The sequence below is a fragment of the Cavia porcellus genome, unplaced genomic scaffold, assembly GCF_034190915.1.
Source record: "Cavia porcellus strain 051 isolate PalLab524CR breed Dunkin Hartley unplaced genomic scaffold, mCavPor4.1 scaffold_10, whole genome shotgun sequence".
NCBI lineage: Eukaryota > Metazoa > Chordata > Mammalia > Rodentia > Caviidae > Cavia > Cavia porcellus.
The window spans coordinates 82274336-82346424 of record NW_026947493.1 but is presented as its reverse complement, the minus strand read 5'-3'; the positions used below and the strand labels follow the sequence as shown (position 1 = coordinate 82346424).

General features: G+C 43.8%; 1 protein-coding gene across 1 annotated transcript; it reads right to left on the bottom strand.

Annotated features, from left to right (window-relative positions):
- Nucleotides 1-14025: 14025 nt before the first annotated feature.
- Nucleotides 14026-54182, bottom strand: Colec10 (collectin subfamily member 10). The gene is made up of 6 exons (XM_003479825.4): nt 53887-54182; nt 34688-34759; nt 33316-33387; nt 22379-22432; nt 20935-21030; nt 14026-18636 (listed from the first exon to the last, which is right to left on the bottom strand). The coding sequence occupies exons 1-6, from the start codon at nt 54032-54034 to the stop codon at nt 18245-18247; spliced, it is 834 nt and encodes a 277-aa protein (XP_003479873.1). The 5' UTR covers nt 54035-54182; the 3' UTR covers nt 14026-18244.
- Between the last annotated feature and the right edge of the window lie 17907 nt (nt 54183-72089).

The window sequence follows — 72089 nt, the reverse complement described above, 5'->3', positions numbered from 1 at the left end:
GAGAATTGTTCCTGTGATTTTATTATAAAATCTTACTAATATGATTTTCAATAAGGTGCTCTGTGGTTGGTTGAGTGTATCATTTTTAATGGTTATTCTGGTCATTTCCTTTATCATCTCTGTGATAGTTAATTGTGATATTGAAGGAATTAAGAAACACCTAACAGATTGGGGTAGCATGCTTCTGGGTATTTCTGTGTGTGATTGACATGTAGGAAGAAAGACCCATCCCACATGTGAGTGGCACCAACCAACAGGCTTGTAGCTTGGATGGAATAAAAAAGGAGAGAAAAAGAGTCTGTCTTTTGCTTCTCAGGGGGGCTCTAGTCTTCACCATGGCTTCTGAACCTTAGTCTCCAGTTCTTTTGGGCCTTTAGCTACAAATCTGCAGTCTTCCAAAGTAGACCCTTCAGCTTTCTGATATGGAATCTCATCAGACTCCCGGGTACGCTCCAAGCCCCTGACTTTCAGTTAGATCTTTCAGGCTTCCAGCTTGCAAATGGTCCTCCATTTCTACTTTGGATTTAAAACACTCACATTTCTGCTTCCTTCTCTTTACTCATTTATTGTTTGGGAGGCTGAACTACAAAAACAGATGTTCCTCACTGGACGGCCTACCTGTTTAATGACTGAGCTTATGACCAAGAGGTTACAGAGCCTCAATGTCTTATTTTTATAGTACTTATAAATAAAGCACTGTAATTTTTGCTGACTGTACTGTACAATATTATAGTGTTTTGTTCTGTAAGACTGACTGTATGAGTTATGCAAATAAAAGCAAAATCATCGAGTTGGAGTCTCCCTGGACCATTTCTATGCTTGGGTACTGTAATGTGCATCGTATAGGAGTCCTCATTTAACCAGCAATTCATGTAACAACCTAGTTGTGGGAGCACAGCCTGCTTGTCAAATGAGAAACATTGCTTATTCCTTGGACCTAATTTTCTCCCGATCTCCAGTTTTTCTTGTTTTAGTTAATGAGAACACTCACAGAAGGCAAGTGTTGAGTATTCCGTGCCTGGGCTTGTCCCCTGTGCAGTCTCGCTGGCTCCCTCCACATGGGCTGGACCAAGTCCCCTTTCTGATGGGTAGTTTGTCTGTGTCTCCACCTCTGTCTGCACCCCATTTTCTCCAGCTCTCGTTTCCTGTGACCACTCCCTCTTTTTCTTTATAGAACAGAGGTGGCAAAGATGATCAATTTTTACCAGCCTTGGTGTACTACATCGTCTGTTTCTCCATCCTTTGTCTACATTTTTGTTAGCCATTCCTTTTTTTAAACTTCCTTGAGTTACCCATTTGGAGCACCTGACAACGGGAAAGAGGAGGAAGAAGGGTGAGCTTTGCCAGGAGACAGTCCTGGATGCAAATTGCCTGTATCATTTCCTTTGCTAAAGTGAACATCTAAGGTCCCTTTCCAAACTTGAATTACATATTCATAAAAATACAGATAGTAAGTTTTTCTCCCCATGCACATGATATACTCCTACCACTGTAAGGAGAATCAATTGCTTATGACTTTTTTTTGTTTAGCTTGTTCTGGCATATATTAAGTGCTCATTAAATTTTGGAAAAATTAATTTTTGGATAAAAGACAATATTTTCTCATAAGGGGAGTTCCAATAAATCTGACAATCATTAATCCTATAATTCCTGTATGGTCTTTATGAAGGATATTCCATAGGTGAGAACCAGACTAGGCCCACACAGAGGAATTTTACTAATAACTTTTTCCATTTGCTTAGCATAAAATCTAAAATGAATCATGCCAAATCTAAATGAACCAACATAAAGTGCCCTCAATGAGTCATGACAACCACCATCGTGGAGGCCTCAGAGATGGGTGGGCTAGAGCTAAAAATGTGTATGTCTGCCATTATGGTCAATGGGATTCACAAACGGGGCACATGCACTAATGATCTGAGGTCTCTGTACTGACCTGTGAACACCTTCCTATGCATCATTTCTGTAAACATCTACTGTATTTATTTACTTACATGCAAGAGCTTTTCTAGTTAGTGCATATGCATGTAATATATATCAACATCATCTTATGCATATAATATATCCAATTAATATGTATTTATAGTCCTCTGATGTAGCAATTCTTTTTTTACTCATTTTGTAGACAAGGAAACTGAGCACAGGGGTTCACTAATATGTTTCAGATCTCCCGGCCAAAAGGCGATGAAAGCAGAGTCTGTCTACCTAAGTGCGAGCTTGTGGCTGCTGGGAGCAGAACAAACGCTATGTGTCCTGTGCCTTTCTCTCTTCCAGAGTCCACAGAAAGGCCGCCGCCTTTCCTAGACAGGCCTGCAACTAGATGTGCGCTGTTTTATTTTAGCTCTGCTAAATTTTACAGGATTTGCAATAGACTATGCTAAATCAGTGGAAAAGACAGACACTAATATGGGTTCTTTGTGTGGACCAAGTCTGGTCCTCATCTCAAAAATGGGCCTCTCCTGGGCGCAGTGCCTGGGTCCCAGGAAGGGAGCGCAGGCAGTGGTGATGCAACCACACTCCCTAGCCAGGCCGTGGGAGACTTTGTGTGCACCCTCCGATCCTGTGAGTTCTGAGTGGGGTCCCACCAGGATGGGAAAGCAGTGGCCGGCCTGTTTTCACTGTGAAGCAAATGAGAAAGAGAACTGCTGTGTCCAAGCTCTGTGATTGGAAGATGTGTTTACTGTTACACAGCAGAGTGTATCCAACTAAGAAAGGAATTGGGATTTTTGTATTGGCTGCTTTAAATGCAAGCTGGGATGTGGCACTGATTTCATGCTTAGGCAGCGAGAAGATCAGTGCCAGAGCCTGGGATGTATGAAAGAGTAGCTCTCTATTTTATTCTGGGAAGAGCTGCTAGAAAAACGTTTCCTCTTGTAGCTTGGGAGGCAGGACAGTTGCCATCAACTTGCAGTTTGCAGGGAAATAGCTGGGTAGAACAGGAACGCCAGTGTGCACTGGCTAGTAAGGCTTCCCTCGGCAAGGCTATTACAAATACATCTCTTGGGAAAGAACTGGCCAGGATCAGCAGGATTTAAAGGAATGGAGAGAGCATGGAAATTGCAGTCTCCCTGTGTCCGAAGGTGCCAAACAGAGATGAGGTATTGCAATATGTTGAAGGAAAGTTCTAACAGAAATTTTCAGTTGACTAAAGTGATGTGGAACAAAGATCAGATGAAAGGTGTAAAGTTTCAGGAGACTCCCAAAGAAATAAGCCCTGACTTGAGGGGGGAGACAGAGACAGACAGGGGAGAGAGAGAGAGAGAGAGAGAGAGAGAGAGACAGACAGACAGACAGACAGAGACAGAGGAGGCCATGGTGGCGGTGCAGAGGAGTCCTGGGCTGGGAAGCAGAGAAATACTTGAGCCTGGAGAACTCTTCCTGTCAAAGGACTTAGCGTGTGGCACATGGAACCAAATTTCATTGCCCAGGAAATCACAACTGTGATCTAGAAATCCTTTGATTACACGAGACCTAAAAACATCCCTGAGGTCCCAATCTTTGAAGAAAATGAACCACATTTCAAAGACTATTTTAACTCCAGAAAAAGGTGTGGCCTTCAATACCCATATCAGATGTGGCCAAAGAATCAGGGACAAGGAGGAGGGTCCCTGCCACAGGTCTAGGTTGGTGGGACAGTGGCTGAGGGCATCCCTCCCTGGAGCAGGAAGAGGTGATGGGTCAGCAGAATTGAAGAAGGAACAACCTCGCCTTCTCAGAAGCTGATGCTACTGTCTAAGTGCTGGATACGAAGGATCATTTTAACAGCAACACATGGGTTTAAATAAAAGACATGAACACGTACATCTCAAAAGTATCAAGTTGATGAAAACAAAAATCAGGCAGTGAGGTCCCTGTGGACGTTATTACGGTTTGAAACACCACATGGCTGTGGCTGCTTGGGAAGCTGTAATTGCTCGTTTTCTATTTGGGAAACTTCCAGTAGTTGTCAAAACACTCAGGAAAACCGAAATCTCACTGAATACTGAAGTGATCATGGCATAATACGACTAATTGCTGGCCTGTAGTTGTAGCCTTATGGTCCTCCGCAGGTTTGGTTTCTGTGCACAACAGTAAGCACAGCTTTGCTTCCAGACCGAGGTTCAGACAAGTGTGATGGGGGAGGCGCCAGGGCCGGGGGTGGGGGGAGGCAGCCAGCCTTTCTCCACTGCAGCTTCACTAGGGTCTTGATCCATGTATTATTGGTGGGCAGCTAAACAGATTGCACTGTGGAATAGATTGAAAGAATTCTCTAGGCAAGGCGTGGAGCTTCCAAATAAATTTATCTTTGCAGCACTGAGAGACGTCAGCATCCCTGGGCTGAATCATTTGGCAGGAAAAAGTTTGCATGCTAAGTTAACTGAGAAACTGGGAGGTGAGGGAAAACAGAAGGGAGGAAGGGGTGTGGGAGGAATTTTGCAATTTAACGAGATGGGTATTGAGGACTCACAACATTGATATATATATATATATATATATATATATATATATATATATATGCCCAATGGCTTTAGGGTCCTGTGGTAAAGAGGAGGATGCAGCTTACAGCTTCTGAGTTAAAATTCTCCAATCGGTTGCAGTGGTGGAGTAAGGGCAAACCTATGTCCTGAATTCCTTTTCAATTATTTCCCATCATTTTATTCCTTTCCAGTTCAATTCAAGTCAACATAATGCAAAATACTAGCACTTCATCAAGGTACCTACCTATCCCCAGATAGACATGTGATGAGACAGAGACACACATAGAAGGAAACGCAATAATTTCCATCAGTTAATAGAATCCTTATCTCTTCCCCCCACCTCCTTGCTATAACGATGAATGCACAATCAAGAGACAACTACAGAACATGCTGTCACAGACTGAGGGGCGCACTGCTGTCTCTGGAGCCCACAAAGAGGAACCAGGAGAGTCCAGCCTTGCAGGCAGCCATCTTTCCCACGATAAGATGGGAATCTAAAGACAAGAACCAATGAAAGGCGAGAGTATCCAGAGGGCAGAACCCTGGATCAAGGTGGCTGCTCCCTCTGCGGCTCTGCAATGCTCAGTTTCCATCCCCGCTCCAGTGAGTCTGAGATGGTTTTCTTGCTATCAAAGGATTCTGGGCTGAAGCATTAAATAGGAGAGCAATCAACCTCTCACTGTGGGGTGAAGGGGACGGGAAACCCCGCTTCTAGAGTAACCATCACTTGTGGAAATGCCTTTTTCTTGATTAATAGTGACTGAAAATAAACATTGGAGTCATGCCTTATGTGTAGAGATTTGATTAAAACTGAAACTCACAGTAATCAACTGACTGGTATTTTTTGAATAACAAAAATGTAATGGCATTTAGAATTCACTTTATAAGCTAATGCCTCGCAGTGCCAAAGGATTTTAGGATCTTTTTTCTTTAAATATTTCAGGAATTGTTCTCAAAGATGAAATTTGGGGGTCACGAAAGAGTTTTCAGAGACCCTGAGATCCTAGACTACTATGTATCAAGGAGTGGAGAGCACTTTCGAATTCTCTGGTCCTTTTTGCTTTAGCAATTTAGACTAATGCTAAAATTAAGAATTAAATTTTAGTTGTTTTGTTTCTGCCAAAACCGGTTAAGTGGCCTGAGCAGTACTTCACCTATGAACAAATCTATAAATGTCTCATACTTTATAAGTCCTTTCTACCAACTCTGTTGACTTAGAGATTGCCTTGGCTACCCCTTCTGTTGTTCAGTAAGAAGTCTCCTGCTCAGTCTGGGCTTTTGTCATGCTGCATTTAGTTTTAACCATTCTGCTGAGTCCTCACTATCCATAGCTTGCTACCCTCCTAATTTTAAATCTCCTTCAATTTTCTTATCTTAACCTGGCTCTAAGAATTCTTAATAGGCACCATGAACCCTTACTATCTAAAGAAGGGGGCTCAGACTTCACCCTGGGCTGGATTTCTTTGACCCTCCAGTTCTATCTCTGTTTGGCTTCACCTGTTCAGACCCTTGAGAGTGTGCAGAACCCTGGAGAAGCCTCCTCTGGCTGCTGGTTGGGCTCGGTCACTTGTAGGGGGACAGCAGAATAGTGGGAGGTGAGGGCAGCTGACAGCCTTTTGGCTTCTCTCCTTGACTGGCAGCAGGTTGTTCTCCTACCTCACCTGGGGCTCCAGTCCTGAAGCTCTGCCCAGCTCTGGCAGAGCTCATTTACCTCATTTCCTTGGGCCACTGTCCTATTAGGGTGCTGATTGAGGCACCCTAGAATAACGCTCCAAACACGAGAAGCAATGGGGACCAGGAAAGCTTGATAGTTAATGAATAGATGTGTATTGATTACTTGTGATATCCTAGACTCTGCTCTGTGCTACAGAAATGAATGTGGCATAGTCTCTGCCCTCAGCACAAAGTGCTATTGCAGGAATGTGTTGAGCTAGAGAGAGAGAGAGAGAGAGAGAGAGAGAGAGAGAGAGAGAGAGAGAGAGAATCTCAGAGATCCTTTGGGATATGTAAGCTGTTGTTTCATCAGAAGAGTAAAAAGTTGCTAAATGGATGTGTGTTCTGATCTCCTAAAATTTATATGTTGAAATCCTAACTCCTAGCTTAAGGTTAATAGGAAGTTATTAGGGGATAATCCTCAAAGCAGAATTAATGTCCTTACAGCAGATGACCCAAAGGACTTCTTTTTTTGTCCATCCGCCATGTGAACACTCGGTGAGAGGTCAGCCAGAAGCTAGCCCTGGGCAGACAGTGAATCTAACAGTCCCTTGATCTTGGACTTCCTTGCCTGCCTCCTGAATGGTGGGAAATAAGTTTCTATTGTTTATAAATCACTTCCTTTATGGTAAATCCTTATGCCAACCTGAATGAGCTAAGAGTGGTCAGTCAGAAATGATACATGAAAGTTCCAATCCCCAAATCAGAGAGATGAACCTATGGTGAGGCTACTACCCACACATAGTGTTAGGTATGGTTGATACATTGTGTCAACTTGAGCAGTTTAGACCTTAAATTGCCTGGCTCATCAGGGAGCTAGGATCCTTACTTTGTAAATATCCTCTGCTTGTGTAAGGAGATTTTTTGGGTGCTACACTCACCCTGGAGGGATGGTGGTCTGTGTATGGTATAAGGGCAGAAAAGAGGCTTGCTCTTGCCCCACTTGCTCTGGCTCTGTGTGCTCAGATTGCTACCTTGAAGTGTTGCCCAGTGCCATGCCACCCTGCCTTGCAGCCAGCTGATTATGGACTGAAACTTCCACACACTGTAAGCTAAATAAACCTTTCCTTCCTTCATTTTGGGTGTTGGATGTTTTGTCCCAGCAATGAGAGAAAAGTAACCAAGACACATAGTCTTGGAAATGTGTACACCAGAGGTGTAGAAAATAACAAGGCTTAATAGAGGAACCCAGATTCTATTAGAATCCCAAACAGAGGACTCACATCCTCCCCCTGTACCCTCCAGCAGCAGCACTGGTGATGCCCATAGGCGGAGTCCATGCTCCTCATCTCCCCAGGTCCACATCCCTGCAGCCCCGGGGACCTGAGTTTCTGTGTGCCCCTCTCTCTGTGAGAGCAGTTGCCTCCTGAGGCTCTTTTCTGGAATTTTATCTCATCTGACTTAAGTGTTTTCAGCCCCACTGCCTTGGAACACTCTATCTCTATTACAATCACTTCCTCTATGAGGGGCTTTATTTTTCCTCGCCTTCTGGAGAACAGAAGGAAAGAAGTGTCGTCAAGGAGTCTTGAAATATATAGATTTCCTCGGTGTGAGGAATGAATGAGGTTTTGAGGTTTCTGGCTTCTTTGTGGCAGATGGAGACCTGTGAGATGGTGATGTGTTTGCGCCATTCTTCTTGCCTGTAGAGCCAGGGGTAGACGTCTTGTGCATGCAGATCAGAAGCTTAGAGAGGCTGAGAAGTTCCCTAGCACGCAAGCAGCAAAGCCACTGTGTGACTCCTACACCTTCCAAATGCACCAGGAGCTGGTGGTGACGCACGGGTGCAGGGGCTGTCCGCGCAAGTGCTGGCCAGCACGGCTGAGTTGAAATCTCGGCAGCATGGCCTCAGAAATGCACCCGAGAGTGTCTACCTCTGTTTCCTCATGGATGAAATGCAGACAGCAATGGCACAGGTCACGCACTGTTGGTCTAAGGATCGAGCTAAAGTCACATGTAAAATACTTGGCATTACTCAAGCTGTAGAGCTACAACTGTCCTTTCTCCTTATCTATAGTTTCACTTCCTGTCATTTCGTTACCCCACGGTCAGAGGTGGCCCAAGGATTTGAAATGTGAAATTCCAGGAGTAAATAACACATCGGTTTAAATTTCATGCTCTTCCGAGCAATGTAACGCAAGGTCGCTCGCCTCAGTCCCTCTCACCCAGGATGTGACTCATGCCTGGGTCCAGCATATCTGCGGTGTGCATAACCAACCTGTTAGTCACTGGGCAGCCCTTGGGCTTGATAGCCAAGGTGCACCGTGGCAGGATCAAGCTGCTTCTGTTCAGGTAACTGCATTTTCAGGAGCCAAACCACAAGGACAGGGGAGCTGGCAAATTGGCTTGGAGAAGGAGCAGCTGCCCAGGGATTAAGTGGAAAAGGGAATGCTCTTCACTTAGGAAGAAAAGAAGCTTATGCTGAGGTTGCTGGGGTGGGTGGCTAAGAACGACTGTGCCACCTGTGAAATGGTGAAGCCAGAAACAGAAAGTGGTGTGAGTCTTGCTGCTGGGGCTCAAAATGCAAAAGCCACAGTTGTGACAGATAAGTGCTTTGGAAATGGCATTGAATTTGTGAATAATTGAGAAAAAATGTAGCATGTGTAGGGTTTAGGACTATCGCAGAGTCAGGCGTCACTGGAGGTCTTGAAATAGAACCTTCATGAAGGGCTGCAGGATACTGCACTGTTTCTCAAATGACACACTGCCCTCCTTCATTCTCTCTCTCTCTCTCTCTCTCTCTCTCTCTCTCTCTCTCTCTCTCTCTCTCTCTCTCTCAAGTCCAGCTTTGGAAAATATCTTTTCCTCTTCCAACATGAACAACCTCAGCCATTCTACACTAACAAATCTCATTTTTGTGCTCATACATGCTATGGTACTCTACAGCCAGGACTGACTTGGAAATTGTCTTTAAAAGGTAAATGGAAAACATCTGTATCTTATGACATAGGCTTAGATAATGAAAGATTGCAAAGTTGTAACGCAGAAGAATTTAAGTTCTGGAAAACTCTCTTCATGTGCTGATGATATTGCTTGCTGAACTGCAGGATTAGTGTCTTGTACAGTTGCATAAATTGTTTCTGACAAGGCCTTTGGAAGACGAGGAAACCACAATGTATTTATCATTTCATGGAGGGTTGCAGTGTATCTCTAGTTTGAGTGGTTTTTTTAGTAAAAAGTAGAACAGAAACCCACTCAAATGTATAATTTTTTAGACATCATTCTTAGCTAATTAATCAAATGTTCATGAGTTTTACTTCTTCTGTCGCTGAGATCATCCCAGAATCATTTGATCTCAATCTTAGACTTTTCAGCACTGGGCTTGGTGGTGAAAATCATGCAGTAGTTTATAGGAGAAGAAAGGAACTGAGGATATTGTGGCACTGCCCATGTCAGAGTGAGCTGTTGTTGCAGACCCGGTACTGACCAAAAGGAAGACCCCATGCCCAGGAGTGGGAAGACTCCTCTGAAAACGAGGGTGTGCTCCTCAGGGCTGCAGAGAGTCAGTAGGGTTTGCTGGCGATCATCCTAGGTAGGCTGAGGTGTCTGGAAGCCCAGGTCAGAAGATCAATGATAGCTTGGGGCTTTTAATAGGAGGGAGAAGGATGCTTCCAGTTGAGGTCAGTGGAGCTGAAAGGCTTGTCGTAAGCAGATGGCCGGTTCTGTTCCCCTCATCACCAGGATAATCACAGAGAGGCGTCTGGAGGAGCACTGAATGGAGCCGGTGACAAATCGGGCTTAGTTCAGTGTTCCTGAGGGCTGAGTGGCATCAAGTGTGGCCCAGTTGGCAGAGATGGAGCAGTGGAGTGGGGGATAATGGCTGGTGGCTGGCTGGAGCTGCCTCCTGAGGTGAGGTAGTGGTGGTCCCAACATGTCCGGGTGACCATCCACAGATGGAGGAGGGAAGTCATCATCAGGGTCACCAGGCAGGGTGGGACAAATCTTTTTAATCTCAGGGACAGAAACTGACAGACTGACTGAGGGATATCCCAGGGTGGTCTTACCTTGTCCAAGGGCCCAGCAGATTCTGTTCCATTTCCTCCCCGGGTTCAGTGAGGTGTCCAACGTCAGGCAGGCTCCAGTTAGGGCCACTGAGGAGACTCTGAACAAAAGAGCCAGAGGGTACACCTTCCCATCTGCAGGCTGGAGAGGTGGTGACCCAAATGGTCAGCGTAGTGTCTTCCTGGTCAGGGAACCAAGAATGTTGCAGAACTGGTTACCAAGCTGAAAGGAAGGTGCTCTGTACCAAGGAGTAGGAAGATACATGTTTATTAGGCTAGTGGGCCCATGGGAACCAGTTCTGAACCACCAGTCCTGAGTCAGCTTTTTGGCTTAGTTTATATAGGTTTACAAGCAGGAAGTACAGAAGCTTCAGAGTGTGGTTCACTTTCATTGGTTGGATTAGTGATCATCTGTTGCTGGGTAGAGTCCTTGAAATATGTTAGAAAAACAGGATATATTTTTAGGTGGGAAATTACAAACAGTACAGCTGGACATAATCAGGCTGAGCTGGGCCAGGCTGTCTCTGCAGAGCTGCTGGATGAAGTCAGTCAAGGATGCCTGGGTTTAGCAGACCAGCTACATGGAAGGCAGGATGAGCACATCCTGCCTCAGTGTGATATCAGGCTGCTGGTTAGTTTTAAAATTTCTGTCATACTATCACTAAGTCTGAATCTGGTGGCAAAAAAAAAAAAAAAAAAAAAAAAAACCCTATATATTTTACTGGCCATAGTCCATTAACTTGGTAGGAGGAGGATTTATCCTGATGAATCTGAAGGAAAGTGAATCACTATTCTTCTCTTCCCTGGAATCCTTGGAGGGCAAGATCAGCAGAGAGGCAGGACATGAAGAAAGTGAACACAGAACCAGGAAGGAAAAGCCCATAATTTTCCTCCAGTAGTGGTCATTAACTTGGTACCTAGACCTCCCAGCAGGCGTATGATGAGACAGAGCTGAGAAGGAAGCCAGAAAAATCTGCTTTCCTTCTGGGGTCCAGGGAGTGTATTGGTCTGCCCAGTTCAGTGCAATGAGGTGAGTTTCACTGAGCTTGATGGGAAGATGCCTTTCAAGTCCGAAGGCTTAACCGAAGATCCCTTAGAAAAAGAAGCTGTTGACCATAAACCTAGAAACTCAGTTAATTCCCTGTGATTGTGGCAGATACAGTTTATTCCTCATCACTGGGTATCAAAGGGAGAAGTCATGTCAAGAGCAAAAAGGAACTAAGGGTTTAGCATTCCAACAGATATGCAAAGACATTCTCCAACAATATGACTAGTAATTTCCACAAACTAATGGGCCAGGAATACTGTGCTAAGTGCAAGGATGCATCAGAAATACAAGCATGCATATTGTCTAGGTGTGCGAGCCATTTAACAGTTCCCACAAAATTCCCAGAAGTTTTGCACACCAGGATCCTGATGCCAAATAATTTTTAACCATTTAGATTTGAGCACAACGATCAAAGAGGCACATGCTTTGCTTCATATATAATTCCACCCTGCATCTATCATCTTGCTAATTCATGAGAGTATGAACCATGGCAGCCAGAATATTGCGCTATTTTTAGTGCATACTGAGCTGTTTTTCAGAGAGCAGTAGTGGTGTCGTGCCCTCCTCAACCACAATGAGATGGAAAGCAGTGTTCATCTATTTTCTCTTTTTATTTTTAAAGTTGGAGAGGCAAACAGGTGTTTATCCTTGCCTTACTATTTTTAGGGGTTAGAGTTAGCCAACTCAGAGGAAGTACTTGTCAAGCTCATTCAGAATCCATCAGTTTTTTATACTTCATTATAGTGTCCTGCCTGTATTTTTTTTTAAAACAACAACAACAAAAGAATAAAAAATGATGCTACAGATTTCAAAACAAAATAATGAAAAATGAACACTAGTTAATATAGTGCATATTGTCATCTTCAAAGTAATGGTTCAGATTATTAGATTTAGGCATGAAAAAAATCAATTGATTTCCCATTCGTCAAATATAGAGACCAAAATTGTAAAACGCTTACTGACTGCATCAGCACTGTTCTTTAAGTCTTAGGATCCTTTAGGAAAAGGACAATTTTCTCGTCCTGTGCCAGGGAGGACTATGGGACCAATAAATGCCAGTAGAAAAGAATCCCTTCTCAGTCCTGGAGTTCAATTCCTGAAAAGCACCGCGGTCAGCAAAGATGAGCTCATACAGAAAGGACCTTACAAAAAATACCATAGCAATCACAAACCTTTCTAGAAAGTATCTTCCTCTTAAACACATCCCTTCTCCTGCAAGCTGTCTTTAGACCTGCCTTCTGGGCGTTGCCCCAGAAAATACACTTGTGATGTTGTGATCTGGGAAAGACAGAAGTCTCTCACGGTTTGGTAGGATGCAATCTGTACTCTTAGTGAAGAGCCAACCAGACCTTATTCAGTGGAAACTGAATGTGTTTTTAAATAACATCTCTCCTTACTTCACTCTCTCAAGCCTTGTGAAATGCATCTGTGACTTCCTGGCTTTGCACACATTGTGACTGAGTCCACAATACCATTTCCTGGATTAGCATTCTATCTATTTACTGAAGAGCGGACCACGGTCAGTCCCTGTCTCCAGCCCCTCTCTCAGAGGTCCACTCACTAACCAGGTTTACACAAAGACCGAGGGCTGTGGATGCAATCGCCTGTTTGAGGCACCCTCGTCTACTCAAGAGCTCCATATCTTTAAAATCACCCGGCTGCCTACCAACTGCATTATCTCCCATCTTCATCTGCTTATACAGAGAATAACTCAAGGTTGCCGTGCTCATTGCTTAACAAAAGCATTGCAAAATACGTGGCCGACTACTGTCTCCCTCCCTCCGCCGGCTTGTGTCATTATGAAAGTGTCAATCTATGGAAAATCCGAGTTTCACTGACTGAGTCAGCAGGGGGAGTTAAGGCAAACCTTTGCCACTTGCCACTGTTCATTCGGGCACTGCCAAGGGACGTGTTCTGTCTTGTGAGGAACTAGTGTGGGTGAGCACACACATTGCCATGCTATGTGGACTTTGTTTCACATCCAAATGAGTCCAAAGAGGGTGGTAACGTGACAGAGAGGATGTGTCAGTGTTGCTCTTCAAGAAGGCGACACAAGTACTCCTACAAAACTCTCCTTTGCCCGATTTATTTTAGTACATCTTTGACGAACTGCTATGTCATAACACAGCACAGATATAAAATAAGATGCAGTTATATAACTTTGACCAGGCTCTGAATCTTGAAGCTCAGTGTCCTAGGCTTACTGTGCGATGAGTCTAAAGTAAGCCCTGTCCGTGAGGCTAGAAATCCACTCTCTTCTGCACTGTGTTTCCAATTCTTCGCAGAGTGCCGCCTAAAGTGTGTTGACATTCTGCCACTATTTTGATAAATGAACGAGTTTACAAGTTCTACTATGTACCAAACCCACACACTTTCTAGTTGTTTTCCATGTGGGCTTCACGGCCCCAGACTTTGGCTTTATTCTCTGCTGGCTCTGGACACCTGCCTGGAACCCTCTGAAGGGGCTTACTAGTCAGCTACCTCTCAACAGCCTCCAGCCCTTGGGGATGAACTCTGCCTCCGTGGACCTCTTTCTGTTAAACACACTTTAGGATTGAGGTGCTCTACTTGAGTTTCAATTCTATTTACAGTCTGCATCTATGTCACTGATGTCTCCTGATGCCACTGAACTTGCGGGGTGCAGAGCGTGCCACCTGGGTTCTAGGGAATGTCAGGTGTTCACCTTACAGACCCGCCCCAAGTGAGGTCAGCTCCTTCCACTCCAGTCTGTCACTTCCTTAACTGCATGCTCTGGCTGCCCCAGGTCTCGGAGATACAAGCAGCAAATGATGAACCAGGACAATAGGTGGAAATTAGAGATAAATATATTTTTACTCTCTATAAGCAAAAAATTTTAATAGACATCAGATTACCAGAAAAGTTCAAATATAGATCACATGAGTGCCAGAAGAGCAATAAAATAAAGTTCTCTATTCATAAAAAGATTCATGTATACAATATCCAGGGTGAAGAATTCCTCTCCTTCAATCCACATTTGAAAGGACATGACAAATTTTTTCCCTTCAGCTTTTAAAGAGTTTAACTATATTATGAAAGCCTTACAACTGCAAGGTTATAAGTCAATGGTTTTATTTTTTACTATAAAAAATAGTCAATTATCATGCAACAAATAGAAGTTTAGATAAACAGCATACTACAAAAAGTGTACATGGTGGTAAAATTATACCCAGTCACGAACCTTAGCTCTCAGTCTAACAAGCAGTATAACTTGTCAATTTTCTTTACCTCCCTAAAGATAAAAATTTCATCTATAAATAAGGATAAGAAGGTACCTGGCTTATAGATACATGCTAGGCATATCCACATATATTCAGTATGCATAGTGGATGTAGCATTATATAGTAATCTTGTGAGATACAAGCTCACTTGGGTAGTTTTTGTGTATCTTAAAATTATTTCTTTACCACAGGCGTCCTGCAGCACAGGTAGCTGGTCACACCCATGTGTCCCACTGCACCGACACAACACATAGCCTATTGAAGGACGCATTCTATGGCCTTCTTTGTGACAGCAGTCTACAGGGAGGACCACGTAGGTCAGGGAGCAGGGTGTGGAACACTGAAAACACCTCCTTTTCACGGATGCTAAGTGGTACAGACAACAGCGACGTCAGTCACTCATGATACCAGATCCACTTTTGGAACTTCTAAGCGATGCTGCCAAGCTGTGTTGCCCCTTGATGGAATCCACCATCACTTTCTTATCAGTGGTGGCACCTGCAAAACTCTGGCCTCCATCTGCTGATGACACTATGAACCTTGCTGTTTCGTTTACCTTTCCTCCTCCCCAGCAGATATGTACTCCAGGGAGCTGAAAATTAGTTGGCTAGAGACAATCAGAGCAACCCCATTTGGTAACTCAGATCTAATCAGTGTAAAACACATTCAAACAAATTCCGGCAGTGTTGAGGAGAGAGTGGTTCAGAGCGCAATGGGTTTGCTGCATCTTTCTCAGCCCAGGGCGTGGACCTTTCTCCTGGGTTCGGAAAGTGACTCCAGATGGAGCTGCGTCTCCTGGCCTGATTGATGAGTGTGATGCTTTGAAAAGACAGGGTTGGGAGGTCATGAATAATTTTTTAAACTGTCTTCCCTTACTGCTTTATGTAGCACTTGTGAGAGATCCATAAATATCCCTGAAAATTTTAGCATAAATTCAAGTCTTGGAGAACAAAACTGATTTGAAATGCTAATGACTTGAGTCATTTCTCTAGTGAAATTTTTAATGGGGAAATAATTACATGATCAATTTTATTTTGGCCAAATCTTGACTTTCATACATCTGATGTGACTCCTCTCTAGAGACCTACTGGCAAAATTATCCTGGGGCTGCTGCCTTAGGTCAGTAAACAGGGGCTGTGTGAGTTTCTGTGTCCCTGTGTCTCTGTGAGGTTCATCTGTCACTCGAGGACGTAATGGGGACAGATGACTTGGGCCCATGCCCCCATGGGACTCTGCAGAGAAACTTCTCTCCATCCTGGAGCGCGGGTGGAGGCTGGATGCAAAGACCCTGGATTGGCAGTTTCCAAACTGTCAAGGGAGTGGACTTTGTTACATTTCTTTGCTTCTTTGGGCCTGAGTGTCCTCACTGGGAAAATAGCTGTAAAATATTTGCTCTCCATCCTTCCAGACTTCATGACATCAAATGAGCAACGACACGCAAAGACGTTTCACCAAAGCACACAGTGCTTCACGCTGTGAGTCTTCATAGTAATTCTAATTCGGAGCATGAGGCCGCCGAAATGTCTTCCAGGTATGTCTGCAGGATGAATCCTGTTTTTTGAAGCTCTGCCATCATCTCCTGGATGCATCTGCAGCAGTGATGAGTCACGAGATAGCTGCTGTGCTGACATTCATCAGAGAAATAGCCGCACTTGCAATGTCTACTGAAAATACTCACCCATGGGGCGGAGGCCCAGGGCAGATCCCACATGGCTTCAAGTGGGAGAGACTCCCAGGCCACACTGTGTCCTTTTCTTCTGACCTATCTCATCCCTTTCCTTTCCTCTGGGTTTTTCCAGCTTTTCTTACTCTTTGTGGTCTTGGCTGGCTTTCTACCCAAAGACCCTGGCTTGAATGCAGTGCCTTACTTAGTAATTTTTTTAAGTTTCCCTGCCCTTAAAACACTGTTCGCCACATTCTCAAAACAGACTAAGTGACAAGTTTAGTAACCTGGTAAATATTAAGCATTCAACAAAAATGTCTGTTACTGCTCTAAACTGAATAGGAAGGGACGGGAGATCTCTCGATACTGGTGTCATCATATCCTGTGACATTCTACTTGCTTAGAAACTCCAGAGCTTTTCTCCAGTGGAGAGAAATGGAAAGATCATAATTTTGTTAGCAGAGTTTTGTATGAATTAAAATCTGGGTTAAAAGTTGATTAGTTGTCATCCTTTAAAAATACAAAGATTTGCAACTCCAGCTTTCTGACTTCTCTTGAAATGTCAGGCCACGAAGCAACATTTGTTGCTCCATGGGAAGGCCAGCAGCAGCTGAGGGGCAGGGGACAACAGAAAGCACAAGCTGTGTTCAGTGCACCCTGATTCTCGCCAGTTCCACTGCTTTCTTTACATCACATGTCTGGCCCTGGTCGGATCGGAAACTGTGACCCTGTCCAACACACAGAGATCATTAAATCCTGTCTCATAACCATTTCAGCATGGGCAAAACCATGGACAGATGGCTCAGGGAGAACATATGTTGTTGATCTGTTTCTTTTATTTCGGTAACCACTTCGCCAGCATCCTGGGCAGCCTAATGACACGCCACACACCCTCACCGGAGATCAGTTCAGAAGGGATTATCCAGAGCTGCGTCCAAGTGTTTATCCTTAAAGGTCAAGTGAAAGCTGCTTTGAGGTTTGATCTCCTCTCAAGGAAAGACTTTTACCAATGTAGGAAACTTGAATTCTCCGCGTGTCCCAGGCCCCATGCCTGACATAGACCTGTGTTGTCAAAGCGGTAAAAGTGGTATCTGTGGTGTGTTTGATTTTTCTCGCCACCTAAGTTCACAGATGGGTCCCACAGCAGCGAAGTGGGCGTTAGAGGCGATGAGGAGGGACGTGGAGCCTTGACGTTGGCGGCAAGCTGAGGTTTCTAGAATTTTCTGGAGGCTTCTCAACATCCTTCCTTTTTTTCCAAGTCTGAGCAGGGAGTCGCAAAACTTAGATAAACTTTTGATAAGGAAAATGGAACCATGTAAACAGCAGGAGTCCATTTAGCCCGAGGAGCATAAATTGCATTTGGAAACAAACACTCTCTGTTTTTTTTTTTTCAATTCCCAGAATCCCCCCTTTCTCAAACTGGAGAGTGAATACCTGAGATCCTGGAATAAAGACGTGAGCTTCCAGAACTGGGTCCAGGGACCCTGCCTGGTTTACTTCAGTGAAGTTTGTAGATCAGGGTTGCAAAGGAGTTGCCAGGAGTAGGTCCACGTGGTCTGGAGTAGGTCACTAAGCTCGAAGTTCCTGATAGAGCCTGGGGTTCAAGCATTTCTGCCTCTACAAACAAGGGGAACTTTCAGCTGTGGCTACAGCCATGTGAGTGCGTGGTCCAGTCACCGAGTTGAAAGGTAGGAAATACCGTCATGTTCCTCGGGCCTCTTAGACGTCTGACTTTGAACAAGAGCAGGGACGCCTAACCAATACCAACCAACCTAATCACCATGAAGCACCTATTCAGGTATCTGCAATGGACGGGACCAAAGGGAGAGATGGTTTTTTAAAAAAAGCCCCTAAGAATATTTCATGGGGCTCACAGACAAACACCTCCTGCCCTCCTAGCCATTCAAATGCTCTTTTTCAGGGTGCCTGGTACTCTCTGAGCTCTTGGTCAGTGACAGATGATTAATAATGTCAGAACTGGTACCAAGAGCATGCTAGACGCCAACCCCCCACATGGCCTTTCTCATTTGAGTCAGGGTGAATTTAGTGTGATTAGGAAGACAGAGGTGGACACATAACTGCAGGGCTGGTCGCAGGGAGCTAATGCGCGTGCGGCAGGAGAGAAGTTACTTCTTCTCCTTGACAAACTCGCAGATGAAGTACATGGTACGGTGGCACTCTGTGTCATTCCAGCGGCCAGAGCTCAGCATCTCCACGCAGTCCTCATGCCCGTAGGGGTCACTGGGCTCCCCCTCCTGCCAATTGCTGTAGTTCTGCAGCGGGGTGCTGTCTGTGAACACATACTGGCCCTCCTTCTCCAGGTCATTCACCCCAATGAACACCCGGAAGAGGCCACTCTTGGCCACGTAGTCAGCGATGAGGGTGTTGATGGCTTCATCTTTGGGCATGGCGAGCATTCCACCCCGAATCCTGCAGTGGGTCAGGGACTCCCGGTAGCTCTTCTCCTCCTGCACGATGTAATAGAACTTTTCTTCAGTTTCCCGAATCCCCGCTATGACTACAGGGAGGAAAAGAAGAGCACTGTGATTATCCTGAAAAGAGGAGATAGAAGCACCATTGCCTGGTCAAAATCCATGCATTCAGCATTCAAGAATGATCTCCCAAGGCCCTGCAAAGAGGTAGCCATTGGTTTAACCTTCCTTCTGCCTTTCCAGTTGTCCCATGGAGAACCAAAGTCTTCTGCTGATCCTCCCTTCTCTTCCTGCTCAGCTCCCCACCCAGCCGTCCAGCTAGGTTGACAAAGTCCGGCCACTGGAATGGCCACCAGATTATCCCACGCCATTCTTCTCAACCTCATTTAAGACTCAGTCATATTTGCTGCCTTCTCCTTTCCACAGCCACCCCTGGAAAACCATCTTACTGCTTCTCCTCCTGCTCAACTCCTCCCTACCTTTTGGGTCTTGGTGGAAATGATTTCTCCTGTAAGAAGTCTTTCACGTCCCCCCAGACAGCCAGGGCTCCCTGTGGGTTCTTCCCTCCAGCTATGCTGCCCTCTCCACCTCTTCTGCTCTCAGCACGCTCTGCTCCAGTGGCTTATTGTGAGTCTTTTCTACCTAGCTTGAGGACAGTGGCTATATCTTTGATGCCCTTTAGGATGTGTGCCATCAAAGTGAGCCCACTTTGATGCTCCTTAATCCCAGTGGTTGGAACATTCTGGAAGTCAGCAGGTGTTGGTTGGATTCATATTGCAATGATGCAGAAGGGGGTCCAGTTGAAATCATGTATCTGGGACATGAACCCATACTCTGAAATTGTCCACACTTCATCTCAGCTATAAGAGGGAGACTGAGTTACTACCTGAGCTTCCGGACAGACCGTGGGACTTAGAATTATTCTGAGTCCATAAAATGGAAATTATGTCTTGGCATTTAGAGGCATTTACATATATACCTTCCAGTCCTAACTTTCATTCATAGATAAATCTGTGACCAGTATGTTAAGAACTATACTATACCTTACTGTGTACTTCCTCGATACTATACCTTAGGGGCTTAGTCCATTCATGATGGCTGATGCTATCTCAGACATAGAATCTTCATTATACGTACATCCAGGGCTGTTATTTATTTATTTAGGTATCAGGAATCGAACTCTCAACCTTGCACTTGCCAGGCAGGCACTTATGCGGCTGAACTATATCCCTGGCCCTCAGGATGACTAGCTAACGTCAAACATTTCCTGTGTGTCTAGCATTACAAGATGACTATAGGTGCAAGATGGCATCTGTGTGCCTCCAATAGTGTGCAAAATAAATACCTGGCATGTGATTAGAGTAAAAAAGCTTGAGACCTTGAGATCGTCATGCTCAGGGAAGTAAATCAGACACACGTGCTTAAATATCACACGGCTTCTCTTAGGTGAGAACCCAAACAGACATAAAGAGCGAAATACAAGATAGAGAGTGGGAAATAAATCTTTTTTGAAAGAGAGGGGACCAAGAGAAGGAGGGAGGGGAAAGGAAGGGATCATAAAAGGATGAAGCTGTGTTAGGGTGTGTAGCAGCCTGCAAAGAAGAAAGTAACTGTGTGCGCTGCAGATACGGGCTGATAAAAAGTAAACATCGAGGAAAAAGTATTTTAAAAACTGTGAAACCAGTTGTAATCATTAACTGCAGCAATTCCCTCAGTAGCACTGTTCTTAGGAACGAGTACCAAGCTCTTTCCACTTGAAGGGATTTACTGTTAACTATTCAAGGAGACGGAAAAGGGATAAAAATGATCAAAGCAGGGAGTCGCAAAACTTAGAGAAATACATGAGGCCGGTGCTCCTTTGCACGTGGATAGAGGTGTCAGCAAAGCTTGTACTCTAAGTCTCTGCTCTGTTGCGTATTAGATCTGTAACTCTGGGCAAGGTATCTCTAAGCTCCAGCTTAATCGCTGCACTTAAATTCCAATTACATGAAGATTCCGTGCCTTGTTGTTGGTAATGAGCATCATCTCCGCTACTCCAGAAAGGAGCAGTGTTACTATTACTGCTGTTTCTATTTGACACTTGTATCCCTTCATATTCTTAAGACACAGCTTGCCAAATTCTACCTTTTTCCTGCTCTCTGAGGAAGAACCCTTTTCCAACCGAGAGCAGTGCACACAAGCATGAATTTATGGAGTGGACTTGAATTGTCCTGGTGTTTGGGTGAATGATCAGCACGAGTAGCCCTCAAACTGATGACACCATCCAGGAGGTCTTTTCCCGTCACAGGATTTTGGCTAGGGATTGTCTAGGAACTACAGTGTTGAAAGAGACCGAATCAATAGACCCAAGACATCGGGCAAGAAGCAAAAGAGAAAATGTTCACCATTCTTGACGAATTTCATAGATGTCTTGAGCCGGGCAACGCTAATATCCAGTTGTCCAACAACTTTCCGGTATCTTCCGCAATCACAGACGGTACCTTGTAAACGACAGACACTGTGAGTTCAAGGCTGAGGTGCACGCACACCAACCAGCTGGGGAGCACCCGTGTGTTCCCAGCATCGCAATCCTAGCTCTTCCTAGCCTTGCGAAGGCTCTCTGGCAGTGACTACGCCTTTGGCCTTTCATTTAAGACAAGCTTTCCAGCGTAGAACATGTTTAGGAATTCGGGGAAATATCTTTTTGAGTGTTAGAAATGAGTTAGAAACAATGTTAAGCTAGAGTTTTTAAAAAGAGGAATGAATGTGACAGCCCGCTGCACACACATCGTGGCTTCAGCATTTGGCTGAACGCAGAACTTGTCTGCTCCCTCTTGGAATAACACTTTTACAGCCCTTTTCAAATGCACTTGCCGCAGCCTGTCTTCTGTTTCTGCATTATTCAGCAGCTCTTCTAAGAGAGGAGAAACTCCGGGATTCAACAGAATGCTAATTCTGATTATCCTCGGGAAGCAGACCTGCATGCTTCAAGGGCTACATTCATTTCCTGTAAAGAGATCCAACTTAAAGTTTTAAAAGCCAGCTGTCCCGATTGTGGATTAACTCTGAGCTTAATTTGCTATTCATTCTTCTTCTCACCTACAGTTTTCACCGATCTACTGATATCACTAAGAGCGGAGCAATGACAAGAAAGTGACACAAAACCCAGACGATTCTTTTTTTACATTTAATGGTTGTTTCCTGGAAACATTAGTTTTGGCCTCTAGTTTTCTGGGTAGCCGGAAAATAAATAATTTTATTAGCCAAAAGAAAAAACAATCTGTGGCTGAATTTTATCCATATTGGTGGGCAAATAGCCATGGGGCTTTGAATTCATCTTCCACACACCCCGAGGAGTACAGACAACTGAACCTTCTCAAGAAGAATCCAGCTTCTTCCCTTGCATAAAGCACTGCATGTATAACTCGCTTGGTACCCAGGACACCCACCTGGCCACTGAGGGGTCCTCTGTCACTAGCGTCTCAGTGTGTCAGGCCAGCTTGCTGCTAGAGCCTGCGGCGTGGGCTTTGGTTGGGACACTGATGGGACGCCAGGCGATCTGACACAAGCTTTGCTTTGGATTTTCCTTTTGGGCCCCGGGAATGATGGGCTACTTCCTGCTGCGCTGGGCTCTCTTCCCATAGCAAGCAGGACAGGGCTGGAATGTGTCTCCTTTCCTTCCCCAGGGACTGGAAAGCCACCAGCAAATGGAGAGGAAAGTCCCTTCTTCCCTTCCCTCTAGCTCAGGAAACTAAGGCTAAAAGCTTTGTTCTCTAAAAGCTATATTTATTTTGAGGTGACACAGGTGGAACAATGCCAGAAACCCAGGAGAAAAGCGAGCCACCTCACCTGCCTTGCCTTTCACTCCTGGAATCCCAAGCAGACCCTTCTCTCCTTTGTCACCTGAAGAAAAACAGTATCAGCAACCACAAAAATGCACAATGAAATGAATTATTTTAAGCAGGCAATATCCTATACGTTCAAAATCAGAGGGAACTTTTTCCCAAATTTCATTTCCAATATACTCAATGAATATCCCTTGGTTTTATACAAGTAATTTTCTTTGGAGTTGGCCATACAGGTATAAATAATCAAGTGGGTCATAATTTATTTAGGTTTAATATAGAATTCTAGCAGGACGTGGACAGAACATTTGAATCTGTGGTACCTGTCCCACCATGTGTTCTTTATAATGCGATCTTTTGAGCAAGGCTAATATAATTCTCAGCATGTTTTTAATTTTAAAAATACTGTTGCTTAGTAAATCTGGATCAATTCGTTGGCACATTGCAGGGCCTGTATATTTATTATGCCCCAAATTATTCTATGTGGCTTTGCCCTTGGATTTTCAAAATATATATATATATATATATATATATATATATATATATTGTGCTTTTTCAGTTCAATTCAACAAATATTTACCACTTATGCAAGACAAGAGACAGTCCTGGGAGAGAATGTGCAGAGACATGTGATGAAGCTTTGGCTTGCAGGAGTTTGCAATTTTGGGGAAAGATGTGGTGTATGCAAATCTCTATATTATAAACTCATCCCTAATATACTGTACCGAAATGTCACCTTTGGTAATTTTCTTTCTGCCCTTCTTTGTATTTGACCATTTTTTACTCAGTTAGAAGCATTGAAAAATAATTTTCACAGAATCAGGAATTTTAAAACAGACAGAAAGCGAGCAAACAAACCAACAAGAAAATCCTTGATTTTTGGTTTTGTTTTTAACTTCAAAATGAGCTCTTGAAGCCTACATCAGACACAATAATTGAAAGGAAAAACTTTTGATTTACAAGAGAAAATGTGTGGCTGTGGTTCTCCAGGATAAAAGAGCAGGCTCTGAGAGAAGTGAAATCGCCTCTACTGCTTCAGTAGTGACCTGGATCAAGGAATAGGAATTTAGGACAGAGAAACAAACACGGGCTGATGGTCACCCGCCGGATGGAGTACGGGACACCCTCATAGGATCTGAGGGGCAGCCAGAGATTTGGGTGCATTACCCAAGAGAACAAGCGAGAGGTGGGTGGTGTCAGATTTGAGACCGTGCAAGTCCATCTTGTACCAGCAGCAGAGAAAAGGGAAACTGCTCTGCCAGCTGCAGGGTGTCCGTCTGCCTGCACTGGGGCGCACGTGTGCTCTCGCCCTCCTCACTGAAGAGTCCCTTTGTTACACCCTGGAGCTTCCCTTACACCTGGAGGAAGGCCACTGCTGGGGACTCGGTGACTTCCGAAGCCTTGCTAAGCTGATCCCTTTGGGCACCTTTCTCTGGAGTGGTACTCTACACGCCACCTGCTCCCCCAGGAAGGAAGAGGTTGTTGGGGTGCTGTATGCAGTTTCAGCGATGAAGGGGAGTTCTCAGAACTTGTGCTGAGATGAAATGAGAGTGAGAAACGCTGTGAGGGGTGATGGAAGTCAGCACACTCCTAGAGAGAAGAGAGGAGACGGGCTTCCTCAAGGAAGAACGAAGGAAGGCTGAGCACTGTCAGCAGGAAGACAGGAGCGAGGCCTTGGACAGCACACTGCAGGGTTAGGGCTGGGAAGAAAGCAAATAAAATAAAAATAAAATAAAATAAGGCTGTGCACTTTGCGGAGGGAGATCGAGCTGCTCACATTTTAGTTGTTTCCTAAAAAAAATCATTATTTCCTTATATGTAAATTGGAAAGGGTAAGAACAGATTTTTAGAATGCATTAATGGGAGAACAGGAACAGGCATTTGCTAAATGTCAATCAGTTGCTAAGCACCGTTCTGGACACTTTATACATTTTATCATATTAAATCCCATGAGTGAGGCCTCTGATGAATTTTGCCAGTAAAGAAGCTGAGATCCAAAGAGGTGAGAACAACCAGCACTGTAATGGCAGCGTGTGTCTCGTGGCTGAGCTCTAGAACACCCCTCTAGAGTCTCATGAGTTCCCAGACGGGGGCTGGGTCCTGGGGGTACTGCTCCTCCCCAGGAGAGCTCGCAGTTAAACACGCCTGGGAGAGAGGGTCTGCCGGAAGGGGCATCTCCCTCCTTGACGCCTGCTTCTCCGCCCGGCTTCCTGGCTACCTTCAGGTCAGCGGATTTCCTGCTCTATGCCCTTCACCATCACGTTTCTGCTGACCATAGCTGAATCTCCTGAACTGGGAGCCACGTGGAAATTCTCTTTTAGGGGGCTGGAGGTTTAGCTCAGTGGCATAAGCACCTGCCTTGCAAGCAGGCAGTCGTGAGTTCAATCCCCGGTACTGATACAAAGGAAAAAGACAAAAAAAAAAAAAAAAAGTTCTCTTTTAAATTGTGGGTGTCAGGTATTGTGAGCCAGCAGTGGGACTGCGGGCCAGTACAGCTGCCACTCAAACCCAGCCATTTGTCCTTTTCACTTCATGGTGTTTCCCAAATGGCTTAATGAAAGAAAGCCAAGTGGGTGAAAATGTTACCAAAATAAAATAAGTCAGGTACGAAAGTTAACATTGCAGGGTTTCGCTCATCCGTGGAATCTAAGGCAGTCAGCCTCATGGAGGAAGCTACTAGCAGCTGAAAAGGAGGAGGCACGGGGAATGGGGGGGGATGTTGGTGGGTACAGAGGTACAGTTTTACAGGGGGACTGACTTCTGGTGTTCTATTCCATAGTAGGGTAACTATTGTCTGCCTAAAAATAGCCGAAAGAAGACTGAACATCTCAACACAGAGAAACAATAAAGTTCAAGGTTACACATATATTGATTACGCTCATTCAGTCCTTCCCCAGTGTACACATGTGTGGACATGTCGTATTGTTCCCCATCAGTCTGTGCAATTGTTATGTGCCTATTAAAAATAAAATTAGAATAACTGTGAAAGGAACAGTAGTTTTTTGTTGTGATTCAGACCTCCAATGTCATTCAAAATGCTAACGTGCTCAGAGGCTGGGCTTTGGGAAGGTGACCAGATATGGGGGTGCTGTGCTCACAGAGCAATTAGGCCACAGAAGAGTTCAGGGCTAAAAAACATGGGGTCAGGAGGTGGGAGCTGGGACGTGACCGGGGGCTCAGGTTCCTGACTGTGCGGATGTGAGCTGCTCTCCTGCACCAGCCCTGCCGCCCGCTGCCCGGGGACCACACCTGTGAGTCCAAGCAAACCTCTCCTCTGTTGTGAGTTTGAGTGTTTTGTCCCAGCAACGAGGAAAGTAACTGTGACCCTTATCATCACCAGAAACAATATGGGTTTAAAAGATCGAGACTATGGGTTCAATTTTAATTTTTAAACGTATACTTTCTTCGTATGTGAATCCCTTTCGATTCAGCATGGATGGAATGCTGATTTCAGTCCTGTGATGATCCTAGTTCCGGCTAAGGCTTGCACACAGGAATAAAAGAAAGACGACTAAAGAAGAGGAGCCCCCTCTTGCCGCGGTTTTGGTTTCCACAGATGCAGTTACCCGTGGTCCAAAAATATTGAGCAGTGAATTCCAAAATAAATAATTCACAGTTTTTGATCCACATCCCAGGCGGAATAGCTCGAGGGGGTCTTATCCTGTCCCCTCCATCCTCTCTGAATGTCAATCACTGCCCAGCCTCTTCACGCCATCCGAGGGGTCCACCCTCAGCAGCAGCCATTGTCACAGAGCCACAAAACCTGCCTTCAGGTGACCTTTGCAGCGAGCCTGGCCTGACCCTACAATGCCCAAATCACACACCACTTCACATCGTGATCCAAGCATTGCTTCATCTCAAGCCATCAAATGAGATGAATAAACAGTCAGGCAAGATACTCAGAGGGAGAAGTTATTAGCAGTTAGTTCATTTATTTAAGTATGTTAACTTTTGTTTTTATTAGCCCATGCGTACAGTACACCAACATTTTCTGTGCAGGGTTGGTGCATGTGTATACCACATCTTAACTCTTTTTCCATCTGCTTCTGCCCTTTCTTCCCTCTCTCTTTATCTTTTAACCCCTTTCATTCCTACAAAAAACCTATCTTCTTATTTCCCACTATGTATATTTTATTTACTTATACGGTGGGATTTTCATATAAATGTCATATGTGACATTTGAGCTTGTGTCTCTGATTGGTTTCACTCACATTAGGCCCCAAAGTGCATCCGTTGTCCTACCAAGTGACTCAGATTTACCCTACGGCAGGGTGGTAATCAGACTTTATCCCTGGTCTACATACAACAGAGAAAACACGGTGGCTGTAGGCTTCAGTACCATCAGAGCTTCAGGAAGCCACCAAAGTCTTAGAATGTTTTCACCAACAGTAAAGGACTGCTGTACTTAATTTGGGAAAATGATGTTTTTGCTTTGTTTTTGACACAAGGTATCATTACGCAGTTCAGGCTGGCTTTGAACTCACTATGCAACCTATCCTGGCTTCCAACTGGTTAATGATTCCCCTGCCTCAGCCTCCTGACTGCTGGGACTTCATGTGTGGGCCACCAGGCTTGGAAAAATGATGAGCTTTTAAGGACATAAAAGCACAGTTAAGAGAACAAGGATATCAACATGGCCGTGTTCTAACAGAGTGAAATAAACCAGAAGCCGAGTTAGTAGGGGATCAGAGGAGGAAAAGATGCCTGCGGATCAGAGTAGAAAGGGCACAGTGACTTCAACAGGACCTTGAAATATGGAGTCAGCTTCTTGGCTTTGTGTGTGGCTTTGTCTTTTGAGAAGAGGAAAACACTGACAATTTCCAGTGCTTTGAAGCGAACTGCTTACAAACAGAAGCACCAGGGCAGTGTGATGGGGTCAAATGTCCTGGAAGCTCTGAAATACCGAGTTTGAATCCTGATTTTGCTGCTTAAAAGCTAAATATGGACAGATTACTTCACTGATTTCTATTTGGATTTTTAAGTGGAACCAGTGGTGTCTATAGCGATAAAATTTATTAGGAGAATAAACCGGGTAATGTCATGCAATGGGGTTGGTTTGGGCCCACGGAAAGGCCCCCGCTGACATTGGCTTCTGCCCCTAACTGTACTGTGGTAAAGGCACACGTGCCATGAACTTCACTGGTTCACAGAAGGTTTCAGCTGAGCACATCTGTTTCTCTAAACTTAATTATGATCAAGGCCATCCACAAAAATTTAGTTTGGCTCATGACTGGGAACATATCTGTAATAACTGTCTTAACGTTTGATAAATTAGAGGTCACATTCAAACCAACAAAAAGCATAAGACTTTCTGCATAAAGGGATGATTGACCTTAAGTAAAAACATTTATTTTGCAATGAGGTTGAATTTACCTCTACTAAATCATTCTTATTCTTAAAATGAAATATTGACACAAAGAAAGCCAACTTCACCCAACCAAGTGACAACCTCGAGGTCAGCCTAGAAAATTGAGATTCATCCCATTCAGTGAAAAACTTACAAAGGCCATTGCCACAAGGGTCTTATGAATTCCAAAGTACAGATTAAAAAGGAAATTAATCTGGTTTAGCCAGAACGCTGCATCTCCATTTTTGACAAATTCTCAGGCATGCCCATAAATTTTGATGGCATACCTCTGGAAGAGAAGGAAATCTCAGCCAGTGGTGCAAACTGATGTTACAGGAAAGCAGTATGGAAGAAGAAATGGAAGAGAAACCCCGTTGTCAGAAATGTGTTTTATCTTTTTTTTTTGTCTTTTTCCTTTTTTATAGGTACTGGGGATCGAACTCATGACTGCCTGCTTTCAAGGCAGGCGCTTATGCCGCTGAGCTAAATCCCCAGCCCCTTTTTTTTTTCATTCTTAATACAATGAACATTTATAGTTTCTAGTCGGTGGCAGACATCAGGATAAAATTTGAGATCCCACATAGACCTTATATTTTCCTAAGCAAACATGCAGGGCATCTTTTATTCTCTGCTCATATTTTATTCCCAGAAAAATCTCAGTTTAGAGGAGGGGAACAAACACACTAATGAGCTATAACAATGATTTCAGCGACAGACATATACAAGAAGCACTAGGAAATATGTTCCGGGACCTTGAAGGAAGAATTGGCCCAAAGGATGTGGGTTTAGTTAACTCTTCATTTCTAGTCTGCAGCTTTTTCAACATTCCTGAAAGGTCATCCACTGCGAAGCTCTGCCGGCCTTACTAAACACCTCGCCTTTCCTAGTCTCTGTCTGCTCCTGCTTCCCCAAGTCCCCAGTTCTACAAGAGGATGAAAACTTGGCCCAGCTATTAACGCCCAACCCTTTTGGCTGGAGACTGCTCAGCTTGACAGGTTTAACTCCAGGAAAGCGCCACACCTATGATGACTCATTGGGAAGTGAAGTTCAGTATCTTGGCCTCATTTCACTCTGGGTCTCCAGAAACTTTGGAGTGCAGCATCCCACTCTCTGGCTACGCCTTCTCATCCTCTCAACCAGTGGTGTAGGTGGCATAGCCAGGGCAGGGCCATGCCGCACTTTGTTGAAGCACAGACAGTTTGAAAGGCCCTCTTGAAGAACAGTAATATGAGCTTAACAGATGGAGAGACAGTGTAAAAGCAATGCATAGTGAGAAAGACGCTAAAATTGTTAAGTAGATAAATATCACATTACCAAATCCACTGACAATGGGAATATTTTAATGAACGAACAAATTGTGCCTCTACGCTGCTTTTTAAAAATAATTATTGGCCTCTTGTTTTTGGTGGTATTCAGTGTTTATTTATTTATCCACAACTTTATGACAACATTTTAAAGAAAGAATGGGGGAATAAAAGTAGACAGAAAACAGCCTTTTCTCTATTAAATTTAACTTGCAGAAAAAAAAACACAATGAAAAGTGACATTCTGGGTGACTGTCTATTTTTTGATGCGTTGTTGGTTTGTCAGATCTCTGGTATGTTTTGGACATAGTTTCTGTATTGGGCACGCATGTAACATGTAGCCAGTTCTGGGTTCTCTTTGTTCTCTAACAGAAGTCCTTTGATGGGTGGAAGGTCTTTTGATAGGTCTTCTTTACGGTTACTCTTTTTATATCTGGTCTAAAAGATTGTGCCTACTTTTTGATCAATAATAACAAACATAGAACTTCATATTCATATCTATAAGCATTCTTTGCCTTTCAAATTTAGTACTATCAAATTTGATTTTACCCCAAAATTTAGACTTACAAACCACTGATTTTAGAAAGAGTGCTAAGTATGAGGCCAAGATTATTGCTATTATCATTAATACCCAGCTAACCCACGCAATGTATTGATACACTCATAATCCTATTACAAAATACAGGAGTATCAACCCCGCAAACATTGAACTTAGTACAGTGGTCTGTTTCTACACTTCGTTCATTTCCGTCAAATTATTTGTCTATCTCAACATCGCTGGTTTTATAATAAAGATTTAAATTCCGTAATTTGCATCCTTCAACTTTGTTTTCATTATTAACAAGAATATCATGCATGCTTAGGCCTTTTAATTTTTTGAGTTGGCTTATCAGTTTCCAAAAGAATACTACAAAATTTTGATATAAATGGTATTGAATCTAAAGATCAGTTTTGGAATTATTTTTACCTCAGTTATCTGAAATATATTCCATTTTGTTATCACCATATTTTGTTCGTTGTGGAGGGCTGGTAATAAATAAATCTAATTTTCATTAGATTCATTCCTAGGTATTTGATAACTTTGATATTATGATAAATGGCATTGCTTTAATTTCATAGTTTGAATTATTTTTATGTAGCAGCAAGACTGATTTTTGTATGGTGAAGTATGCAACAATTTATTAATGCAGTTTATTTATAGATTATTTTGTATTTTCTAGGTTTGCAAAAAATCATCTGTAATTAGTGGCCCACTCATTCTTTTATTTCCACTATTTGTTTCTTGAATTTTGGCTTTGGCAAGAACCTCAAGTAAAATATTAATTAGAATTAGTGGCAGAGACTGCACACCATAGCACACTGTTGACACCCCAGCCCTCGGGAGGCTGAGGCAGGAGGATCACTGAGCTCAAGGCCATACTGGGCTACATAGCGAGACCTTGTCTTGGAAAACAAACAAAATTTTTTACTCTTTTGAAATGTTTGCCGTTCTAACTGCAAATATGGGCCTTTTTCCTGGAGTGTTTTTGTGTGTCAGCCCTCAAATACCAGCTCAGCTGGAGCACACTCTACTCATCCGCCTTAGCCTCTTTTGCTGCTGACTTGACTTAGGCTCTAGTGCACATTTGGGAGGAGAAGCAATGCAGGATGCGTAGCACCCCTCACTGCGGGGCGAGTCCCTTCTGCTCCATCTCAGCTCCTAAACTCTGCTCAGATTTGGTAGCTTTCTTACGATTCAAATATGAATCTAATTTTTTTGGCTTAGGTAAATATACATAGCGGAAGGATTAACCTAATGCCAGCCAGTCCCAAGTCTGAGTCTTGTTTTCATCATTAAATATCAGAATAGCTGCCTTTACTATTTTTCACTAATGTAATAAATAAGAATTGTGTCAAATTTGAGAATATGTTCTATAAAGGCTTTTTATTCATATGCAAATTGTTAAATTGGAAAAAAGCTTTCCAGAGACCTGCTCTGACCCTGTATTTTTCATACATGGTTTCTTTTCCACAATCCACACATTTCTGGGCTGGGTGACTCAGGACACATTCAGAAGACGATCTGAGCTCCAGTCCAGCACTTTCACATCGTGACTTTGGGCGGATTTACACAGCAAGTGATATGAGTATTGTTGGAAGTGATTTCTGCACTGGGCTTGTGAGCAACACCTTCACTGTATGTGGAAGTAACTTCAGACCAATAAATGCATTGCGCTAAGTCCAAGATAAGTATTGTCCTAGCTGGAGCTCAAGCTCGTTAGCTTCCCAAATGTTTGTACCCCTTCCAAAACCACCCAATACAAGAAGGGTGATGGAAGGCAGTTGAGCAGAAGGCAATGTAGTCTTAAACCTGTCCATGGGTTACCACCCAGCTCGAGGACGCAGACACTGATTCTTGGGGAGTGACAAAAAAAATCACACTGTCAAAAATACATAAATCATAAATAAAGACATAATATAAAAATCAGTCATCCAGGGGTGGCATTCAATTTTCACTACACAGCAGTTAGGAAAGCTATGTCTAAAAGGCTGGCTGGAGGGACCATCTTTTTTATAAATGTGGAGCTGTAGTATTTTAACAGGGGGGGATAAATGTCTTGCTTTGCCATGACATTAGGCCACGAGAGCCCATTGCTAACCTTCTCTCTGGACCTTGGGAAGGACACATGCAAACAAGAAGCTCTCAAGCCCAAGCTCCAAGAGCCCGCGGGGAGGGCGCCACAGTGCAGCTCCAGCAGGACTCAGGAACCCTGAGGAGCTCGCACCGCTCTTCTGCAGCTGTGAAGATGTCGATTTCAAGCGCAGGTGCAGTAGCAGCCGCTGGCCCAACACTATCACCGCCATAGCTCTGCCCTCCACCCCTGCCTTCCTGCGTGGTGGAGGGAAAGGAACTGGAAAAGAGTGGGGAGAGAGGGAGTTGCGGGCCACAGGATGAGGAGGGAGGCCACAGCCTCCAGCCTGTCCACCTGCCCACAAGATCACACTGCTGGCCCTGCCAGTGCTGGTTTCATTCTGTAAGGCCAGTGTTTACAGAAAGGCTGCAGACATTGTAACACACATGGCGCTGAGGTTCCCCAGCCATCGCTGGTACTGGTCAGCTGTTCCCTGGCTGAGACATGGCACCTCACACTTATAGGAGAGGTTTAATGCAGCTCAGAGGGTTCTGCCCATGGTCAGGGGGCTCCAAGTCAGAAAGGTCACGTGGGAAAGGCGTGGTGGGGCAAATCTGCTTAGGTGGCGGTGACTGGGGAGCAGGGAAACAGCGCGGGACAGGAGGGAGAAGGATCACACGCAGCGCCTGAGGTCTCTTCTCGGTAACTCCCCAGACACACCCAGAGCTGTGCTGTGCTGACCCTGAAGCGAGCTCCCTGGCTACTGAGATGACACGATTAAGCTCTACCGACAAGGAACCTTTGCCTGAGTTGCTCCTGCCTCTCCCTGTCCCTCTCCCTGTCCCTCTCCCTGTCCCTCTCCCGGTCCCTCTCCCTGTTTTCCCATGCCCACAAACACATTACTACTCTTCTAGACCTAGTCCAGTTTGACCATGTCCATCGCGTCTGACTCTCACGCCTTCTCCCTCATAAGAGTTGTGTTATTCAGCATTATTTCATTTTGAGAAAATTTTATTTGCAATAAATGTTTCATTGCCATCCAGCTTTGCATCCCCAGACCACATGAAGCAATGCCTGTGTGTGTGAATTACTGAGTATCAGAAACAATGAGAACCTGCCATGATCGTGGAGCTTTTTGAGAAGAGAATAGAGATGGGGAGCTTGGTTAATAAGGAGGAGACTGTCTTTGTTTTCTCATATCGAGGTTGTAATTAGGAGTGAAATCAGAACATGCCTGAAAACAAATGGATGTGCACACATGTATTTCAAGTTCTCCTCTGGATAATGGATCACAGGTGTGAAACTATTACTCCATTCAAATTAGGAAAGGAAATTTTATTTTTCTGCCTACTTTGTGTTTTATGAATAATTATGACATTTTTATTATACCAAGGATTAGTATCTACCAATAGATCCCAGGACAGAATTCATATAGCGATTACCAGCACCTTATTCTTGATTCTGTTCCTGAAATCTTGTTTAATTTTGCTCAAGGCCTTTCTCTTTTGGAACTGTGGGTTATATTGCTTGTGTAAGAGTCAAACTGTGAAGACACAGAGAACCCGTCTTTTAAAAGACAGAAATGGAGCATTTTCACCATAGAAAACTTTAAAAATGTGTTAAGGACACACTCATTTTGCTTTCATTTGCAACTGGAAAATAGTAAAATACAGCTTACCTTTCTTGCCAATGGGCCCAGACTTGCCAATACTGCCCTGGGGTCCCGTGTCCCCCAGCTCTCCTTTAATTCCTGAAAAGCAAAGCATGGTGTTTTAGATCACAAACTTTTTTCTCCTTCAAGATGCAGCAAACATATAATATTCACTTGAAGGAAATAGCAAAAAATATATTCTACCTGTGATATCTAACATGCCTCCTTTGTTACATTATCTATTCTAACTGTTACAATTTGTATATTATAGTTAATTTCTACGACAATCCTGGGTATGAAGGCAATGATACAGTATTTCTAGAATGACCACAGCAGAGTGTGTTTAATTTAAAATTTAAACAACAGACACTTTTGAGGAGTGTTTTGGCTTTGCTTTGGGATTCTGTTTCCCTGTTTCCTCTGTGTTTTAAAACAAGATTTGATAATTTTAGCCGCTTCAAAAGAGGGAAGGGATGTGTAATTGTAAGACCTAGTTATCAAAGAGACATCAGACACTGTCTTGATTTTTTCATCCCAAAACTTATGATCAGGGCCAAATGAATTCTTCTAAAATTTGTATGTATGTATGTAAAATATGACAATAGAAAAATAGAGTTTGTAAAACTTTATCTTTGTGAGAATAATTTTGAAATTAATACGTGTCTTTCTTGACTATGAGGGTAAACTAGCGTTTCTCAAACTGAGTCTTCAAGAACCAATGAGTCTTTTGTTCCCTTTGAGTTAATCAATATTTTAAAATGAGCAGCCAGGGGCAGCTATCTTGAAGCAACTGGTTGGGAAGAGTTCAGGCTTCAAAAGACTCAGACTTATACCAGAAGCTATGTCTTAACAAGGCCCACCCTTGGCTTTAGGAGTGAAAACTTCCTCATTAGCTAAGGTACTATTCCCGTTTTCTCTGCTCCTGTGTCTCTCCATTTGTCCCACTGTGTTCCCCGTGTCTATGAGAGGAGGGAAAGAAACAGAGATAGACTGTGGGAAGGTGACTTACTTCATCAACGGCTCGGGGAGCTATTTCTGTTCCTTTTTATCTTTCACTTTAAGCCCTGGGTCAGAGAAAGCTATTGGACTACAACTTCTAAGAGGAGAACAGCTGTCCTGAAAACCCATCACTTCTTAGGTTTTCCTGGATCTGAACTCTCTGAGGTTGCAGAGCACCCCCTCTGGCCAGTCCTGAGGATGTGATTTGATAAATACTCTAAGCTGTGTTACTTAGGCAAGTTCACAGGAGCTCTCAGATGGGAGGGAACTCACCTCAGAGTACCTTTCCTGTGTCTCAGACACAGAGGGCATGAAGAACTGCTAATTTCTAGGGCAAGGGAGAGGACAGAGATAAAAAGATTTTTGAGGGATTGTATCAGTTTCCTATCGATTCACCTACCTTTCGGCCCCCTGCGCCCCACTTTGCCATCTCTCCCCTCTTCTCCTGGATCTCCTCTCTCACCATCATCTCCTTTCAAAACAGAAAATGAGAGAAAGAAAGCAGCTTAAATAAAAACCCAAGTTCATTCTACCCAGGGGAGGGAGAACATGGCAGAAATCCACCACACAGCTCCAGATTTTGCCTTGGATTGAACACCATGGAACACCAAGGAACACCAAGAAAAAGTAAAAACTTACAGCATATTTTACCTTTTAGTTTTCTTCACATGCAACTCTAAAATGTTGAGGAACCTTCTAGAACCTTCCAGACCAGGAAGCTAAGGACACAATACTAGGAATGCAAAGCAATTCTGTGTGAGTAGTGGCTCTCTTGGTCATCGGTGAGTGTAGCTTCAGCACCTTGAACAATCAAGAAGGGCTGAGGGCATGGTTGAATGAAAGATGCCCTGTGTTATGAATAAACACTCTCTATTGTTCACTAATGGGGTCGGCAAATCTTTGATACATCAGTTACTGAGCTTATTGACTTTGGAGTAGGACAGGACTGGACTTGAGTCTGAGCCCACCATCCACTAGCTGGAGAAACTAGAGTACGTGGTCCTGCTGCTCTGAGTCTCATTTTGCTCACCTGCAAATCGAGCCGGATCACCTGGTAGAGAGTGTGCCTAAGAAGTTCCTGGTAACATGCAAGACCTGGGACACAATCCTAGCTGGCAACAAGGGTCATTGCCATTGCTTCCTTTGTGCTGAGGTTTCCTCACCCTTAGGGTGGGGACAGTATCTGCTCTTGACACCTCACCCAGTTGTTTTGGGATCAACAAGGTTAGCATGTGAATATGCTTTGAAAACAGAGAGCACAGCACACATGGTGCTGTGACCAGACACTTACTTTTATCACCTTAGTAATGGGAGGATGTAGGGGACTCCTGTCTGTTACTGAAGAAAGATAGAAAAAGAAAGGCGGCTTAAGGACAAGGTGAAAGTCCAGGAGTTAGACAGCTTTGAGGGAGAGAGATCTGAGATGTTTATGAACTTCACCGGAAAAAGAATATAGAACCATTTCATAGTTTTCTTTGTTTGCTTTTTGAGCAGACTGTTACTATTTTTAAGGAAAGCGAGCACAATAATAGAAGAGTCAGATTCCTAGATTCTGACATTGGTCAAGCCTTGAGTCTATCACAAGGGAATATATACACCGTGCTTCCGGGCAGATGACTTGTATGGTCAGACCAAAGGAACCGAGCGTGGATTAGGAGGTGGTTTTCTAGTCAAAGTTAACAGTGACTGTCCCTGAGTGATTCTAACCTATGCTGCACTAAGGCTATGACATGAAATTGTCGTAGCACCCCTAGGAGGTAAAAGCTATTGCTCAACTTTATAAGCAGAAAAAAAGAGAGAATTAAGTTTCTTGCTTAATTGTCAAAGACCAAGTTTGAATGAGAATTCTGCAACATTATGTTCCTGTCTCTCCCTGCACCCAGGCCCTTGCCAGGAGACAGTTGTCCCATCAGCCTCTGTGACTCTCAGCAGATGGCAGATTTTAGAGAATTTGGCACTTTGCTAAAATTTTGCAGACGGAAAAGTGGAGATAAAGAAAAATGTTTTTCATGTTTTTCCCTTTTTGAATAAGAATGAAACTAGAGGGGAAAACCCAGCTTCACTCATCAAATTCTCAGAAAATGTCTTGAAGCAGGTTAGAATGTTTGAGAGCTGGCTTTGACACTCAATAGCTGAGGAACCTTGGGAATCCTTTAACTTCTGAGGTTTGTTTCACTCATTTGTAGAACTGACAAATTAACACCTCTCTCCAGAAGGCCTCTAGCAAGCATAAAGTCAAAGCTGTTTTCCCACAGGAAGCCCTCCCAACCACTCCCAGGCTGGACTCAGTTTTTTTTTTTTCTTAAAATATTACATACTTAATTTATTTCTGCATATCCCTGACATCCTTCTGTGTCCTGAGAAATGGCTGGAATCATAAATGATTTATGCTAGCACACTTGGAATTTAGCACATTGTTTTCTGGTATTTAATAAATGTATGAGGCATCATCAAAAAATATGGTGAATGTTAAAATTAAAAATTTATTAAAATATAAAGACATTGCCATCCATGTCCCTTAAAGACTCCCCTTTGATCAGAGTGCATGGATCACATCCTTCTTGCTTCTGAAGCAGTTCTGGAGTCTCTTTCATGAAGGTCTTAGTTGGTACCATTGTGGCAGCCTCGGTGTGTGGAGTTGATTCAGAACCTTGACCTTTCATGGTCACTTTAACTTTGGGGAAGAACCAGATGTAGCAGGGTGCCAGAGCTGGTGAGTGAGGTAGATGCAGAACGCTGTGATATTTCTATGAGGCTGGGTTTTTGTTGGATGATAGGTTCTAGCAGCACTCAGCGTGCTTCTGACCACATCTTATAAAGACACTCATGAAAGAGGACTTCCAGAACGGCTTCGAGAATGGCAAGAATTATGGGACAAGTGCATTGGAAGCAAGGGGGAGCATTTTGAGGTGGATTTAAATAGTGAATTTTTTTGTTGCACCTGGTATTAGAATTGGATAGACTTGTGCGAACCCTAAAACGTTTTACCAATGAAATAACAGTATTATTGAGTACTACGTCAAAAATAGTTTATATTCCTGACATGCAGTCTCTCATCTGGTCCCTCAAGGATATTACCCTGAGCTCCATGTTAGAGATGGAGAAATGGGCACAGAGAGGTGGGCATCACTTGTGTAGAATCACGTAGCCTATAAACAGTAAACTCAGGATTCCAGCCACTCGCTGCTCTTCCAAACCCTTGCTGTGTAGGAGCTGCACGATTCGGAGCACATTGCTATCTTCCCTTTCCTGGGTCTTGGATAGCTGTTTTGTGGTAGAATCATGCCCTGCTCACTGGCAGGTAAGATTCTAAAGCCACCTGGGTGCAAATATTGTCGTTACTACCGTTTCCTTTTTTCTTCCCTTTCCTGAAAGCTTCCCCATTCATTTCCTAGCAAGTGTCTAACTGGAGGCAGCCAGGCAAGGGGCTGAGGCATCCCCAGCTCCATAGTGCCTCCCGACAGAGACCAAGAAGGGTGAAAATAGGATTATTGTCTTGGGACCTGTGAGCCTGCAGCCAGCCTGGCAGAGAGCCGGAAGCTGGCAGAGATGCAGTAGACAACTCGAGTTCTAGCCTTCAGCGTGGTCCTGGTTCCTGTGGTCCTTGGAACTTGTTTTAATGGGAGCAGAAGGGACGCAAGCTTTGGAAAGGATCCCCCCCGGGGGTGCATCATGGGGTCTCCTTTCATCCTTGGGGCACTATCTCCTTGGATTAGCAGGGCTGTTTAGAGTCACAGTTGCAAATTAGATGAAATAAACCAATTTCAGTTTTATAAAAATGATTTGTTTGGGCCCATTCTGGCTTCTAGCTTGCTGTGATAATCCTTATAGCAGAATTCTAGCAGAGTGCACAATCGATCAAATGTTCTCAAGTAGGAAATTTTTTTTGTAACAGAAAAAATTCTTTTGAAATTGAATTCTACTTTGAAATTCAGTGGCTGGACCTAGGTCAGTACCCTGTATTCAAAAGAAGTAATTACTAAAAATTAGTGTTTTCATTTTAGAAAGGTTAAGAAAAACTCATATAACTTGTTTGTTTGTTGAGGCATAGTCTTACTCTGTAGCTTAGGCTGGCCTTGAGCTAGCTATGTAACCTACACTGGCCTCGAACTCATGATGATCCTCCTACTTCAGCCTCCCAAGAGCTAAGATTACAGTGTGCACACCAGGCCCGGCTAAGGAAAACTCACTGAAAGCTGTATTTTTTTGTTGCTAACATAATCTTAGGTACTATGGAGGAGCTGTAAGTAATCTCTCCCTTCACTGATCTTAGGGACCAATGGGATAGGAGGCATGGTGTCCTTCAGATGGGGTAGAAAGTCCAGACTAAAACACATCCGTCCTGCTCCTACTGACATCTTCTTTCCAAATATGCCTATTACACACTTATTTTTGGAGATGCCTATAGTCATTTTGGTCATTCTACAGACCTTTCCTACTCAGCAGCTATACTGAAGGGGCCATGAGAGGGACCCATACTTCTCCTTCTCCAGCCCCTGGCTGAACTATTTGGGCATCTTTGGAAACCGCTGCTGATTGCCCTTCCCCACCCACAGCTTATCACATTCTCCAGGTCCTGAGTTTTTCTGATCCGGTTAACCCCCACACAGCTCTCCAAACTCACGGGCGCACCCTGCGTCGTTGAGTTGGTGTGTCACCTCGAGCCATTTCACATCTCCAATCTTAGTTCTCTCACTGTCAATAGGGAAAGTGAAGGCCACCTCCTAGACCTGCTGTGGACCAGAGGAGATCATGGATGAAAGCATCTAACACAGTTTATTCGATAAATGCCTTTCTTTTTATTTTAATATGACTAGAGGGGACGTATGACAGTGATTATTCTTTTGTATTTACCACCTGAACCCCCTCGTATAGTCATTTCTTACTTTCTGACTTGGCTATGAGCTTTTCGAACTCTTTCAGTATGGAAATGTTCACACACTTCGTGATAAGAAGACAGGTTCTCATTATGAGGATTTAACCAACATGTGTTGAAATCATGTCATCAACTTATTTTTGCTGAGTTTTAAAAAGACAATCAATTACGGACGTGGCACGTCTTCCTCAAATGCTTCAGCAAGTGTCTCTAGCGGGTGGAAACAGTCTCCTACACAAACATCTTACCCTCCATCCGCCTTGTGTTTAATGGACTGCTGGGCTCACACCGCTGCGCTGTGTCTGATCTGGTGAGAAATGAGAAGCAGAAGCTCACAGGAGTGAGTCTAAGTTCTTTGAAATCAAATCATAGCAGGCAATTCTGTTTTCACTTCTGAAAGCTTTACTAATAAATAAACCAAGAAGCCTCCTTGAACAGAGTTGGAGGAAGACAAACAACCAAATTTCCAGATTTGCAGGAGGCACAGATCTGGGAAGGTGGGTAACGCACTGATGAAGTCCGGGGGCTCCAAACTTCCACGCCCTAATTTTAAGCCTTCACTGTGTTGCTTTCCAGCTACTAAAGATCGGAGATCGAATGGCCTTCCGTGGCCCACGCATTAAGAGCCTGGGCTCCACGAAGGCACCGTTGAGAAGTGGAGGAACCTTAGGAATCCAGCCCTGGTGCAAAGGTCCCTGGGGCTTTGCCTTGAGGGGGTGGCAGAACCCTGCTCTCTTCCTGTTCCCCCTTCCTGCTCCACCTTGAGCTCCCCACCTTTGCTGCCCAGCCACCCTACTCTTAGAGATGTAAAAGCAATAGATCTTCTCAGGCATGGACTGGGAGCTCCAAACCAAGAGCCAAAATGAGGTTTACTTGCAATTACCTTGGGTGTTTTTATTACAGTGACAAAAAGCTAATACCCCGGCTTTTTGATCTTGTGGGATATTTAACCTCCCTGAATCTCTGTTTGCCTCTCAATAATTGGAAATAACGAGAGTATCTGCCTTTATAGAGCCTCCCATGGTGATATTTCACCTGGGCAAATGCTTCTTTAATCATAATCACTTGGCGTGGAAACTGTGGATAGAAACAAAACCAATCAAGTGATTACCTTATCTCCTGTTGAGTGTGCTGCTCAGACATGGCCACTATTCAGTGGATCGCTACTGCTGGTCATCTGAAGGTAGCATTCTCCATAGTCTAAATGGTACTTTACCCTGGGTCTGTCACCAATCTCTCGGCTCGCGGGAGCCTTGGGAGAAGGTGTCACTTAAAACAAGACCTCTCTCAGCACAGCACACACATCTCCAGAGGTGGTGGTGGTCATACTCTAGAAAAATTATGGACCTGTGGTGACATTTCATCACAGTTCTGTCCCCCTCTCAGACCCTGGAGGGAAGTTCTCTTCATATTTCTTTTAACAAAAGCATAAAAAGAATATAAATGAACAAATATCCGTGTACAGCGTGGTCTTGCTGCCTTCCCACTATGCGGCAGCTCGTCTGTGGGGAGGAAAGCCCAGCCCTTGGCCGGCCTGCTTCAGAACAACAGGCAATGGTGCGCTCCTCAGAACCAGGGAAAATATTTATGGACCAGCGGGGCAGGGTTCCTCCAGGAGATTTCTCTGTACCATGATATCACTCGGTCATGATGGATGTGCGTGAAAGAAGATCTTTCATGTAGAAAAGTTAACACCTTCCCTAATACAGTCAAAGGGTTCCAAAAACATTGTTTATTCTGGGCCTCAGTAAGGAGGTGGTTACAAGACAATCAGTGGAAGCGTAGCCCACAGGAAATTGCCTGTAAGTGGGAAAGCTGTCCCGAGGAGAAGCTCATAAGAAAGACAGCAGTTCTTTCAAAAAATGTGAAAATGTGATCTGGCCAAAGGCTTGGATATCAGAAACCATATATCTATTAGGAGACAGGACACTCTTTCACTTTCCTTCTGAAAGCCCCTTGCAATACATGGAGCAGAGGGGAAACTAATAATGATAATAATAATAATAATAATAATAATATATATATATATATATTTATGTACACACATCTGTATGGATTTCAGCTCAAATCCTGATTTGCTAACTAACAGTTCTTTAATCATATACTAAATAATTGATAACTATACTTTGATAAATATTTAAGTTTAATAAATAATTGAATTTTAATAAATATCTTGTCAAATTATTTAATACATTATTTAAATTTAAAATGAAATCTCCTCCTCAATAATTTGCCTCATTCCTTCAGTTTTTCCAGCCCGGAAAACAGGGATAAGGACTCTGTCCTCCCAGGTGAAATGACATACGGACAATTCACACGCAGCCCGGGGCCCTGCATGGGCTTTCGCGGGCCGTAAACATGCGGTGCCCAGTGGGCCGCGCTCACCTTCCATCTCTCTGTATCTGCTCCCCGGGCTTCTGATAACAGGGCACAGTTTTCTGCAGGAAATCACACTCACTTGTCCTCGACCCGTATGGTTTGGATTTTATGCCTGGAAACTGGTTCTCAACATTGGCATGGGGCGCAGCAGGAATCTGTAAGTTTCAATCTGATGGTATTTGAGGAACTAGGTAGGGGCCGCAGCGTAGACTGGTATGGAAGAGGGTCTATCCCAACGCCACGGGAAGCAAGCTGCTTGACCACGGTCATTGCTGAAGAAGGCAGAACCAAGGGGACAGACAGAGCCCGGACACACCTCTGAAGCACCTGCAGCCGGTGCCACCTGACCCTCCCAGGCCACAAGCTGCTGACTGCTCTTTTCTCTTTGTCGTGTTGGTGTCGGCTTGGATCATGCTGGATCCTTTCACTTGCAAGTACGAGTTTTCTTATGGCTTCAGCTACTGAACAGGGAGCAGGAGAATCAGGGCCTTCGTATGGGGAGGCTGAGCCTCAGAACACGGGCACCAAAGTAAATCCCAGTCACAGGAGCACAAGGGAAGAAATAAATGCCTACCTGCCCGGCCCGATCCCCCAGGCTCCCCTTTCATTTGTCAGGAAAAAATGAATAGAATCTCCTGGGCTGAGTTCTACCAGAATAAAATTATATATCGAGGCATCTGCTAACACACCAGTTTGTCACATAGGGTGCTAAAATGTCCTCACCAGTAAAAGTTTGTATGGATCCTTTTCTTCCATTAAACTCTGTGTCTCTTACAGGTCCAGCTCACAGACTTTTTCCTCTACCAAGCAGGCTTCTAGGCACAGGTGTGTCTGCCTCCCTCTGTCTCTCGAGCAGCAGAATTAATCTCACCTCTGAAAGCCTCCCCTCTTACACTTCCCAATATGCTGCACCACACCGTGTCCCAGAGTTCGAGACAGGTCTGGGTGACATAAGGTCTTTGTGTTCCCACACTCATTCAGTGTCTGAGACACAGTAGGTGCTTACTTAATAAATGCTTTCAAAATAAAAAGAGTGAAGTCCCTGGTGACAAGATGGGTAAACAGGAGCTTAGTGACAACACAGTCAAATGAATTTGTAATTGATTGATATTATTGATTGATATTATTCTCAGTAGTGGCTGATTAATGGGGTGACTTCACTCGGTCTGCTGAGAGATCTCTGCGGATACCCTTTGTCCATTACTGTGGTATCATCTAGTATGGCAGGGCACAAAACACTGCATCTACCACTACCCTGTACCCTGTGTTTGGCTTCCTTTTCTGATTTGCCTTTGTCTCTGCCTAAATTACTTTCTTGTTTCTGGAACCCTGACACTAACAAGTTGAAGGAGGAGAAGTTTATTTTGGGTCACAGTTTGTAGAGGTTCCAGGCCGTAGCTGGCTGGCTCCCAGGCAAGGTGGCACGGCAGAGGTGAAGCAATTTGCATTGCAGACAGAACACAGAGAGGGATCAAGGGAGGAGGAGGGAGGTAGATTCTTCTAGGCCATGCCCAGTCACCTCCTCCTCTGCCCAGGCTTTACCCCCCAGTGCCACGTTCCGCTGTGAACTCGTCAGTGGATTAATCCCCCATGATCCAAACTGCTCCCCAAGGCCCCTCCTATGAGTACAGGAAGAGGCTTCAGAGGACATTTAGTTATGAACGATAGCAGTCTCCCAATCCTTATTCCTTTGCTACACTGGCCACACCAGGTCCTAAGCCCGTTTTGAGCACTCTGCCTTCCTCATGGCCATCTTGGTTCTTAGCAGTTTCCGTGTCCATCCTTTCTTTTTCCTCTTACTCTTCCTGCCATCACGTTAGCTCCCCCATCCTCAGTCCTAATCTGCGTTCTTCCCAGCTGATCCTACATGACTTCCATGCTGTTGAATTTGCTGATGAACCCAGAGTACCTAGTATATTTTCTGTTCCATAAACAGTTGTTTTAATGTTGATTTCCTTGGATCTCACTTCATGTTTCCAAACCATCTTGCAAATTAGTCTTTATAAAACCACATTTTAAGCATCCTGCTGCCCCTTTCAAAATGTTTCACAGTTCTTCTGTGTTTATCTAATCCAAACTAATTAGTCTGGTGTGTGTACTTTTAGGTTGGCATCAAGGGAACTTGTCCACGGTGTTTTTGTGTGATGCCTGCATGAGTTTGTCTTCCTGTCCAACCTGTTTATTCATCTTTCATCACCATATCTCCTAGTTCCTGCCTGCACAGAAGGGCACGTCCCTTTCTCTTCATTGGACATCTGTCCATTCAGACAAACAATCAGCCTTAGATGACCAGAGGAGAAGTTCAGAGTCTTCCTATAGTAAAAGATACCATGTAAAATACACAGAGCTTGTAAACAAATAAATGATAGACAAAAAATAAACCTTACAATAAAAAAGGACGATAGTCTTAAAATGCAAAGGACTTTTGCAAATTGCTTTGCAAAAAAGGCAATGAGTAAAACATAAATATGGTTCAAATGTTTAATAAAAAATAGGTGAAGATGCCAAGATTGAACATTAGTCAGAGACACATAAATGAACATGTTTGTACCATATCTCACCATCAGATCTGAAGACACAGACTTCAGTGTTCTCACACATCATCCCTGACTGTGTGAATTGCAACATTCCTGGAAATATCTTACCCCGATAATGATGAAAATAGAATGTAAACAAACCTGAATTTACTTTAAGGAACTTATTTTATAGAAATAACAGTAAAAATCAGTGTATGTGCAAGAATGTAGTGGAAAAAATGAAACCTAATGATCTGAAAAGTTGCCATCACAAAATTAAAATCAAAGGTAATTGTTACATTGCAACGGGTAAAACTGTAATAAAAATACAACACATATTTATGCAGATAGTAAAAATATGAGTTAGAGAAGGCTGTCTAGATAAGAAATGAGCTCCACAGCTGGGCACAGTGGTGCATGCTGTAATCCCAGCTCTTGGGAGGCTGAGGCAGGAGGATTGTTGCAAGTTCAAGACCAGTCTAGGGACAAAGTGTGCTCAAGGGCAGCCTGCATAGTGAGACCCTGTCTCAAAAAACAAAACAAAACAAAAAGAACCCATGACAAAAACAAAAAGAACTCCACAGTTACACTATAAAATTTGTCTTGTGAAATAATATGCCTAGTACAATACCGTTTAGAACAAAAAAAAATAGAATAAACATAGAAAAAGTATTCACACCAAGTTATTTCTGGTGGTTACATGGGAAAAGGGGGTCCATAAATTGAAGAAGGACAGTGAAAGAGAGAGACTAATAGCTGTTCTTTTGCAGAATTTTCTACAAGTCCCATGTTACAGGAAGGATGAAATATTCTTGCAATCTGAAAGATACATCATCAGCAATGTAAAGTGGGTGATGGTCCTTATCTCCCTGAGTCCTGCTTCAAGTTAATTTCTAATTTCTCTGACTCTGTTGATAGAATTATTTCCGTAGTAATTCTCTGTTTGGCTCCTTGTTACTATTTTCTAATTGCTGCTTGAAGTACCGTGTAAACAACGCATTCCTATTGAACTATTTGTATTAATGTCAACTACCTCAAGTGTAAGTGTTTTTGCGGTAAGTATAGAACATGTTCTTGAGTGTGGTTCAAAGCGTCACAATTTACTCACTTGCTAATTCACTGAACTCGTATTTCCACCTTTTTATTGGTTACACAGATGATGTCATTTATGGAAAGTTTGTACATATACGTAATGTATTTTGGTCATTTTCACCCTGATCAAATATTTATTGGATTTCTACTGGTCGTCAAGCTTAACTCTGGGTCCCAGAGGCTCAGCACCATCTTGGGTAAGGTGTGATTTTGCATGAAAAGTTTGTGCCAAGGGAAACTCAGTAAGTCTTTAAGTTCCTACAGGGAAATCGCGGTGTGATTCATGGCCAGCTAACAAGGTGACCCTGTGGAAAGATCAAAGGCACACAAGCCAGGACGCTTTAATTTTACTCTTCTCCTCTGTCCCCTAATGGGATCTTCCATTCCCCATCTATATTTCCATATTCTTAAGAGCGAGAAAAGAAAGGTCGTAGGATGATAAGCAGTGGTTTCCATTGCTAAAGACTTCGCAGCCCATCAGAGACACCTCGGCCCCCGGGAATGCTACCCTTAGTCATGTACATGATCATCTGTTCAGAGTTAAAATATCAGAGACTCAGCAAGAGCAGCAGACAATGTTATGTTAGCACAGCCAGGCCACATTAAAATATACTGACGTGGAGAGACAAGAAAACCCATTCTACACAAGTTAGCCAGATTTTGAGCTCCTATTACTTTGAAAAATAAAATGTCACCTCAGGCATGGTCCAGTCTAGGAGAGCAGGTCACAGTGCTGGCTGTGCACCCCCATGAGAGCTTCATTTCTTTGCATTTGCTCTATGTCTGTGGTCTCGCATTGGCTCTGTCCACAGCCACTGGGGTACTGGCCAGCTGCACTCCTCCAGAGATTAGCTTTGCATAAGGGGACCCCGACACACTGTTCCAGAATCTTCCCCGTGCACCTCAAGGCCTCCCGGGTTCTGTGAGGATTCTCTCTTGCTGGGAGCATACTGCCACACTGCCCGCCTCCCTCCACCTCCCCAGCTGCCCGCTGGACATATGGGCCTTCCCTTTCTGGTTCTCCTGTCATTTGGTCACCCAGCATGTCATCTGATGAGGGAACAATGACTTTGTTGCAGCTTTTGGCTTGGAATGGCATTTTTATTCTGAATACTGGATCATCTCAGGTCAGGCAGAACAACACTATCAAAACCACTTCTGACTGTGCTCAACTGTAGAATACCTCACCACATGATAGGTACTGGCAAATCTCTGATGCTCAGAATTGAGAAATTTTTAAATGCAGAGAAGAATAAGAATCATCTCTGTAAAAAAAAATGGGCATTTTCTGTGCATGTAAACTTTCTTATTAAAATATGACTAATTTTCCCCAGATGATATCTCATTTAACAGCTCTCAGCAACCCCCCTCTTCTACTGAGCTTGTTGGGTTTTTTCCATGGTAGCTAGAGAGTTGGATCAGGCAAAATATTTGCATCTAAAATACTTGCTCAAAGCTCTGCAGACAAATTAGATGCAAGAGCAGCGTGCCTTAGTCTCCTTCTCTTTAAAAGAGGAGCAATGATCTCTGTATATGTCAGGAGAGCTAAAAAATAATTTGTAAATTCTGAAGACTTACATGCCTGCAGTCTGTTTAACAGACGGGAGTACTGTCAAGTGGTCACAAGAGACCTGCAGTGATACCTCCAGAGTTTGCAAATCAAGCCCAATCACAATATGTAATATGAAAAGCATTAAATTATTTAGATGCTACTCCAGTTGATTTCTGCATGTCAGATTTGTACTGAGTATATTTACAATGCTTTCCTAAAAGAGCAGAAGATGCTCTCAATTAGAATTCTGAGAATTTTGTAAAATGGTCACAATATCACAGACCCCATAGATGATGAGACAAAACCCAGGCAGACTGGATATGAATTTGGATGCCCTGAGAGAAAACCCAACTGTAACAGCTACTAAGCTTCTACAAACAGAAGTTCATACATAAGAAGAGTACGTGACAGGTGGGTTGTGTCTGATTTCTATGTGTCACCAGTAGCCCAGGGTCAACACACGTCCTGGGCAGGGCAAAATACTAGCTAAAGGGAAATGTTTCTTTAGGAAATAATATAAAAGAACAAAAACACAGGGAATGGTCTCGCTCTGCTTTGGGCTTTGGTGACCTATGGTGCAGTCACATTTACAGAGCTCTTGACGCTGTGTATTAAAGGCTTTAGCTGGCTTAGCCCATGCCTCACCACAACACACACAGCTGTCCTGTCCATGTCACTGATAAGAAAACTGAGACTTTGGTTTAATGTATCTAAAAGCTCACTTAACCCCTAATCTGGTCCCAGTGCCCGTACTGCTATTTTTCCCAGAACTTAGCCTCTCTTGGAGAACCACAAAAGGAAGCAATAGTGGTGAATAGAAAGCGTGGTCTCCAGTTTATTAATTTGTGAAGACTTTGAAGTGGAACCAGGAAACTGCATGACGGAGCGGAAGGTGGCGCCCCTTTCATGGTGGGTTTCTGTTGGGAAGTGGCCTTAAGGACGTGTCTTTAGGGAAGTGGAGAGGGAAGAGGAGGTAACAGTGGTGGAAGCTAAATAAAGAAATAATAATAACTCAGCTATAAAACTAAACATGCTTTAACTTTCAAAATAAGCATTTGATGTCAGGTGTGGTGGTGCACACCTATAATTCTAGCATTCAGGAGTCTGAACCAGGAGGATCATCATGAGTTCAAGGCCAGCCTTGGCTACATAGTAAGACCCTGTCTCAGAAAACAAATAAGCAAAAAACCAAAACACCGAAATAAGCATTTGCACCTGGCAATATTTTTGCCTCCGTTTGTTATGTTTCAATTTGAAACGTGTCCCCAAAACCTCAAGTCTCGCATGTCAGAGATGGGCCTTTGGAAGGTGACTGGAATCTGAGGAGCTGTGCCCATCAGGGGATAATCCATCCATGACTTTGAAGACAAAGGGCTGGTAGAGCTGGGGTGTGGTCAGAGAGGTGGGTCACTGGGCCACACCCTGCAGGGCATCTTTTCCTCTGGCTCCTACCTCTGTGTTTCTGGCCGCCTGAGGGGAATAGCTTTCCACCAACCCTCCTGCCGAGAGGTTTCTGCCTCAGGGTCAGTCATGCATGGACTGAACCTTTACAACTCAGGGCCAAAATAAACCTCTCCTGCTTTAAGCTGGGTGTCAGGTATTTTGTCCCAGTAACGGCAAAGTGACTAATGTGCCATTTTAAATGTGAGGCCCTCAAGGCTGACGCTGATATAACTAAGTCCATGGAAGTGCTCAGATTCAAAACCACGTGTTTATCTCCAATGCCCGTGATGTTTGCCAACACACCAGTGTCTATTATTAGGGTTCTTATTCGCAATTGCTATCTAGCCAAGTAGCTACGTAAGAGAGTTGAGGACATAGTAGCACAGGTAAAAATATGCCCTTAGTAAAAATATGCCCTTATTTGATACACTGGAGTTTTATTCTTCCCTTCCTGACCTGACTGAAATATTTCGTTGTCATCTGCCCAAATGCATGAGAGGAAAAACAAATAAACAACCACCCCAAATATCTACACGCTAGAGTATCAAAGTTAAAGAAGCTAAGAGAGCTAAAATATTAGTCTGTCCTTATGTATAAAATGAATATTGAAATGCATAATGAAACAATCTAATGAATTAATGCAATTAAGCAAAGGTTTTGGGGAAATGCCTGCCTGCTGAAGCTGTCTGATAAAATCACCAGAAAGGAGCAGGCGGCTCCCCTTAAAACCTGCAGATGGGGTCAAAGCCTTCCCGTGCCAGGTTCACACACTGACGTCACAGAATTCTTGTTCTGTGTTCATTCATAAGACTGAAGGATGACGCATGCCTACTGACAATGACAAAAGGTGAGAACAATTATGTGCCCTGGCGAGATGGAATAATTCCAGGGATCTGGAGTCCAAGTTTTCACTGTAACTCTGCCACCCATTGGTAGCTGTGTGACCTAGAACAAGTTCTTTTACCTCCCCAACCACTTTTCACAAACTTAAACATAACTGAGATTGTACCAAGTTACCTCTGTGAGCTACCTTGCAGACTGAACATGAGACGATCCAGAGTATATCGGGCCTTCTAATCGGGGAAGTCACAAGGCCTTCGTGTTGCGGGCTGGGAAGATTTTGGGGGAAATAACCCATGTTGTGTCAATTGCTGGGATAAACAGTTTTGGCAGGAAAAGACTACATGCCGACCGGAAGTCTCTAGTCTCATGGCTAACTAATTTGGTGAGAAATTATCTACAAAAAACTGGGGAGCTCCCAGGAGTGTTTTGTATGGCACAGCCTCTCTTGGTAAAGAAGAAAGACCTGTGCACACCTTGTGTTCTCTGGAACTCTTGCGTGTGCTCTGGCCACTCCCAGCGTGGATTCCCAAGGTCCTCAGTAGAACCCTTAAGTCATAGCTGTAGGCCAGGCCACCCTGCTTAAGCACCCCTCTGGCTGCTTAGAGGGCTTTCAGCCTGATAGGTGCAGGTAGTTTAAATATAACTGAGCCCAGGTCTACCCCACCCCTGCAGCTCTGGGATGAAAGGGCGAGAGCCTCAGTCACCGTGTTCTGGGGTGCACTGAGAAGCTCCCCCTACGTACGGGATGCACCGCAGCACTTTTTAAGAGCTGCAGAGCTCTGAGGATAGTTTGAGGTTACGTTATCAGCTCAACTGCTGCTAAAGAAGATATTAGAATGTTTGGATTCATGTATTTAATTAAAAATAATTACTGAGCACCCACTAAGCATAAGAAATCAGAGTCAGGAAGCTTTTGAGGCAGGGCACAGCATGCTTAGGAAAAAGAGCAGGGTTGTCCCTGCTTTCACTCAGACCCACAAGAAAATTTCACTTAGGAATGTGTCTGTGGGCAGAGGGAGCTGTCTGGGGACTTAGAGCTGTGCTGTGCAAACGTCCTGGGGCTAAGACTTCCAGGAGGAGAAGGAAGGATTTTCGGGAAGATCCAGGGTAGATAAGAGGAGGCAGGGCAGAGAGCAGGAAAGAGAGGCAAGGTCACTTGCCCAGAGATAACTCCAAGGACAAAAACAGTTTGCAGCAGCGATGCAGGAGAAGTTGGGAGAAGCCAGGTGGAAAAGTCCTTATGGGCAATGCACACACACACACACACACACACACACACACACACACACAAACTTACCAAAAGGAAAAAGCTCCTACACTGAAAGGCTGGGAACAGGGGAACAGTATTACTTTCCAATCGAACTAATGAAGCACTGATTAACAATCAAAGAGGAAATCCGCCGTCCCTTTCAGCTTGGTTAGTGTCCAAGGCAGAGTGGAGGGTTGCGTGAATTCCATGTTCTTAGGCATTTTCCTGCCTAGGTCTTGTCACCAAAACGTGGACCATGTTTCTCACCCCATTGAAGACTCATATAAGCTAGCGGTTGCCGTGGAATGATGCTCGAGCCCAGGTCCAGGCCAGGGGCCCAGTTCAAGCGGCCTGACTCCAAATCCTGAGAGAGCTCAGTCCTCCATGGCCTCTCAGAGCTTGCTTTCGGATGCTTAAGAAATTCCTGCCATGCAAGGCAAGTGAATATTAAACAAGACGATGCATTTTGAATTTTATGAGATTTAAAAAAGTATCTTCTTCATATTTCTTACAATCTTTAACACCCATAAATTTCTGGTTAGTTTCTTGGCATTGTTCTTTTTGAGTTCAACCACTAGAGGTCAGAATTTCACACAAATTGCTAAAAGAAACCACCAAACTGGAAAATAAATAAATAAATGAATAAAAAGAAGAACTTTTTTTTTTTTACCCCAGCTGAGCAGTCTAAATAAATTGAGGCATAGAAAGAAAAATAGTGCTTCTTTAAATAAACTAATTTGATAATTGGGACGATGTCCCCCAACTTGTTGCTCAATAGGGAAAAGAAGGAAAGGCAAACAGAATTTGTTAAATATCTATTGAGGACAACTTTCCAACCTAAATGTATATTGATCGTTTTACATTATTTCAAGCGCAGGTCTCTGCTGGAGGCCCGTTCTGAAGGTAAAGAAGCTGAATGATAGCAATAACAGCCTGCTGACGATCAAACAGCGGAATCGAACGCCTTCCTTCCCCTAAGTCAAGCTCAAAGCACAGCACGATCAAACCCATGCTGCATTTTGGACGAGAGAGTCTATAACGGAATAATATTATTATTTTCACCTGCAACTCTAAATCAGTTATTTAGTTTCCACTCTCCTCAATGAATTTGGAGTGCATTCTTTTTACTATTTCTCAGACCGCCTAGAAGTTTCTGAGCTCAGGGCCGCAGGACTAAGGAACACAGTAACAAGATGATTATGGGGGCCCGGGGCGGGGAACGAAGACTTTGACTGAAGGGAAAAATACATTGAACAAAAGCTATAGCTCAGTACTTTAAAATGTTTTCTTAGTCATCAACATTTTTTTTTTTCATTTTGTAGAGCTAAATATACACACCTACCCCGTTTAGGGCAAGAAAGGGGCTGTCCCAGGACCCAGGAAGGAATGGGGTCCAGCACATAGTAGCTTAGATTGCAGAGAAGGTTGCATGCCTGGGCTTTTGCTGGGTTTGTCACACCTCATGCAGTGCCCAGAGCGGAGGAAAGGCAGCAGCAACACGCCCAGCGGTGCCCTCTGCACACACGAGGGCACCCACAGAGGCAGAAGCGAGCCCAAGGGGTGGTGACCCCGGGAGCTTCCCATCTGATCCCAAGCTGGACACCCATCCTAAGATTGGTTCTTCACCTTGGTTTTAAACGTCCGTCATCTGGCTGATGGGCGGGACTTCCGGAATCGTGGACCTCTGCATTAAGAAGGGAATTTAGGGCACATTTTATGCGAAGCGCTCAAGTTTCAATGATGAAGAGGAAGTCACTCCTAAGCCCTTAACAGACTTAATTCTGGAGCCCAGGGTTCTAGAGCAACTCTTTCTCTTCCTGGATGCCCCGAGATTTTCCTTCTGCCAAACAGCAGCCTGTAATCATGGGAAGGAAGGGTTCTGGGGTGGAGGAGGAAATGAGGCTGGGAAGACCCGTGGTGGAGCCTGGTGACGCAGGCTCCAGGAGGCTGAGGCAGGAGGGCTGCAGTCCAAGCCCACCGGGGCCAGCTTAGTGATTTCAATGCCTAGTGTCATAGAACTAAACCGAAGAAGGCTCCCGGTGGACATACGCTGATACACAGTGAATACTGAACATAGATTGAAAGCCTAAAATAAAATAAGGTGGTGTCATCGCTTTTAAGGAATATTCTTTGTCTTTTTCTGGGAAGTGTTTAGGATTTTGACTTACACTTAAGTGGGATCCTTTGCCTAAGCACATGTAAACATTTTCTCTTCTTGTTCTGTACTCTGCCTCTTCCCTGGAATCGGCCTGGAAGAATCATGTCTAAGACCCAACTAAATAACAACCTTCTCAGAAAATGTGCCCTGATCTGTATTCTTCTTGATGAATTCCTTACCTCTCAGTTCCTCATAGCACGAATATTATCTAGTTACCTGGTGCCCAAAACATTGCCTGACACATGACAGGTGCCCAGCTCATGGGCTGCAGTGTTGGATTGGAAGGCAGTATATTGTAGACATTATTTTAACAACACTGTAGTAGTTCAAACACTTTCAGTTTGAAAGTCGCGGTTTCTTACAATGATCCCATTTGCACAACCAAGGCAAACCTTCATTTTTGGCACTGTTCGCAACACCACAGGCCTAACACAGCTTCCTACACTCCGTGGGAGTTCCAGTTTTAAATAATTTTTCTAACAAAAACTTTCTTTTCGGAACATTTGCCCTCACATTATTCATCGGTTCACCCCAGAAATGATTTGGAAACCCCAAGGTCTCATTCTTCCTCTCTGCATTTATTTTATAATATCAAAGGTTAAAACTTGGATTGCAGTCTTAGGAGGGAATTAATTCACTGATTAAGGAACATGCACTTTAAGCAATAAACATTTAAATAACTGACAAGTACTGGGCCATGTATTTTTTATTTTATTTGGGAGGACTTTTTTTTCCTACTTAAGATTTTAAGCAGCTGCAATTCTTCAGCCCTACAGCCTGGAGAAACGGCGTGAATTATTAATAAGCGATCTCCAGTCTGTGGTGCGGTGACCACTTTCAGAGCAAAGGGGTAAGAGCTGAAATCAAAAAACAGTTGTTGTTGTTTTTTTTATCAACCAGTTGCTTGGAGCATATTTGGACCTTGGACCTTGACTGCACTTGGAAAACCTTGCAATATTCTTTAGCTAAAGGCACTTGGCCTCAAAGACTCTACTTTCAAATCCAGAAATGTTCATTTATATCCCACCTCCAACCCTTAACAACAGAAATTCCCAGCTTCTAGTGGCACCTGGGAGCCCATTAATTATGAAGAGTTTACTTCAGATTTAAATTTTTACTTTTCTGGCCCTTGGCTTTACCAGAATCTGTGTGAGAAAGGACAGAAGAAAAATAACTCAGGAGCAGGAGCAGATGGTCTGAAGGACAGGCTTCCTGCGGACTGACACCTTGGGTGCGCATCTTTGAGCTCTCATGGGAGGTGGAATGTCCCCCCACCCTGGGACTTTACTCAGATCCTGGCTCCCATGGTTGTACCTCCTTTCATCCTGGTCTTCCCTCATTTCCAGAGCAGGACTGAAGCAGGAAATAGACAATTGATTTTCCCAAATCAAAGAAAAGTAGGAGGAAGCCAAGGAGAGGAGAGGACAGAAACACAGAGAGGTCCGGCTGGGCCTGGGTGATGCACACAGAAATGTGGTTTTCTTTCCTCACCTTTGGGTCCAGGTGAAATGGCGTGCGTGGCACAGACTTCCACGGTCGGGCGACTGTCAATATCCAGCCCCAGACTCTGAATCTGCAGGAGGAATAGCAGCAGGAGGATGAACTGGTTGCTTCGCAGCAGGACTCTACTGCTGTTCATTTTTGCAGCTCCTCCAAATAGGGTCTCCCAGATACGCCAGATCCAGAGATATATTTTACACCATGTGTACTGCTCAGGGAAGAAAGGGAAAGACCTGAGCCTGTGTTCCAGAAAGCTGTCCAGGGAGCATTCTCCAGTTGTTTATTTTCTCAGTATCTCGAGTGGAGTATACATTGTCCAGACTGTTTATTTTCAAGTGACAACAGTTTATTGAAAACTATTTCTGAACTAAACACTGGAGTGTGGGGGTCAGGAGAGGCATCCCTTGGAGCAGAATGGAGAGAGAGATGCTTTTGCTCAGTACTTGAGCATCTGTGATGTTTCCACTGCTGGGTTCCAGGAATGTGAGAGAGATAACCACGCACGTCACCCAAGCACTCTGCGTGGCTTTGGGCTTTTTGTAAAGTGACACCCATTGCACGATGTGGTCACAGGCAACCCCCCCTCCCCCGTGCCTGGTCCTTCGCTTGCTCCCACGATTATCTTGGATTAAACCCACAAAGAAGGAATAAGAAGCAGGTTGTTTTGTTGGCAAAGCTATTCGGAATGTGTTAAAATATTAAAAATCTTTATCACCTTTGACCTAGAAATTGCCTTTCTGGCACAGTATCTCAAGGAAATATTCTGACAAAACTTTAGAAAGTACAATAGAAAGTGGAATTTAACAACACACTTGTTTTTGGCAAATTATTATAAATAGAAATCTATGAAGGAGCATGACATGCTTATTTTATAAAATAGTGTTTTTAGCAAGTTTTTGATAAAAATGCTGAAAAATGTTGTAGTGGTGCATTTATTAAAAAGCAGAGATAGGTGTAGAGTACATGGATGTGACACAGACATAGATGTTGACATTGAGATCTATGTGTTTATCTATATATCTATCATGTAGGGATAGATTACACAGACCTGATATTGACTGAGATATTGACAAGGAAATCTACCTACCTATCATCTAAGTACAGATTATATAGGTCTGACATTGACATAGATACTGACAATGAGACATCTATCTATCTATCTGTCTAGACATCCATCTACCTATCACCTAGATATAGATTATATAGATCTGACATAGATATTGAAATAGAGATCTGTTTATTTATCATCTAGGTATCAATTATACAGATCTGACATAGATATTGACATTGAGATCTATCTATCTATCTATCTATCTATCTATCTGCCTATTTAACCTATCTCTTCCTTTACTAGACAACCTGTTTGAATGACATAAGCTTTCTGAAATACTGGAATTTGAGTCTTCTTAACATCATTTTTTAGAATTAAAAATGATGTCCTTTCCTTAAATTTGCATAGTGCTTGGGTGACATTAGAATTAAAATTACTTATATTAGAAAACTTCTTACCTTTTTTTATTCTTGAAAACACATGCTGACTAAGAGTTGGATGGAAGGAATTTTTGATGTCCTTTCCTTGAATTTGGAAAAGAAGGACCTTATAGTCCCTGATTAAGGGTTAGCACCTAAGAGATGCCATTCATGGCAAGCAATATTCAAGCCAGTAGTTTTTGGTGTGTTACTTTTCCTGGCTCCTGTCAGAAAGGATCACATTGTGAGTAGCTTAATCAACAGAGATTTGTCCTAAGGTATTGGGGTTCAGGATTTCAACATACAAATTTTGGGACAGGAGAGGCACCAGTCAGTGAACAAGACAGACTTACAGTATGACTGAACTGGTGTCTTCACCAGCAGTACAAGGAGAGGGAAGAAAGAGCTGGCACTGAGTGAAGAGCCATTGTGCACAGGCGGAGTGCTGGTCTCAACTTAGGTTTTCCTTGTGTAAGCCTCAAAACAGCCCTGTGGAGCAAAGAGTAGCTCTCTGTTTTGCAGCCAGTGGGGCTGAGACTTAGACAAAGGGAAGCAGTCTGTGTAGTTATCCACTGAAGAAAGAGCAGCAATAGAGAACATGGTGGATGGATAGCAGCAACTACAGAGGCTTTCTGAAAGACCCAGCTTAGAATTCAGGAATGGTGCAGAGTAAGGAATCATAAGGAAGAGGAGATATGCCCTGCTGACCCAAGAATGAACTGGGCTGAGAGAAACCAACTGGGAATGCAATCCTGGTGCTATAACAGGAACAGAAAAGCCTCAGTGTGGAAGCTGGAGCCCGCACCATTGGAAGCCACGATTTGGGTTTCCCGCCGCTGCTGCTGCGTCTACATCGGCTCGGCAGGGAGAGAGACGCACGGAAGCTCTGAGAACGAGAATCGGTGAATGGAGTTGAAAGCAGGATGGGCAGGGAGCTGTGCATTGACCTGCAGTGAGTGAGAGAAACTGGGACTCTTCCACGGTCTAGGAGGCTCCAACAGAGGACATTCTGGGACTGGGCAGACTTGCGGGAACAGGGCACTGCAGTGACTTCAGTCACGTATCCCCCTCTCAAGCAGGATTGGTTTGAATGACCTAAGCTTTCTAAAATACTGGAATTTGAGGCTTCTTAACATCATTTTTTAGAATTAAAAATTCTAAAACAAGCCTCGCCTTGTGACGCTGCTGGCTGAGACCCAGTAGGCTAGCACAACCCAGGTCCCAGCGCCTGAAGGAAGATTGACCTGGATAGGTGGGCCCCGCATAGGCTGCCTGGTCTGCAACTTCCTGGTGCGCTGTGGTGGGCGGGAACACCCAGCTGGTGCAATTCAATCAGACTGTGGCCAACAGGGAAGGAAGCTGGGCCTCCTATATACGCTTGCATATATAAGGAACAAAGAATATAGGAAGAGGTATCAACAAGAAAGGGTCCTCGGCCCCTGTCGATGTCCGCTCCCGGCCGGCAGGAAGAACACACGACAAAGTCTGGCAGTGGACAACCTTTTCTTTTATTTTCCTTCTCCGTACAGCCTGCCCTGGGATCGCTCCCAGCCGAAGCCTCCTTTGGTCCGCTCCCCGCGGCTCCTTCCGGGCTTCGCTCCGAAGCCTCTACCGGTCCGCTCTCCGCGGCTCCTTCTGGGCTTCTACTTCCGGGCTTCTCCTTCCCCCCCAGGGGTGGTACCAGTATATATACGGATACAGTGTCCAATCATGTTAAAGTAAGCAAGGCAAGCTGATTGGCTAACATCATCAGTTGCCAGGCAGACTATATTGTTGAGCGGGTTGCTTACGCGGTAAGCAGGAAACTAACGTGCTCGATGGGAGGGGTAATCTACCTCAGGCTTTGCTCTTTACTACAGGCCTCACGTCCGCCAAGTGAGGCGACCGGGCTCGGGGCTGCGGCTCCCAACATCTCCCCCTTTTTTATTTTTTATGAATGTGCGCATCGTAGCCCTTTCTGGACTGGGTGCAGAGGCTTATGCCCTATGCGTAGGCCCACCGTAGGTCCTTGGCTTAGACCCTGGTCGGCCGTCCCATGGTCTGCCAAGGCCCTGAGGCCCTCGTCCTTTTTCTAGGGCCAGGCACAAACTGGACGGAACCTGGATGCACACAAGCTTGCACTCATTTCCTCTCCGTAAAGAAATCCCCTCGGAGAGAAATTTAGACCTGGGCAGCATCTAACAGTCCAGCGGCTTACGTGCAGGATGGGGTAGGGCCTGGCTTAGGTTGAGTCGCACCGGGGGAGTACGCTCTTACCCGTCATTGACTCTCCTACCCAGCTATGTCATAATTTTTTAGAGGAGGAGTGTGGGAAGCTCACCGCCCCTAGACTCGGTCGTAGGCTAGGCGAGCGAGCCATGCATATGCCTGAGGATCTTTTTGTCCATTTTGGGCTACCGCTATTTCTATTCATCTTGTTGGTTGGTCTGTGATGGATCTCCGGTAGGGCAGGTCTGATCTTCAGTCGAGGGCTTTGTTGCCCGTGTCAGTCTCTCCGGTACCCACAGTGGTTCTCGTCCCGGTTCCTGTGGGAAAACACAAACCGCGCCTCGGTTCCAGCTGACCACTGGATCCGGGCCCATCCATTGTCCTGTCAGGACATCTTTCCACTTCACCCACCCTTTATGGTTGGGGGAAGGGTTGCAGTGCTCCACGGCTGGGGAGCAATTATCATTATTTAAATTTAAAAAATTGTGTGTGAATAGTGCCATGGATAATCGTGCCTTTGGGGCCAGGCCTTGGCCTACTCCCCCTTTTTGTTTTTGTAAAATTTCTTTGAGGCTTCTATGAGCCCTCTCAATGATTCCTTGACCTTGGGGATTGTATGGGATACCATGTTTTAATTGAACCTCCATCATTTTGCAGAACTCATTGAAGGCTTTGCCTATATATTTTTGGTTTGCCCCATGCGGCCCAAGCCGCCAGGCAATGATTGATCACATTAGACACTTTTTCACCTGTTTCTGCTGTTGCAAATATGACGTGAGAACAGGTGTCTGTGGAAACATGAACATATTTAAGAGTCCCAAACTCCTGTATATGTGTGATGTCCATCTGCCAAACATCACCAGGGATCAAACCTCGAGGGTTTACTCCCATCGGTATGGCAGGTTTGTATGTGGCACAGGAGTTACATAGTCGCACGATATCTCGTGCATCTGCTCTGGAAACATGGAAATGGTTTGCTAGTGTCCTGGCATTGACATGAAACTTATCATGGAAGGCACGGGCTCGCTCGATTGGTGTTAGTAAGGTAAAAATCCATAACGGGTGAGTGGCAGTGTCAGCAGCCGCATTCCCCTGTGCCATAGGCCCTGGCAGGGATGTATGTGCTCTTATGTGGGTGGTGAAGACCTTATGGTGTCTGTTCTGAAGCAATGTCTGGATAGACAGGAACAGCCCAGCCACTGTGGAAGTGGATCTAATTAAACCGGCAGTCTCAAGCACTTGCATAGCATTGACCACATACCTAGAATCGGAGACAATATTAATGGCTTCTGAGAACCGTTCAAGAATCATTTTAACGATCTGCAGTTCCACCACCTGAGGCTGATCAGGTTCAAATTGTATGGTAACCGGGGGCTTGCCTAGGATCACATAGGCGCCTATCCCCGTCTTGGAGCCATCTGTGTATATTGTAGTTGCTGGGACTAATGGCTCAGAGGCAGTAACCTTTGGAAAAATTATAGGGTGCTGAGTGACAAATGACAAGATAGGGTCTTTAGGGTATTGATTGTTTATATCCCCATGGAAAACACATCTCAGAATGGCCCATGTATCTATGCAGGCAGCCAGGGTCTTGATCTGGCTGGCGGTATAGGGTACTCGGATGGCTTGTGGTCCTGAGCCAAAATGTTGGACAGCTCTATCATGCGCTTCAAGGGCCAATGAAGCGACTGCCTCCGGGTAATGCTCTATGACTTTTGCAGGTGAGACCTTAGGGTGTATCCACAGTAATGGTCCTTTCTGCCAAATCACCGCTGTGGGCTGTAGACTAGTCTGTAGCAAACAGACATCAAAGGGTCGCCCTGGTTTAATTCTGTGTAAGGTAGCCCCACCTAAGGCTTTTTCCACTCTCTGTAAGGCAGCTCTTGCCTCAGGAGTGAGCCTCCTGTGGGAGGCTATATCTGGGTCTCCCTTCAGAAGGTCGAACAGGGGTTTGAGATCTGAATTTGGTATATGTAAATATGGCCTAATCCAATTAATGTCTCCCAATAGTTTTAGCATGTCATTTAGGGTCCTAACGCCATCCGTCCTAATGGTGACCTTCTGTATAAGTCTGGAGGCGACACTGAGGTCCACACCTGCTGACCCAGGGGTGGCCCTTGTTGAAGGCTGCCATCCTGAGCTGTCCTGTCTCTGGGGCGGGGGCCCGCCTGTGAAGGGGGCCCCCTCTGGCCGTTTTTTGGCCCTCTAACATCTTGTCCACAAATATGGTTGCCCTGAGCATTAAAGACCGACCTACACTCCTCAGCTTTGTGTGATCCCCTCTTGCATCGCCCACAAACATATGGTTCTTCATTCCTAGGGCGAGGCCTAGCATCTGCATTGTTTGGGCAATGACGTTTAATGTGTCCTGGCTCCCCGCAGGCAAAACACCCTTTAGCCTTACATTCCCCTTCTAACCCGCGAGGTCCCCTCTGCTGTACAGCCGCAGCCAGGAGAGCAGCCACTCCCGAGTTGGAGAGCGGCCCCCCTATCTCTCTGCATATCCTAATCCAGGCGTTGAGGTCCTTGTTCTTATGAGGAGCTATCGCTGCCTTGCACTCCTTTGTACATTGCTCGAAAATCAGCTGCCTTACCAGCGGTCGAGCCACTCCCGGATCAGAGAATATCTTATCGGCAGCATCTTGCATTTGGGCCACAAAGTCAACAAATGGCTCTGTGGTACCCTGAATTATTTTTGAAAGACACAAGGAGGCTGTTCCGGCACCACTTACTTGCTTCCAGGCGCGGAGCCCTATGGCATTGATTTGTTCATAGACAGCCCCGGGGAACTGAGTCTGATCATCAGCGTGCCGACCTTCTCCCATAAGCATTTCTTTGTTCCACCCCCGGTTTCCCCGATTGGCGTTTCTCTCAGCCTGCTCTGCAGAGAACTCTGCGTACCAGGCTCGCCAATCCAGGTAACTGCCCGAGGGCAGACACGCCTTTGCCAGCTGAATCCAGTCCGCGGGGGTGAGGGGCCCAGAAGACAGATTCTCCAGCATGGCAATGGTGTAAGGCGCAGTCGGCCCAAAGGTTGTAACTGCATTTTTAAGTTCTCTAATCTGCTTTATCTCAAAAGGCTCCCATGCATTGCATCCCTGGCCCATAGCTACTTGTACAGGAAATATCCCGTAGGGGCCACTATCTATCCCAGGTGGATGTACCTCATGAGACAAGCGTCCCCCCTGCCAAAGCCGCCTGTAAAAATACCGACCCGCCGGCGGCGGAGCATAAGACGGCGGCCATGATTGGGCGGAAAATGGGGGCCCGTGCATCACTTCCTGTTCTGGCGAAAGGGGAGGGAGCTCCCAGGCGGCCGCCTCGTGGCGAGGGATCGCCTCCCTCTCGCGCCGGGGAGCGCTCAGGAGCTCTCTACTCCTCCGCAGACCAGGTTGAGCAGAGCGCAATTCGCGGCGCAACGCTGGAAAAGAACCCTGTGACTCCTTATCGAGCGACTTGGGCTCCTGACAGCTGGTCTCTTTGGCCTCCTTGCCATTCCACTTTCCCTCGTCCTCGGAGTCAGACGACTCCGAGGCTAGAGCCCCGTCCTTCTCCTTAGCATCTTTGTTCCCCTTGACGGGCCCCTCTCGGGAGCTCCCTGACTGGGCCTGCTCAGATACCCTGCGTACTTTTGTAAGCTCTTGAGAGCTTTCTCCACAACCACCCTCACTCTTAGTGTTGCTACCTAGCATGTTTCCCATCTTTTAATATGTTACTCACCGCGTGAGGCCCAAGGAATCCGCCACTTACGCGTGAGCCTGAGGGGAGTCTAAAAGCCCTGTAGGTGCGCGCCACCCAGAGCCCAGGCTTATCCCCAACTCACCTGTCTCGCAGCTCTGTACTGGAGCGTTGTCCGCTGTCACGTCTCGGGGGTGATCAGTCCCCGTGCGGACCTCCAAATGTCGATGTCCGCTCCCGGCCGGCAGGAAGAACACACGACAAAGTCTGGCAGTGGACAACCTTTTCTTTTATTTTCCTTCTCCGTACAGCCTGCCCTGGGATCGCTCCCAGCCGAAGCCTCCTTTGGTCCGCTCCCCGCGGCTCCTTCCGGGCTTCGCTCCGAAGCCTCTACCGGTCCGCTCTCCGCGGCTCCTTCTGGGCTTCTACTTCCGGGCTTCTCCTTCCCCCCCAGGGGTGGTACCAGTATATATACGGATACAGTGTCCAATCATGTTAAAGTAAGCAAGGCAAGCTGATTGGCTAACATCATCAGTTGCCAGGCAGACTATATTGTTGAGCGGGTTGCTTACACGGTAAGCAGGAAACTAACGTGCTCGATGGGAGGGGTAATCTACCTCAGGCTTTGCTCTTTACTACAGGCCTCACGTCCGCCAAGTGAGGCGACCGGGCTCGGGGCTGCGGCTCCCAACAGGCCCCCAATTCTGAGAAAGAGGCAATAGCAGACATAGCACCAATAGATATAAAGCGCTGTCTCCAGAGCCTCATAGACAAGTTCAGGAATGAAGTTATTAATGACCTGAAGCTAGACATAAGCAGAATAGTTAGAGAAATGCTAAGCACCACCCAAGAAAAAACAGATGGTGGAATGGAAGAACAGAAAAAGAGGGGAAAATTGTTTGATGGAGAAAATAGAGAAAGCATAAAATACGTGAAGCAGGTTAAAAGAGATTACCAGGAAACTAAAAACTCTATTGAAAACTGGCATAACAACTTGAAAGAAACTAAAGACAGAGTATTTGAACTGGAGGGCAGATTTGTAATATAGGAGCATGAAATGAAAAACTTCTTAAAAATAACAAAGAAACAAACAGCAATAATACAAAGACTAGAAGATGATAAGAGTATCTATAACTTAAGAATTAAGAACATAAAAGAAGTAGTAGGGACATAAACAAATGAACTACAAAAGCTACTCACAGAAATAATCCAGGAGAATTTTCCTAATTTAGCAAATGGTAAAGATACTCAGTTGTATGAAGCATACAGGACCCCAGCCACCTACAACCCAAACAGAGCAACACCCAGGCATATAATAATTAAAATTCCAGAAATCCTACAAGAACAGAATATTAAAAGCCATCAGAGACAAGAAACAGATCACTTACAAGGGAACACTCATCAGAATTACAGCAGACTTCTTGGCCCAAACCATCAAATCACGAAGAGTATGGGGGGAAATAATTCAAGCTTTGAAAGATAATAATCTCCAGCCAAGATTGATATATCCTGCACAGCTATCCCTGGAAATTGATGGAAAAACAAGGTGCTTCCAGGATAAAGAGGAACTAGGGGAATATGCAACCACCAATTCAACTCTACAGAGAATACTGCAGGATATTCTAAAAAAGAAAAATACAAAGAATCCAGAAATAGTGGCAGAGAGGCTACAATGAATGGAGCAGAGAACAAAATGAAGAAGACAAACTGACAACTAATGACAGAAAAATAGCTCAACAGAAATGAAGCAGAGAAGATTGGATGATAGGAACAGCTGTTTGGAGAAAATGACGTCTTAATAGGTAATACTGATTTAGTATCATCTTGTTTTGAAGTCTCATCAAGCTTTTATTCTTCTGTCTCCATTGGTCTAAACAGGTTGTATCTTATTGGATTTTATTATATATAATAGTATAAGCAAAAACTTTTATAGACAAGGAGATTATACAGAAACCATTGTTCATCTTCTGTTAGTTGATTTAAATACCCCTAATACTGGCATTCTCTTAAATGGTTTTACATTGTTTTGATATATTTGATGCTACATTATACAAAGTTATACTCAAAGATTTCAAGGAAAGAGACAATATGGTGACTACTTTTATGTCGGGATTACCTTGTGGTGAAACACTATTTTGCTTAAATGGTTAGGTTTTGATCTGCGCTGTTTTGCTGTTATGCCCTCTTTTATCTCAATCTCCATTTTATTATTTACTTTTTAACTTTTATCCTTTTAATTAAGGGAAAAATAAATTGAAAAATAGCAGGATATATTATAGTAACCCACTTTGACTTTCCATTATCTTGATTTAAAGCCCTGTGTTGCTCTCACCATCTTGTTTTGACTGATGTTCCTCTATTCTGTTTTGCTTGATAGTACCAGGTTCGAAAGTTTAGGCAACAGCTGTGAGGATAGTGGGATTCATTATGACGCCCATTCTGGTTGACTATTATCTACTTTTGAAGACCTATAATGTCTCCAATGTTTTGGTTTTGTTGGTTTTGTTCTTTACTGTTTTGTTCAATTTTATTATAACTGATGATATAGGCAATTCTATTAGAGATAGCGGGAGGCATTATGGTAACCATTGTTGATTACAATGGTAACCATTGTAATACAATCACCTTGTATTATGCTTTTACGTTATCTATTATGTCCACCCTTTTGATTTGACTGACTCTGTTCTGTTATGTCACATTTGGTTCTACTCTCTTCCAAAAAAGTAATAAGAACTGTGGGAACAACAAAACCCAAAATGTGTAATTGTCATTGTACAAAAGAGAGGAAAAGAAAGTGCTCTAAACAATATAACTGCATGTATATTTAAGTGTATAAGATAGATAATGATATTACTGAGTTTTGTTGGATCATTGAACAGAACTGTTTGCAGTCTCACTGCTGGAATGTCCACTTTACAAGCTTTAATTTTGTAACTTGAACAATTATTTCTAAGATGACAATATGTAATCCATTAACTAGTGATTTCCTACTGTTTATTTTTTTCTGTAAATCTGTATAACTTGTATCCTTTCTCTGCTTTTTTTTCTCCTTAAATAAAATAAAAAAAAGAAAGAGCAGCAATAGCAAATTAATTATAAATTATTTCTAAAACTTCCCATTCTTAAGATGTTACTTGGTTGCCATTAAAGTGAATATTCCTAAATTCCAAAGGTGTATGAATTTCCACACGTGCTTCTTAAGATGTGCCAATTGGATGCATTTGTCAGCTTCACAGTGATAAGAAAATAGAGAGAATTTTTTTAAAAATGATGTTAGAAGCTACAAATTCCACATCTGTCACGACTAGATGCATGACACAGAGTAAATCACTCCATTTCAAGTGCAGCAAGACATATAAAGTAAGCTTGGACTTCATACCTAATGTTCTTCTTGAATTTTGTGACTTAAAAATTGATGCTTTTAAAATTGTTTAGGTGGCTGTATGTCTATTTCTTATCTTTGGTTTCCTTCCAGACACTCCGTGGAACTCAGGGAGAGCAGAATCGCTGCATTTATACACAGAAATTCACTGGGAACAACTTGAATAAGTAATAACACTTAGATTGCCTTTGTCCTTCTCTTTCAAATCTTATTTATTAACTCAACAATTCATATCAATATCTTTCCATGGCAGTTAATAGAATATCACATCAAATTTAATTGTTGCCGAGTATCCATTACATATTATATATAATAATATTTAATCAATAATTGTGCCATGGTTGGGAATTTAAATATTTTATATCAATAATATGAGTCACAATGAAGCGAACATCTGTGTGGCTGTCTGTGTACCCATTCTTTTGACACTTTAAGTGCACAAGTGTGTGTGGCTGGGTAACTCACTGAATGCTAAGAACAGCAGATAGAGAGAAATTTTTGACAATAACTCATATACTACCTTCATATTACTGTCACAGTTCTCACACTACTGGGCTCCAGAATTGATTTTTAAAATTTCTGATGTCTTTTTAAAGTTCCATATAGTTCTCATTCTTCTTATAGGCTAACAAGGGGAACTATAAAGGGGGAATAATCAAAGGATGGAACTTTCATGGACCCGAGAGGGCTGCTGTTGTTTTAGTTAAGATTTGCCAAGAAATGTGATTTTCAAAATTTCTGTGAAGCTTTAACATAGATGACGGGAACAACGTTATTTTCACAAAATAAAGCAGGTAAAGAGTTAGTTTTGAAGGGAAAATAATGAGGCTGGTTGAGCGTAAGGGTCAGGGGAGTAACAGGATGGAAATGATGAGCGGGCAGCTTGGAGAGCCCACCTTGCATCCAGACGAAAATGTCTAGAACTTACAGTCTTGGTTCTGGAGCTCTGGGTGGAGATTACGGGCCAAACTAGGACACTGAGTGAGAAGTTTGGGAGTCCACACGCAGGGAGCAGAAGGCAAAAGAAGGGTGGCAAATAAATCAGAGAAGTGGTCTGATGGAAGTCAACAAATGTGTAGACGCTTACGGATGGATGAATGGATCATCCGGGGAGCGATCTGGGAACAAAAGGAGAGGATTCTCCTGAAAACCAGAATGGTCATGACAATAATCAAATTACTAATAAAACACCTTGATGGCATGGTTTTCACGTGCTACTCTGCATGACCCTGCGCTCATGATTTCATATAGGTGCTGTGTAATTCAAAGCTTAAAACAGACTTTAAAGTAAGACAAGTATCCACGGCACACATGTAAAGAGCTGAGGCTAAAAAGCATGTTTAAGAGCACGAATTAATAAAAGCAGGCCAAGCACCTTTGAGCTGGGTCCAAGTCTCTCTCCTTCATTTCTCTCAGCACTGAACAGTGTTTCTTCTGGAGGTTTCCCTGCATTTAATAAATGCGCTGTTTTCTTTGGATGGCTTTAAGCAGTATTTAAACAGGAATGCAGTTAAAATTGAGTGACACCTCAAGTAAGGCAATGGAATTCAGGCTGATTCCCTTGCAAACGTGTTGGAGAAGAGAAGAAAAACAATATTTAGTATTTTTGCCTTTCTGACTATGAATCATTTAAGGGGATAGCGTGTGTATTGGAAAATTATAAACCTGACACTAAAATCATTTTAAAAACTCATACAGGTTGATTTCAGTAAACATAGGATGGTGCCAGTTCTAGACTAGGAGAAAAGATTAAGTAAATGGAAGGAAGTTGTCAAATTATGTTAAATGTATTCTTCTTCATGAGCTAAAAATACCTGCTCTTGCCCAGAGAGCTTTTTATTGGCCCTTAAAAGAGTTCAACTTTCATTTATACAAAAAGTGAAACCATTGGGAAGGTCAAGCCAACACTGTTTTTGTTTTAAAACATAGTGGAACAGACAACAAGCCAAACAAGTTTGCAATTGTAGGAAAGACTGGGAGAGGGTTGAGGGTTAATTTAAAAAGAGGAAAATTAGCGGCTGGTTTATGAAACTGTCTTCCTCTCTCTGTGTTTTCCTGACTGCTTTCAAGTTCCATTTTTCAGAGCACTGAAATTCCAGGCTTGGCTGTGTGATTTTTCCAAATATGGCATGCCGTTCGAGGGAACAGCTGGTGATACCTTTCCCTGTGTGGTTCTTCTGCTCACTGTTAGTGGGCTGAGTGGTGGCCCCTGCAATCCACGTCCATCCCTTAATCCCTGGAGTCCATGTGACTCTACTCAGCAGAAGGGCTGTTGGAGATGTAATAAACACAGGTTCTTGAGATGAGGTCATTCTCAGTAGGTTCAAAATCCCATGACAAGTGACCTTAAGAAGGAACACCTACAGGAGAGAGAGGCAGACAGGGAGAGAGAAGTGTGCAAAGCCAGAGGCAGGGACTGGGCTCGTACAAGCACAAGCTCAGTAGCAGCCTTGCAATCACCAGAAAGCATAGCAGGCAAGAAAAGATTTTCCCTGTGAACCTTCGGTGTAAGCGACGCCCGGGGAGCACCCTTGTTTCTCATTTCTGTTCTTCAGAATTGTGCAGTGATGAACTTCTGTGTTTTTAAACCACTAAGCTTCTGCTAATTTGTTACAAAAGCCCGCTGTTCTTATGACACCCATCACTGTTACAGGAAGGAACCACACATGAAAACATTTGCTCAGTGTCAGACAGACACCTAGAAACACCTGTTCCTGTGCATTTTAATATCAAGCATCCAGCTTAGATGGCACCTGGAGGGAAATCAAAACCTGGGAGATGGTATGAGCATATCCCAAGGCTGGGGTGTTTTACCAGTCACAACAGGACAGCAACAAAGATGCCTCTCCAGAAGGTGTTCCTGGCAAATTGCCACCTCTCAACCTTGGACTTGGTTTTGGCTTTGCTCAGTCAGAGAAATATTTATTAGATTAAAGTTCTCTCCTGTGGATTCCCTCCCTTTGATGAAAATGTGAGACGTAGAAATTAGTAGAACGATTTTCCCAGTAACTGACGCTTAGAAGGCAGCATGTGAACATACATAAGCACGACTATTTTACTTTATTCCAGTTTCATGTTTAAAAAAGCATAGATTTTTAAAACAGAAAAAGGGTAGAAATGATACAGAATTTCAAAAAAAAAACAGTAGGAAATCATCACTAGTTAATATAGTACATAAAAGCATATTTTTAAACTCTCAAATTGTTTCAGTAAGTTTTTGAGATAAAGCCAGAAGCCTCCTCTTTCCCTCTCTGCCCATTTTTATTCCTATAAGGAAACTCTTTGAGTAATTAAAGTGCTTTTTTATTGATCTCTCCTGTGTTTTAAAATAACAAAACCCCCAATATTGTGATTTTTTGTTTTTTCCAATTTAAAGGTTCTCTGATTTCTTAACTTGGAAGAGAGATTTTCCCCTTTCTTCTGTATATTTTTCCTCCATAAACAATTTTTTATTTCTATCTTTGTAGCTCAATAATAGAATGGACTTACTATAATATTTTTATTATTTGTATTTCAATGACTGTATACCAATTACTCACAGTTGTGTTACATATTACACTATAATTTCAAATTTATTCCTATGCTAAGTTTGTTTTCTGTATGTTTCCCTAGGTTTAATAATTGCTTTTTTCCTTTGGATAGATTTATCTCTACCAGCCCCATTATAATAACAAATTGTTTGAGAGTTTCTCTTTCTGTGGAAATGTAAAGTGTTCAGTTAGTTTCTACTGCTTTTATTAGAAATATTTTTTCTGGTCCCCTCAAGCTTTTTGTTCTATTTAGATTAGAAACCTTAGATTAGCTGTTATGATTTAGATAACATTTAGATTACCTGTTATGATAGATATTTTTGGTCACTTGCTAGGAACTTCTGTAACAGTCTTTCTTCTGGTACCAATATTTTTAAATACTGTATCTCTCCTTTAGGTATAATATGCTCTCTAATACTTTTCTGAAAAAGATTAAGCTTTATGTTAAATGATAAGACACTGAATATCTGACAGTATTTAATTCTATCTTGATGCAGAACAAGGGACGGAGGTTCTGAAATTTGCACAGGAGGAAAGCAGGTACACTGGGGCACGGCAGTAGAGAAAGTCAGATATGGAGTGACATTTTAGCTGGGTATAGAATCCCAGCATGAAAGTAATTTTCACTCAGAGGGATTAGGATATTGCTCAGTTTTCTTCCAGCTCCATTGTTGCTATTGAGAAATTTAACATATTCAAATTCTCTATTCTCTGTAGAAATATTTTTCCTATTCATTAAATACATCACATGCTGTGAAACTTCAGTGATACGGCCTTAATAGTGCCTTTTTGCACTAGGTTATTTGTAGGCTAAGTCTGGAGATCACTGTCTACCTATCCACTGGTGTTACACACTTTCCTCCAGCTATTTTTCAGAGGGTTACTGGGGTGGGAGCCAGGGTCTTAATCATGTGAACCAGGTGCTCTGTACTGGGCTGGGCCCCAGCTTTGCTCTAGTTCTTAATAATTTCCTCACCTGTACCCATCTATATCTCTCTGTCTATTTCTCTCTCTGTCTCTCTGTCTCTGTCTCTCTCTCTCAGGATCTTTTGCCGTGAATATCACAGATCATTTAAAAGGATCTTCTAATTTCTAAAATATCTCTGCACCCACAACTTGTTTATCTTTTTTGTTGAACCATTCTAAGTTATTTACATATGCAGAAGCTTTAGACTTACAAAGAATCAGTGTATTTTGTAAATATTTATTGAACACTTATTTCATGTTAGTCTTGCTAATTTTTTCTTCTGTATGGCACATGTATTTATTCAAAGATTTACTATCTTAGCACTTCAACAGTTACAGTTTTTTCAGGAAGCCATCTGTTTCTTAAATGGTCCTTATTTAGCCTAATTTCCATTTGTTTCTGATCGTAAGCCTTCATCTCTGTAGCTCTTGTTGCTGTCTTTATTAAGCCCACCTAAACCATTCCTTATCAGGAGCCATGAAACTGTGTTTTGGATGGTCTGTATATACAAATGAGTTTAATTGAGTAAGGACTGTAAACTCTGTACTGTGGCCCATGCCAGTGACGTAGCAGAACAAGGGACGGAGGTTCTGATATTTGCACAGGAGGAAAGCAGGTACACTGAGGAGAGAAAGTCAGATATGGAGGGAAATCTTCACTGGACCAAAATCCAGCAGCAGGAGAGTTTAGGAAGGAAAGCCCGCCTGCTCTGGAACCATGGCCCGTCTTGTACCACAGGACTGGCACAGAGTGCCCTGGGAGAGCTGCTTCAGAGATAGCTAGGCAGGTGGAATAGACTCCCGGTCCTGCTGCCTGCCTCACTGGGAGGAGGAACACAGCAAGAGAAATATTCACAAGCCAGGCATCAGGCAAACCAGAAGCCGGTTTTCAGTGTGTGAGAGGATGCAGGCAGGCCCTGGAGGAATTTGAAAGCAAGCACAGCTTTCCAATTAGGGGGCCTGGATCTGAGCACTGACAACCTGCAGAGGTTGTGCAAGGGAGTAGGGTCCGTGAGTGGCGGGACCCAGGAGAGAGAAGAGATCAGACTGACCTGAAGCATCAGGAGTCCTAGCAGTGGGGCATCCTGTGTGCTGCCCAGTGGCAGCCAGCAGGCACCACATGTGGTCCCCCACTGTCCTCTAAGGGGTCTGCAGAATGCAATAGGCCCTGCGACTCCACCAAGTTTATGGTTTAGAGATTAACACTGGGAGAGTGCGACCAGCCACAAACTCAGCAGCAGGCTTGCAGAAGGAAATACACAGAGGTGGCTGTGGAATTCGCTGTGTCAGGAGAGGAACGGGAGTGAGAGGGTCCTAGCAGAAGCCGGCAATGAACCGCGTGCTGGACCAGTTACACTGCACCCTCCCGCCCGTAATTAACCGAGAGGGTCAGATGGTGGGGCAGACACAAAGGCATGAGGTCAGCCAAGCTCAGCACATGAGGCTGGCACAGAGATCCTTTTGCTTGTGGAACTGAGCAAATCTTGGGGAGTGGGGAGTAGCTCAGACACCTGCCCCTGAACTCAGAGCAGACCGCAGTACCATGGGACCGTGAGAACACTAATTTTATGTTTTTGCAGTCATGTTTATTTTTACTTGCTTGGTTGCTTCATTTTTCTTTTTTTGGTTGTTCCTTTTTTCTCTCTTCTTCCGTTTTTCATCCCTTTATCTTCCCTCTCTTCTTCTTCCATCAAGCATGTATATATGGTGGGAGGGACCTGTGTGTGTGTGCAAAGGAGAATAAAAATTAACCAGTGCTTTAATATAAAGACTCTTTCATGGGCAGAAGTCAGAATTACTCTCACCAAAACTGTGTCTAGAAGTTCCAAGCCTAAACTAACCACCAACGAGCTAGCAGCTTCCAACATTCTTACGGCTGTACTCAGTCTCCAATTACACTTTCCCCTCTGAATTCTTTCTCTTGTTCCCACAAATATTCTCTTAAACCCCCTCAACACTATAAAATCATCTTAAATTATAGAATTAAAAGCTATAGAAATAATCCCAACAGAATCTGATCTCCTGTCAGTTTTCTACCTACTGGTATTTCTCTCCCCTCCTTTCCTCCTTACTGACTTAGCTCTTTTGTTTTTCCCTCTCTTTTTTCTCCACATCCCAGTCTACCTGTGAGTAGCAGGACAGTACAGCCCTAAGGGGCATTGCTAAAGAAGGTGAACTTGTTAAAACAAATTTTTAATCTTCATGATTGACATGTGATTGGGTCTGTTGATATAACTGGTAGGGACCTTGTAACCAGGTCCAATTCTGTTAAGCTGGGTAAGCCAGAGATTTAGGTTAATACTATAATGTGAACAGAGCCAAAATCACAACACTGGAAGCAGGCATTAACTCAGGAGCTCTGCATACGAACAGCAAAATATTTCCACTCTTGTCCTCACCCTTCAGGACACACGCGCATGAAATGGAAAGAGGAGAAAACGGGGCAGCAAAACGCCTAACAATGCTCTCAACTACCCCCCAAGCTGATCCAAGAGGTGTCAGTGTGGAGGAAAGAAAAAACCAAATGGCAGACCAATACACAATGAAAAAGCAAGCGATTAAAAAAAAGCCAGTGAATAAAGTTCTTGACGAGCACAAAGTAGAGAGAAATAAACATAATGAACTTAAAGTGATCAGTGAGTTTAAAGAAAATACAAATAAAAAACTAGTCAGGCTAATCAAAATGATCCCAAACATGAATAAAAGTTTAACCAGGAGTTAGAGTCTTTGAAAAGGTCCCAAACAGAAAGACAGCAGCTAACATTTCTGCTGAAACCATGGGTGGCAGAAGGAAGCAGCGTGAGGAGAAGGCATCAGAAGGAGAAGATGAGGTGACAGAGGTGACCTCACATTCAGTCACCTGAAAAACACCAAGAGGTCTCGGCAAATGAACCCAAGATTAACTGCAGTTAGCGAACACTCAGAAGATGTCACAAAAGGCGTTAAAAAAATCTTCAGAG

What these genes read in the sequence shown, in the direction of transcription:
- Colec10 (XM_003479825.4), bottom strand. Translation starts at nt 54,034, where the DNA reads ATGAACAGCAGTAGAGTCCTGCTGCGAAGCAACCAGTTCATCCTCCTG. An exon ending in GGGGCGCAGGGGGCCGAAAG is followed by an intron (nt 33,388 to 34,687) that starts GTAGGTGAATCG and finishes TTTGCTTTTCAG; the next exon opens with GAATTAAAGGAGAGCTGGGG. An exon ending in TGGGCCCATTGGCAAGAAAG is followed by an intron (nt 22,433 to 33,315) that starts GTAAGCTGTATT and finishes GTTTTTCTTCAG; the next exon opens with GTGACAAAGGAGAGAAGGGT.